The 72,089-nt window shown below is 47.3% G+C and overlaps 2 protein-coding genes across 3 annotated transcripts in view; both read right to left on the bottom strand.

The window, feature by feature from the left end:
* The window catches only part of itgb1a (integrin, beta 1a), a 23,002-nt gene extending 12,996 nt beyond the window's left edge, over nucleotides 1-10,006 (bottom strand). The window contains exon 1 of the mRNA XM_034560580.1: nucleotides 9,646-10,006. The gene's annotated coding sequence lies outside the window, so the exon portion shown is untranslated. The remainder of the gene's footprint in view (nucleotides 1-9,645) is intronic.
* Nucleotides 10,007-17,690: 7,684 nt separating this feature from the next.
* On the bottom strand, nucleotides 17,691-71,058 carry nrp1a (neuropilin 1a). 2 transcript variants are annotated; one of them, XM_034560773.1, is made up of 17 exons: nucleotides 70,355-71,058; nucleotides 68,854-69,028; nucleotides 52,863-53,044; nucleotides 45,994-46,221; nucleotides 43,593-43,748; nucleotides 41,237-41,403; nucleotides 32,323-32,478; nucleotides 30,180-30,324; nucleotides 26,175-26,506; nucleotides 24,726-24,870; nucleotides 22,598-22,708; nucleotides 21,795-21,845; nucleotides 19,794-19,937; nucleotides 19,396-19,673; nucleotides 19,184-19,280; nucleotides 19,024-19,077; nucleotides 17,691-18,893 (listed from the first exon to the last, which is right to left on the bottom strand). In XM_034560773.1, the coding sequence occupies exons 1-17, from the start codon at nucleotides 70,419-70,421 to the stop codon at nucleotides 18,607-18,609; spliced, it is 2,775 nt and encodes a 924-aa protein (XP_034416664.1). In that variant the 5' UTR covers nucleotides 70,422-71,058; the 3' UTR covers nucleotides 17,691-18,606. The 2 variants fall into 2 exon arrangements, with proteins under 2 accessions (XP_034416664.1, XP_034416665.1); XM_034560774.1 differs by having other exon boundaries at nucleotides 22,619-22,708.
* Between the last annotated feature and the right edge of the window lie 1,031 nt (nucleotides 71,059-72,089).

The raw sequence follows: 72,089 nt of genomic DNA, 5'->3' as shown, positions 1-72,089 counted from the left end.
AACAGTAAAATATAGCAGAGGACAGAGAGAGCGGTCCAAGAAGGGGCTAGGAACGGGATGTTATGCTGCCTTCAGAGTTCAGATGTCAGACGTCGTAAATTTCAAGGTGGTTTTGGTTAACATGGTGCACTCTAACAAATTAATTGTTTTGGCTTTACCATTATTATAATGCAAAGAAGCCAAATAAAGATGGAAAAACATACTTAAAATATATTAGCCAAGAATAATATAGTTTGAAATGAAGTTATGATTAACTTATGTATGTTTTTTGGGTCAAACATGCTTTCCATCAGGTGCACATGAAATTTTTTTGACAAATAAGGTCTCTGTTACATCTGTGCAGGAAGCAGCTGTGGAAACGCACATCTGCATAGAAAGCACGGTTCGCAACCTGCTTTTTTTTAGTAGATAAGCAGGGAGACGGTTAACTATCCTGTTAGTTTCCTGCTCATTAACAATATAGTTATTCTTGGTGTATTTTCTCCTCTGGCCTTCAGTGTTTTACACCTGTGAGGAGCTGCAGCCGAGTGGGGGTTTAACCATGCTAGCTGAGTGGCTCTAGGGTCTTAAATATCTCGACTACCGGATCGATTGCTATGAGCTTTCTTTATTCACGGTCTCCAGAGGATGAATCCTGCTTTGACCGACTTCGGACAAACCTTTCCTCCAGGGCCACCAGCCGGTTGACCTTTTTGTCGTAAGCATTTTGGAATCGTCATGGTGCGCAAATGAACATGCTGACATTAGCATTTAGCTCAAAGCAATGGGCTGTGCCTCGGTCCAGCCTAACAAAGCCACTACTGTTGATAGACTCCACGTCTGTGAATGTATTCTTTGTGGCCTTAATGCAATTTGAGATTTGAACCTGAAACCAATCATTTGAATAGTGCAGCGATCCACAATAGTTTAACGTAAATGAAACAAGCAAGTCCAACACCGACAATAATTCCTGACTCCACTCAAATATATAAATAAATGCAGTCTTTCCCAGACGTATTAACCATTTTTTTGATTGTGGGACAGATCTGAATAGCCAATGTTCAGGAGGGAAGGGTTGAGGACTAATATTAGATGTTTACACGACGGCCACAATGCTCAGATGTATTTGTCCCAAAACCAGCATGCATGCTCGCAAGCATTTGTACTCCTCAACGCCTGTCCACTTGTCTCACACACACCTGAGACTGTGACTAACGGCATCCCGGTGTTTTATGGGCTTCCCAAAGCTCTATCAGTTGGCAGGAGATGGTGACGCATGGCAGACTAAAAAGGGGCTGGAGCTTCTCAGGCATTCCTGAGGGACATGAACGCAGCTTGACCAGGATCATAACCGGCCACACTGCTACTGCACCCGAGAAGGGATGCCGTGTTTGTACCACCCTGATACCCACAAACCCCTTTGCCCAGTATGTTGCCGAAGTGCAACGGAAACCTCTCTGAAAACCCCCTTATGAAAACTTCTGGTGTGGAGAAACCAACTTAATTGAGCCACACAAGCCTCAGCTATGAAGTGGATTTACTTTCCTTTGAATTGAGCTGTATTTGCAAGTGCTTAGAGCTACTCACTTCAGCAAGCGCTGCCATGAATTACGACCGGCCGAGTCGGGGAGCTCGACACAGTAAAGCACACACAGACTGCGGCCGTAAAGAAGCTGGCGGCTCAGAGGCACAGCGCTCTTTGTAGGAGAGGGGCTGTTCTTTTCCGGGCCGTAAAAAGAAGGAATGGAAAAGAAGGAAAAACAGGAAAGGGCGGTGCACAACTTCGGAGGGGAGAGGGTTTGCTTCAAGTCTAGAGGAGAGGAACTTGCAGACTTTTCTCGCCTCCACGGAGTTAGTTAGCCCATTAGCCTTTTGGCCCACCTTCATTTAGATGGTATTAGTCTGGTTGTTCAGGCTTTTTTAATGCAAATTGAACACTACATTTGTCAAAAGTAAACAGGTCTGCCTAGCTAAAGTATCTTAGACTTTCATGGATTGGAGTTCCATTCATACATTGTCATATTCATGTATTGTGTTTATGTAACTCTGTAATGCTGTTCATTCTGTACACATGACATCTATTGCTTCTGTCCATCCGGGGAGAGGGATCCTCCTCTGTTGCTCTCCTGAAGGTTTCTTCCCTTTTTTCCCTGTGAAAGGTTATTTTTGGGGAGTTTTTCCTGATTCGATGTGAGGTCCTGGGACAGGGATGTCGTATGTGTACAGATTGTAAAGCCCTCTGAGGCAAATTTGTAATTTGTGATATTGGGCTATACAAAATAAACTGAATTGAATTGAATATACATTGAGGATTTTGAGTGTAGTTATTATTTCATAAAACCATTCCAAGATGCATTCAGTCACTCCCCAGTTGGCAAATTTCTGGTATTCCATCCTCCCACTTTCTCTCCCTTGTTTCCTTGCTTCTCTCCCCCTATCTCTGTCTCCCTCCTTCACCATACCACCCACACAATTGCTCAGTTCACTCCCTCCACTGTGAGCCAAGCCACACCAGTGGCCCCCTTGACTTCACATACCCTTCAAAAACAGAGCCGAGCGGGGGAATGTGTCTGAGCTCGGGACGTACAAGCCGCCCCACAGAGCTGAAGGAGAATACCAAACAGTGTCCGTCTGTGTCTCTGTCCTCCACCCCCACCACCACCACCACCACCTCCCACCCGGAGGAACCCTCTCATAGCGGACAAAAGCAATGAATCAGGCTGCCCTCTGAGACCATGACAGAGGGTCTGATAATTTAAAGTGTTCCCACTCACCGTTGCCTCTTTGCCAAAAGAGCCTCTGTGTGATAAATAATACTAATGAGGCACATTAAGTATTTCTGGCACTTCTTAACCGCAAGGACACTGATATGGGCAGACCATCCGATGTGGTCTTTCCACAGGAGAATAAACATGAGAGAAATACTCCAGGCGATCGAGACGAAGGCACAAAAATGACTAGAAAGAAACATCATCATAGTTTCCACATTGCAAGAGCATTCCAGTGTTTTATGCTATCCCTCAATAGAAGAAGCTTTTGTCAGATAGAAAGAAAAGTGAAAAAGACGGTATTGACCAGACGAGTTTGAGTGGAACTTGTGAGTCAGGAGAAGCAATTCAGAGGAGTTGCCATAACATCTGCTGTCCTTTATGTTTAGCCTGAAAGAAATGTGCACAAATATGTGTTGATGACATCAGCTTCTATTTCCATTGAGAGAAAAAACTAAATGAGGGTAAAACAGCAACAAAAACTACTCTACTACAATATATCTACCACAGGAAAGACATACAAAGGAACATCCTGAGTGTAATGAGGTATTACATCGAATCAAATCGTTTTTCTGCAGTCGGCAGCTTTTAGCGTTAGTTGGAGAAAAACAGAAGGATAGGTTTGATAAATGTGGAAGTGCCATCAACCAAACCTGCCCTTACATCAGCCGAGATGGGACACATCCCCTGCACGGATCACAAAACGCAAAACAAGGTTTTTTTTTATTCAGGAAGAGTTATTTAGGTATTTTAAAGCAGTTTCCAACATGGTTGGGCAAGGGACCCATAATCATCTACTAATAGTTCAACAGAATAATAGTAGCTACTGCCTAAATACCAGCTTTACGAGTAGCTTAACAGACAGCTTTTGCTGATTCTGCTTTACTTTCCACACAAAACATTTGGCCACACACATTGAATCGAAGCCTGCCAACATTCCCCTTGTATGTAGGAGGCTAAAGATACACCTCTGGTGGGGGTGGGGGGTGCTACTGCCTTGCAAGGACTTTCAGATATTTCCAGTCAGAAGATCTAGAACACTGAAGCAGCTCTGCTGTTGTTTTTCCGCACCTGAAACACGTTCACAAAAGACCTGGGCTCACGTCTCATCACAACATGTCCTCCAGCAGCAGATTGAGTAGAAACAATTGAGGTGAGAACCACAGCCTTTGGAGGAGGGCCAAGAAGTCGACATGGCTCCATCACTGTGTTGAAAATAGCTTTGTTATTTCGTCTTCCCCACCTGGCCTCTGTAATCACTCCACAAAGGCGGCGGTTTAAAATCACAGGAGACACAAAAACAGATCTGCCTCAACCCCGTAGAGACGTGGTCAAGCCAAATGTTACACATGTTACAATAGATAAATGGCTAAATGTGAGCAATGCCGCTTTGCTGTGTCGTTTGGGAAGTTTATCCCGACAGTGGACAGGATTTGCTCAAGCATCTCAGACGTTTGACATTTTTATGAAAACCATCTGTTAAACTGTTCATGGTCATCGTCTGAGAAGTGGAGTGTCCAATTCCTCGGCTAAAATGCTGGCTAGTTGTTAGGGGGGTGGCGGGGACCTTGTGGGGTTGCCTGGCCGTGACAATGCGGACCAAAGGGCTCCGCCTTTGTGAGCTGGGATCCGCTGCACAGTAAGCCTCCCCAAACGCCCCGTTTTCGCTGAGTCGGCCTTTCCTTTGCTGAAACACAGGAAGCTCGGCTGGAATCAGCACAGGAAGCCTGTATCGCGGGGCCTGGCAGCCAGTCACATCTCCCTCTTGAAACCATAAAGATGACATATTAGGCATTAAAATTCGAAAATAAGAGAGAGAGAGGGGGGGGGGCTGCCTTGTTACAGAGAGTTGAAAACGCTGGGCCAAAACGGCAGCATATTTTCTTTGTGGGTCAAGCGTGTCTGACTCCTAAACCTAAACCGGGCCATCGCCTGTAATCTAAGCTCGGTGGAAAACTAAACAAGCCTGGAAACCCGTTCCACACCCACACACAGACACACAGACACACACACACACACACACACACACACACACACAATGTTCGCGACACAGCCAAAAGGGCCCTCTCTGGAAAATGAATAAACAGCTGTCACAGATGTTGATTCTCCTGCATCTACGTCGGTAAAAAACAGCGCAGCACCTGGGCGGCCGAGACGTAAAGGAGTAAATGAGATATATGGCAGCAGCACGACAAACAGACTGCTGCTGCTGCTGCTGCTGCTGCTGCATGGAAACTGTGTCTGCGAGAAGAAGAAGTTACCGGAAGTCTGTAAGGCAAGGCAAGTTTATTTGTATAGTATGTATCAACAACAAGGCAATTCAAAGTGCTTTACATAAAACCATTAAAATCGCAACATAATGGAAAATAAAACAATTAAGAACATTCATTAAAACATTAAAAACAGTCAAAAAGCAAGAAATATAATAAAAGTTGCAGTGCAGTTAGAGAAAATGCAGTATTGATATGCAGAGATGTATTGATATCCTTGAATCTGGTTCAATTAAAGGCAACAGCAAACAGTCTTCAATCTGGATTTAAATGAGCTGAGGGTCTCAGCAGACCTGCAGCTTTCAGGGACCTTGTTTCAGATATGTGGAGCAGAAAAACTGTGTTTAGTAGACCAGTCCCAGACGACCTGAGGGGTCGGGATGGTTCATCAGGTAGCAGCAATCACAAATGTATTCAGGCCCTAAACCATTCAGTGCTTTATAAACCAGAAGCAAGATTGTAAAGTAAATTCTTTGTTGGACAGGAAGCCAGTGCAAAGACCTCAGAACTGGAGTGATGTGATGGGGTCACAAAGTTATTATTTCATGGCAATCCCCGCAGAGAGCAAACGGCAGCATGCAACTAACAAGTCCCAAAGACTACGTGGAAAAGCGCCGCTTTGAGTCCGAGGCTGGTCTGGTATTTTTTTGCGAGACAGACAGACAGACATGTCGAAGTTTAAAGTCTGAATTCTAATTTTACCTCGGCAGTTGGGGCCCAGGGGCCGGCTGTGGACACCTTGTGCGTCTCGCCGCTGAGGCCCTATGTAACGCTCCAAAGCGGCCACCTTAATGACACCCATGTGTCTTTCATTATGGGCCCCGGACTTTGACACTTGAACTGCGGGGCCTCCGTTTCCGCTGCCGCGGCAGAGTAAAAGCCGCGGAGTGAAAACAGTAGCGCGACCCCATTTAAATGCATTTCCCCTTGGGGATGGCGGCACTTCAGCAGCTGGTGTTGAATAATGAAAGCATGAATAAGATATGGAGTTGTTCTCATATTTTTCGTTTTTGAGCTACTATCATGTTCCTGCCGCGCTGCCGGTGATCGGCCTCATTAGTCTGCATCATTTTTAAGCCTGATACATGCACTTGTTCCTGTGGCGCTCCGCCAACACGGCTGCATATCATTAGGCACGTATCATAAAGCAGCTGTAATATATGCATGATATTGTGCCGGTTCAGTCGGAACAATCCGCTCCCATCGTCAGATATAAATAGAGGGATTTCCAAGTCCGATGAGCGTCTCTAGAGAAGCCCATGGGGCCACAGGGCCGTAGTGTGTTTCTGTCCCTGAGCTGGCGGTGACTCACTCAACACCCCCGAGACTTCCAGACCACGTTCACACGGACAGGGAACAGTGTTGGCATTGTGTCGCTTCCACGTGTGCACGCATATTGGGTGGCGGGGGGGCTGCTCAATGCTCAGCAACTGATCGGAGGTGTATATATATGTGAAAATAATTATTCTAGGTAAATATGGTTTAGATACTGTGTAACAGATTAATTAAAATGCTAAATACACAAGACGACCAGTGCAGTCAGTGGTGTCCATCACATTTCAGGACATGTTTGAAGAAAGTTGTACATACAAAATAAAATAAAATAAAGTTTTCTTTTCAATATTACTGCTGTAACTTGAGTTTTAATATCAAAACCAAAAATCATTTTTTTCCATACCTTAAAATTAGACCTGAAACGATTCATTGATTGTTTAATTCTTAGTTGAGAAATACTAGAATAAAGAAATTAATTTGTTTCTCTTCTTTTTAAATGGCACAACATTTCAACAACTTCTCAGTTTCCATAATTCTGGAACACAATCTGCAGATTATAAAAAATAATATTGGGTTACAGTGTTAGCTCGCTTCTGCCAGGGAACTTAAGATCTAATGCAAATAATTCAAGACTATATTAATTGTATAAAAGTTTGAAATCAAGCTATATGCTGCTGGTGGAAACCTGGTCAACAAGTAAATGACTGCCATCGTTCACGGCTCATGTCAGGTACTGTTTGGAGAATGAAGGCATGGCACAGGGGCGTCACGGTGCAGCAGCAGTGTTTCGATGCTGCTGCTACAATGTGAGTTTCAGCACTGAGACCAAAATTATACTTCTTTAATACCAATTTTTTCCCCCAAATCCTTTCCATCATTGAACAAAAGAAGCCAACGTTCTGAAATGTGAAATGTTAGAAACACAAGTGTCAGTGTAAGAACATTGTCTCAATCATTTTTTTTAAACAGACGACACACCGGTCAACGAAAAAGAAAGAGCACTCGAGATCCTTGCGGCCTCGGACTGCACCCAAACGCATAAAAGAAACGCTATTCCGTACTGTGTCTAATTGGCACCCACAAAGTATTGAGGTTCGATACCCGGAGCCAGTTTTCCGTTTGCCAGTTTTCTCTGATGACAGCGATGTTATTGTGAGGGTGAAAGACGAGCCAGCGTTTATTTTGGGGATTGAAGCCACATTTCCAAACAAAAAAATCCTGTGTCCTTCAACTCCGTTGTTTCTATGAATGTAAAGGCCCTTAAAGAAATAGTTTCTTCTTTTTTTTTTACTCACAGGCCCTCCCCAAAACCTCCCCACTGTTACAATTATCAACACAGTACGGCAGAAGTTGCAGCCCGCACACAAAAAGAAAAGAAAAGTCTGCTGCTATTTACTACCAACAAGACGTGTTTAGCCTGGTCTTATCAGCGGACCTTGGCAAGCTGGGGTCAGCTTTAACCGAGCCATTCCTCACCGGTGTTTCAAAGGCTGCTTTTAGAAGGAAGAGGCCCCCCTCCGCCCACCACTACCAAAAGTGGAGGAGAGTGGATGGAGACGAGCAAGCTTTTTAGCTAAAGGCAGCTCTGGAGGTCACAAATCCAAAAACCAAGAGCAAGGCCCACCCCGCAATCTAGCTCCAAAAAAACAGAAAAATCTATGGCAAAAAAATATACGGAATATAATATAACGGAACAGAAGCCGCCAAAGGAGAGTATTGTGTTGCACAGAAGGAGAAAATTAGATAAGCATTTTTAATTCAGTTTTTAAGTGACCATATGGGTTCGAGAAACCTTCACAATGTGGGGAAAGGCCGCAGAGGCTTCGCGCTGTGGGTCGGGGATGTGACTGGACCCGAACAAATCACAGAAATAACCGCTTCTTCTGAAGCTGTCTGTTGCAGGGCCAGTGAGAGCGCATGGTGGCGCGTGTGCATGGTGGCTCGTGTGCATGGTGGCGCGTGTGCATGGTGGCGGTAAATAGCTGTAACAGGCGATTATTTGTGCCACTTTAGGCCTCTGAGCCTAAGATCCACCCCCATCCGGCACCGAGCATGTGTTGCAGAGGGCCAATCACTCACGGAACAACAAAACACAAAGTGCATATTCATCACTTGTGTCTCGAGGGGACAATTTCGCACATAAGCTATATGTCACACACACACACACATACGCGCGAGAAACGTCACATGTCCAGAAGAAAAGGCCCTGGGTGTGGCCCTCTGTGTGCGCTAAGTGACCTTGTAAATCAGGTGGGAGCCAGCAGCAGCTGCTCCCTGGAGGGGGGGGGGGGGGGCGGAGGTCACATCCATTCAGCTGGTAGCTACCGGCTCTGTCTTTCAATTCCCCCCCACTGTCTTACAATCGCCCTCCTCCTCAATTAGCCTTCCTCTCCCTCTACCTCCCTGCCTCCATCGGTGCGTCCTCCCTGTCCTTCCTCCCTCCCCCCCACGTTGCCTTCCATATCTCTTTCTCACATCCTCTCCTTCCCTCCCCCTTTTCCCTCCCTTCCTTCCTGCCTCCATTTCCCTGATTAAACTGATGCCCGGGCTCTGCAGCCACACCGTGGACTCAGCTGCATTTATAAAAGGCCTTCGTCGTCATCCTCCTCCTCCTCCTCCTTCAGATGAAATGAAAAGGATGCAATCAGTGGATGCACCGCTCGGGCAATAACAAGCAGCAAGCCCTGCATGTTCTGTCAGAAAGATAGTGGATATTCTCATGTATTATTAAAATTGTATTAATGTTATATGCAGCCAGTCCTCACCCTAAAAAACGTCCAACGTAACACGTAATCACAGCTCTGCTTACGGTTTGCTACAGAGGGCCTGAGGATTTGCTTCGTTCCATCTCTTCTGTGGGACCTCAGAGACCCCTGACCACTTTTAGACTTCTGCCCCCCCCCCCCCCCCTCTCTCCCCCCCCCCCCCCCCCCTCTCCCTCCTGTCACGTGGGAAAGTGATCCCCGAATAATTCAAATAGATCACGAGGGATGACTTGTTGAACCTGAAGCCCTTTAAATATGACCATCCACATTGAATGTGCGCTACAAACCTGTTGCATCCGACCCTCCCCCGGATGACCCCCACAAGGCTGACAGCAGGCCACAACATTCAGAGCAGATTAGTTTATTAATTGCCATAATTACAATGCCCAGTAATAAGACGCAATTACGTCCCAACAACCTAACAAAGAAATGTTAAGATGTGTCCGACAAGTGACAGGAAATGCCCTGAAATGCCGCAACAACGTAACGTATCACAACACACACCTCCGATATTGTCAATAAAAATATGAATACATTGAGGCTGTGGTACAAACAACGAAACACGAAGGCGGTGACGGGCTCCGTTACCTCGGCGCTGTGGTGTTATCCCCGCGGCAGCATACAGGACGGGGTGAGCGAGCTTCCTTCTCCCCAGTGATGGTCCGCTTCTCCGCGGACGGACGGACGGACAGCGGCAGCAAACTATCTGCCTCGTTGGCACCGGGGGCCACTTTCTCCTCCGAAAATAAGTCACGTTAGGTTCCCCCCGTTACGCATTCCCTCCTCAACTTCCCCCCGCAGAAAGGAACAATAACAATGTTTTACGGCTTTGTATTAGAACCAAAATGAGGGAATAGTTCGGTCGCCGGGGGAAGGAAACCAAATCCCAGCAGCGCCTGAGCGGACCTCTTTGCCTCGGTCTTGGGGAAGCGGAGAGGCCAGCGCGCGGAGCTGCGCTGCTCGTGCCCGAACCACGCGGTGCAACGCAGAGCTTTTCCGGTCATGACCTGCAAAATAAAACTGGTTTGAAACTAGTACTGAAATAAATTAAAAACCTCAACAGAATTCCCCGTTATGAGCAGTGATGAAGTATGATTATTTGTGTATTTTCACTATGTAGAAATGAGGTTAATATGTAGCCTCATTACTGTATGATTTTTTAGTCCCACAGCCGGGGAATTTTCAGGAATACAGCAGCAGAGTGGACAGTGTCGACAAACAAGAGACATAGGGAACAAATATATTTTAAAAAACAAGAACAAAACAAGTATAATAAATAAGCAATCACACAGTAAAGGTGTAATAAATAAGTAAAAAACAACAACAAATACAATATGATATAATCGGATTGAATGGTTGTTTATAGTGCACAATGCATTGATTGCATATTGTAGATATAAATACAGTAGTATGACCTGGTAACTTGAGGACATACAACCGGATACGTAGAATGGAACAACTGGAACATGGTGATAACAAAACGCACGCACGCACGCACGCACGCACACACACGCACACACACACTGTATAATCATTGAAAAGCGTAACGTATCACATATCAAGTACTTTTATTTTGAAAGCAGCTTTTCATCTTTTCCCGTTTTACTTGTGCTCAATGCTGCTGACTTAATGCCGCTCTGGTCACTCCGGCCTACGTCACTGCTAGAGGACGACCCCACTCACATAATTGCCTATTTACACAGATGCTGGCAACACGTCTCTTCAATGTGACATCAGTCTGTAACTGGATTTCTGTCATCAGCATCTTCTTCCTCATCACTGAGGAAGACTGCTCTTTCATATAAACAACATGTATGACTTGTTGTTGCACCGCTGCATTTATTTCCGTGCTGACGTCGAACTTAACAATAAAAAAACATGCTCTATAAAAGCTACCTCGGAATTATTATTTTTTTGGTGTGTGTGTCACTCATGGTGATTTGATGTGTCATCAAAAATGTCCACAAAAAAACATGAAGACAATCCAGTCCAAACCTCAGAAGGACAATAATTAAACCACGGACCTAATTGTTCATCACAGAATTAAAGTGTTTGTGTCCGTGAAGTGAATTTAAGGGTAAATAACAGCTCTCTCCCAAATACCAAAGTAATCATTGCAGATCTTCAAGTAATTTCAAGCTGTCATGGCGTAATGTTTCTTGTCGATAACTGGCTACTGCGGAATGAAAACCATAATTATGTGATTGTATCTGCCTCCTAAAGTCATTTATTCTCTTTATCATTCATACTTCTTCTCCCGATGTGTATTTGGTTATCTATTGTCTAATTAGGTTAAAGAAAGAAAGAAAGAAAGAAAGAAAGAAAGAAAGACGGATTTTCTCCACACAAACAACATTTTTAATAACAATAAGAGCATTTCTCTCCCATTATTAGATTAGATTAGATGCCACATACATTTTTTTGTGTGACTCAGTTTCAGTGAAAATAATCAACTCAGCCAGTTATGTATTTATTTTTAAACTTAGTGGAAAGTTGTTTCTGTCTCAGCACTTGGGGATGGAGTGGAAACATGTGAAAGAAAACAAACCATCAAGTCCGGAAGATCCTGGAATCCTGTTTAGTCTCTCGGGAGTGTTTACGAGGGAATGCAGCTCTTTTCTTTATCTCCCTCCCATCCCCCTCTGAGATGGGTGAAGAGTTCAATCGGCGTTAACTGGACGGAAATTCCTCATTTAAAACATTCTCTTCCCCATTATTGCTTTTTAAAAAAAGTTATAGTTGGAATTGATTGTCAAACATCATAGCTCATGAGGTTTCACTAATATACATCAGGAGACTCAAACAGCCGGCCCTTTTTACTTTGTTCATGCTGTACACATGACATCTATTGTATTATTATACATTATTATACATATTATTATTAGTTGACTGTAAATTAAGTCTCTCTTCAATTTATTTATTTGTCTCTGCTCTCACATTTAATAGTTAGCTCATAAACTAATATGCGTTCATAAGAAATGTGGTCTTTGTTGGCGGTGCAGAACTATGACTTATATGATTAAACCCTAATATGTAGACAATCTCTGAGATTTGTTTTATAGGCTTTAATTGATTATAAAGTAGGAAAGTAATCCTTCCGAGTTTCGCCAGTGATGAAGTTAAACAAGCTCCAGTCACGATTTGAGAGTCTTCTTTTGAACAGCAACCTCCTTCAGTAGATGCCATCCCAAAATGATTCACAGCTATATTCACCGAATATAGGGCTGAGACACACAAGAAGCCTAATTCTCCTTTCCAATAATTACATTAGCACATGTTTACAATCATATTATCACATTAAAATAAGGATTGGTATTTACATGTTTTATTTATTTATGTGGTTAAAGGTTCCTTTAAAGGTTTTATTTGGATTTCTGAATACAATACATTTGGAGAATGTGTAATCAAGTGTAAAATCAATTGAAGGAATATTTAGATTTTTTTTTCTTTCTCCAAAACTTCCTCCGTCAATTAGGAAAGATATTCTTGATGTAAAAATGTACCACCCATCCGCAGCAGTCTGGAGAGGATCTCAAAGAGGTCCTGGAGGACTGGCAGCGTGCTTCCTGATGGCGAGTCTCGTTTTTATTAAACAATAAACAACGGTAATGATGTATAAATACACATTCTTTGAAACATACTTGCCTATATACTGGTTGTGTAAAGCCAGTCTGTCAGTACTTGGAGATATACACATAAACCAGTGCATGTTAGAGCCCACAGTGCTACAGAATGCTGCTTGGTATTACAGTTTTTCTCGATTGCTAAGACACAATTCCTGGAACAACTCACCATTTTTTCAAATCTTCACACACAATTTTAAAAACTCACACCCAACAGTCCAAACATCTAACTTCTGGGTCCCAATCAGTCTTTACCCTCAGACAATACACACAAGCTGTCAAAACACACAGACTACATTAGTGTTTGTTACACACAGGAGGGATTAATTCAACACACTGCCACCAACATGTCAACAATAGGGTTTATTCACAGCACTTCCAGATTGAGCACATATACAGGTTCATCAGCATCGGCATCAATATCAGCATGATCTTGTCTCAGGTCAGGGTCAGGCCATAGGATTTTATCAGAAATGACTTGTCTTTGCTGTCCCCTGCCTCTGCCTCTGCCTCTGCCTCTTCCTCTCCCTCTCCCTCTCCCTCTCCCTCTCCCTCTACATCTCTATCTCCCTCTCCCTCTTCCTCTTCCTCTTCCTCTTCCTCTCTCTTGTCTCTCAACCTCTGCATGGTTGGGATCCATTGTTCCAAAGGACATGAGCATGCCTCTAAGCTCTATTTATTGACCCCCAATTCTGATTGGTGTGTTAACAATTTTCAGGCTGAGTTTTTTCACCTTGAGAAGGGTGTGGTCTCTGAGTTTATGTTATGATAACTTGAGTTAATTATATTGAGAGCATGTGTGGACACAGGTTAATTGTGTTTTTGGTTATGGGAAATGTGTGTGTGCTTCTGGGAATGATGAAAAGGTTTGGGTGTTTGTGCTACAGGAACCAGGATTTGTATTTTAGCAATCGAGAAAAACTGTAACATTATAAATGCCTAAAGCAAAGTCATACTTAAGCCAATTTGCCTTACTTGGTCAGAACACAATAACATTCAAGTTTATGTTCCAGTTACATTTAAAAAAAATATTCTGCCAAGTCTATGTAAGCCCATAGAACATTGCAATATTTCAGTTTTTTTAAATACCTTTCACAAATGTAATCCATCTAATCAAATGAATGAATGACACCTATAGTTACAGTATAATACAGCTGAGGTCTTAAGTACAGACCAGTAGTGTGGTGTGTGTGTGTGTGTGTGTGTGTGTGTGTGTGTGTGTCATTGAACATGTCATTGAACGTATGGGCAATCCTGAATGTTTTGAGAAATTGGGTTGTGAGAAGAAAGGAGAAATGTGAAAACGGCAGTCTGATGTAGTCAATATACATTACACTCATAAAGCTAAGATATTACTCCAAGCATCTTCAAATGTCTCTTCTGGCTTCACCGTGGGATCTTCTAAACAAATAAATGCTCAAGTTATAGTGCAGATATAGTGCATTTTTTTGTCGGTGTCATTTTTGTCATTTGTGTTTGAAGGATTTAAAGAGATTAAACCTTTCATTAAGTGTGTAATATGTCACAACTCAGGATGATGTATTGTGTTGAGGTGCACATATATATGTTGGTGCTCCCGTGACCTCTAGAGCCCCCCTGTGGACAGCTCTGGTCACTGCAACTAGGACAAATCCCTCCACAAAAGTGCAATAGAAGTTTGTTCACACTTTTCTTGCTTTTCCTTTCAATCCATGTCATTACCATCACGTTGAGAACAAACAGCTGTCATGACAGCATAACAACAAGCACAATAATTCTAGTCGAATATGTGCCTCTCCAAAAAGAGTGAACCGTGCACTCACTGGTTGAACTGTCTTTCATAAAAAACGTGTTATTCTTTATAAAACGATGTGCCTTGTGTGTGAAATGTGATCCGAAGTTAGTTCTCTGTAGAGCCACTCAGCTCCACGTCGATGAGACACTTGTACTGTGTAGCAACATTGCTCCACTGAGCCACCCAGTGGTAAAACGGAGAACTGCAGTCAGAGGATGCTCCATCTGGCTGATCCTCTTTACTTCTTCGCTAGAGTCCTGCACCGGGACCAGGATCCATTCATTAACATCTGCAGGCCTGAAGGATTATGACAACGTGATGAAGTAATGCCCCTTTATTAATAATTTAACAATTTTGGTGGCTGATTGCACATTCATGATGGCATTATTCCCTTTTTTCTTACACGCTAACAACTTGGCAAAATGACGGCCAGGTTGAAAAATATGGTGAAATTACCTTTTTTAAAAAAAAAAATGCATACAACTGTGTTTCTTTGTATACGTTTATCATTTTCCTTTTTCTTTCAGCTCTCGGATTCTTCTCCAGAGCACTTTGAGCTTTATTTCTTTATTAAGCGTGCAACGAAGAGAAACGATTGATGAGGCGTCGCTTGCTTGCCTAATTAATGAACGAATGAATTAAGTCAGAGTATTTACATGCGAGGTCCAAGTCCTTTCAGAAGAGATAAGAGAGGATCTAGCGGGCTTGCTGGGTTACAAATCTCTCCCAGTTCAATTGCGCGTGGAGAACGTGCAGCCAAATGATGTTCCCAGTCTAATTTGCTTGTTTACGATAATGGGGGCGAAGCATCGCTGCTATTCATCCCAGATGCGCTGATGTTGAAGGGCAGTAAGCACCGGAGAATAATGGCTGGTATTCTTTCAAATTAAACTACGAAACTAATTCCCATCCACAATCCCCGTGGAGTCAAAGTCGTTTCACTGTCAGCGTGCTACCAAAATAACCGCCGCTCCGGGGTGTGGCCCTCACCTCCTCAGATGAAACACAAATCAGTGAAAATGAACACGCGGCCTACTTTCTGCTAATGACGGACCAAGAGTGTGGCTCCCATCAGTGGTCAGCGTTTACTGGCTCTGAATAGGTGGAGAGTCCTCACATCATCACCATTTATGACATGCTGTTGGGAGTGAATTAGTCAATCAGTTAAAAATCTCCCACAACAACTTAATTGCCCTGTAATTGATAAATAACCAAGTAAATGAGCCAATTCCTTCATCTGAAGATGCCTTTTATTTATGCCTTTGGAAAGACTACACATCTTTTTCGTTTACATCACCGTCTTGCCGACTGAAATGGTGCCTTCACATCGCTTTGTAGCAAAACAACAACAACAACAGACAGAAGTTGCGTCAAAGAGCCGCTGGTAACGGCGGTGATGTGATCGGACTGGGAAAGAAAACAAATAGTTCCGGGATCACGACACTTTTTAAGGCCTTGCTGTTTATTCATTTTTTTTACCCTACAACAGCAAATTACAGAAGCAGTATTGAAAATAAAAGTCTTCTTTTCGTGTTCTCGTAAAAAAAGAAAAGAAAAAAAAGTAATCTGCACAAAATTTGAATGACAGTACAAAACGAAGCGTTAATATGCCATGTAAATGGAGGGGGAGGGGACATTACTGTTGGAAAATCTTTTATGCCTTTTTCAATAATGAAAACATTTCGATATTTTTTACATTTCAGAATTATATCACATAATCTGAAACTATATATTTATATATATATAAAAAAAAGATGAAATAAATGAAAAAGTTTGTTGTGTTTTTGACTTCTGCTTTACTTTTCTTTTTTTTGCAAATGAACGCTATAAACACATAAACCTCTTAAATATATTTATCAGTGCAACATTGTTTGTTTTTGAGTCCACGCTACAGTATCCGTTTTCTCGAAGTGAGCAGACTACAGTCAGGGAGCTACAGTCCTCAGTAAACCGGGGGGTGGGAGGGTGGGACACACACACACACACACACACACACACGAAGGACAGAGCACATGTAAAAGACTTCGCCCTTCTCCGGATCCACTTTGTTTTGGGGATTGTTTGATTGTGGCGCGGGAGAAGGCCCCATGGCGTTCCTGTGGGCCCCCATAATGTCAATCTCACAGGGAGTTTCACATGGAGGCCCTTCCTCCTTTAGTGTCTAGCGGTGGGGATTGTCCCACCCACCCACCCACCTATCTGCAAACAAGAATCTCAATGGAGATGTGAAGAGTTCACATCGAGGTGAAATTTGCACTAGTTTGAAGCGTAAAAAGAGAGAGAGAAAAGAAAAACAGCTCTTCTCTAAGAGCGTCCTATCAATCCCCCACTTCATTTTCTCTCCGGAGGCTCTGCCGGGGCAAAGTGGGGACTCAGTTCTTTTGTGGGTGATGATAAAGGGAACCGAAAGGCTTGTAGTATTTAGTAAGTGAGAACACCCCCCCTCCGGTGAACCATGAAGCGGGCCACCGTTCCTTTGGTGAAGCCCCGGAGGAGTGGCCAGGTGACCTGATTCAGGTGACGCCACTCGATCCCCCCCACCCGCTGTACCAGTAATGACATCACAACATTATGGCTGCTACACGTGGAACACGTACAAAAGAATAGAAAGCCTCCACGGTCCGAGAGGCTTTTAAGCTACAATGCAGTGTGTGAACAATGACAAGTTGAGACAAAGTAATGATAGCACCATTCTTCAGTTAGTGTGTTTCACCTCTTATATATATATATAAGAGGTATATATATATATATATATATATATGCTCCTATCACAAGGGGATCAGAGACAAAGTGCATTCAAGCTGCATTGTCCGGTCAGCACTTCTTCAGTCAAACATTCCTCAGTGACATTCGGAGGTGGCGAGCTCGTCTCGGTCTGAGCGAAAGCAAAGCGATGATTGTTGTTTTTTTTTGGTATGCTGGCAGACATTGAATACATTTCACCACCTCCTTCTCTGCCGTCGACATGAGCGTGTTTGATGTGAACGTGTTCTGGTGACCGGTCAAACTCACAGCAGAGATATCATCATCATGTCAGCTGTTTTTTGTTGTTGTTGTCGTCGTCGTTGTTTTTTTCCCCGCTACCTTTTGATTCATACGTCTTTCTGTATTTTCTTCCATGAAGTGGGCGTTTTCGATGACAGATGGCTTGAATGCACATTGAAAATCGCTGTAAAACCACACAAATCTTACTTGTCTCAGCAAAGTAATCTAAAATACAAAAACAACACTGGACCTTCCACAGAACAGTCAGAAGATTGTATTTACACACACAAACCCATGAAAAAAGGGATACCGCAGCTTTTTTTTTCTTCTTTCTTTTTACTTTCTTAGAAAGGGCAATAAAATATATTAACACTTATTTACAGTGTGTGGTTTTTGGACAGAACAACAAGAAAACTAAACAAAGCGCTGTGATAGACTGTTAACCTGTTTTGCAGGTATTTATAAGATCATGTTTCCTGTGATCAAAACTTAGGCCAAGTACAGTAAAAAACACCCAGATCAACAGAGGAGGCCAAACCGAAATGTACTAAAGGCACTGTCAGAATATACATTGCCATGAGTGGGACCCTCACCTTAGAGTGATAGAGGTCAAAGGGGAAAGGGTACATGTCTCAGGGCCATGGGTTATGGGCACACCCTGTATGCTAGGGCAAATCTACAGTTTTGCCGGATATGGTTCATTTAGGATTTTGATACGTCTCTTTCAAACTTGAAAATAAACAACAGCCTTCATGAACTGATAAGAAAAACAAAAAAACATTTCTTTCCCAGAAAACGATAAATACTTTAAACATTATTAATAAATTGGTCTCAACACCAGCATCCGATTGTAAAAATGAATGAAAATCAAAATAGAAAATTAAAATATCTAAATCATCTGTACATAATTTTTTTCTTCTGTATTTTATCTGTACACAGTGTCCCCTACTGGTAGGTTCTTTTTACTGCAGCTCCTGAGAAAAGCGTGTTTGAGGCCGACCCTCCCATTGGTTCCTGAACCTGTCCCTCATCCAGCGAGTTGAGGGCGTCGGCAGTCCTTTGAGCCGGTTACTCGTGGATACACGAGAGGATATGCCTAGACAGTCTATGTGCACGCTCTGCGAGCTCTGCACGCCATACAGTCACGCGAGTGCACCCAGTCCCATCTCACGCCTCTGAGTATGAGCTCTGTACGTTGAGTTTGTCCTTCTTTAGCTTGACACCGTCCACAAGTTCAAAGTTATAGTTCTCCAGGGCGGATAAGTTCCTGTCCGACATGCCTCCGTGCGAGCATGCGCAGTACAAGACCACACCGCAGATGGCGCCCAGGAAGACGCCCAGGGCGGACATGGCGATGATGGTGATGAGGATGGGGTCGAGCGTCTTCAGCATGTTGCCGGCTCCACTGATCTGGTTGGTCTCCACAAAGTCTGGATATTCGGTGATCTCCTCAACTGAAGGGGGGGGACAGAAGCGCAGAAGAATGAGACGGGAGGTATCCCATGAACTACGAAGCGTCTGGAGGTGACCAAACAGTTAAAAACGTGATACCGCTGAATAAAGCCTCCGTGTGAAGTGACTTACGGATTTCGTTGAAGCGGTCCTCTGGTAGCATCGACTCAGTGGGTACGTCAGGATCTGCTCAAACAGAAACCCCAATGAAATCCGACAGCAGATACAAAATATGTTGTCATATTTCAGATAAAAAAACCGAATGCATTTAGATGAACTCTAAAAGCCTCACCTTTACAGTCCGTCATGCTGAGTCCATTGAGCACCTTAATGTCATCCACAGCGATGTCTCCCCAGCTCTTTCTCTCCACCAGACTTTCGATCACCACCTTGGGGAGGAAAAAAAAGTACAGGGTTGTTTTTTTCGGCAACATCTCCTTGAATGGAAAGAGCATGGGTATGGCGGTAGATGCTTAAACGCGTCATAGACCACTTGTGATTTACCTGATAGGGTTGGTTGGTGCGGGGCACAGGGACACGACCTTCCCTCCAGCGGTTGCCTTGGTGACCGCTGACGGTCCACAGCAGGATGTCAGCCGGTCCCTCAACCGTCTGCTTGCGCTGCTTGATGTGCAGTGTGCCGATGTGCGGCCCGAACATGTGGTACCAAAAGGACACGCACAGGTCTGAGTCCGGGGAGCTGACCACTGGGCTGACCAGCCGAGCCACCTCGGTCTCTTGGGGACTTGTCGCCAAGGTGTAGATGAAGTTCCCGGATCCACCTGTTGGATAAAAAAATAACTTGTATCATTGTCGGACGAAAAAAAATCTCTCAGGTTGAAATACACGTACTGCATCAGGAGGTTTGGCCCAAATAAGCGGTACGCTGCAGGGCCCCTTACCTGTGTGGTCCATGTTAGGTCCAGTGTTGAGGGTGGGGGTGCCGCTGGACTGGATCTGCCACCTGGAACCAGTGTCCTCTGACGTCCAGCTGCAAAAGGACGGGTCATTGGCCCAGCCAAAGTCGCAGGCGAACCACAGGAAAGCTGCAAATTGGTAGAAGAGAGGTCAAGATCATGCGTCAGTAGGTCGCGTTTCATCATCCTCCATATTACAGAACGAAAAATTACAGAGAGCTTTTTGCTTTAACTGAACAATGACCTAGGGGGGCCTGTCATGATATGACTGCAGGCTACACTTTGGGGCTGCGTTCACTCATCCCGATCCGCTTCAAGCACTAGAGGGCAGCAAAGAACTGCGAGACGTAAGCTTGGAGTGCCGTAGATGGGGAGATAAAGACAGCCAAGTCGGGAGGGAGAGACAGACTTTGGACAGTTATGGCTCGAACATGAGAAAGGAGCGAGCCAACAGCAGAGACCTCATGGAGACCGTATTCCTTGGCTACGGTTAATGATCTCCTTTAATGAACGAAACAGGGTATATAAAGGAGGTGTGGAGGGACACTGAGAACAGGGACAAGGGAAGAGGAAGATGGGGTCTGGACATGGTGTCCAGTCGAGGAAGCAACATTCAAAGCAACCCGCGGAGAGCTCAGGATTTTAATGAGAGCGGAGACTTGAGGTTTAGAGACAGCTATGGTAACAGTGCCGGGGCCCCATTCCAACAATTCAATCCCCCGTGGACACACGCCGCGCTGAAGAAACTGTGTGGGAGCTCGGGCTTTAGTGTTTTTCAAATTGGATAAAGAAAGACTTCCATGGAACGCAAGGGAGCGGGATGTTTGGGGCGTTAGCCACGGCCTTAAACTCCAGCATGTGATGCCTTTAGAGATACAGGGAGGCGGCTCGTATGAGCCAATATTCCCTTTAATAATGGGAAGGGTTTAACTCGCTCCTACAGGCAGCGACTCTATTTACCCATAAAACACAAAGGATGGAATTCCCATGTGGGACCACATTTCAGACGCCAAGCCACTTTTTTTGTCGAGACTTCCCATTCCCAATTAAAATAACTTTGGCTTTTTTTTCCCCATTTTTCGGAGGCTTCGACTGAGGCTACCAACAAGCTCTGGATAAGATGAGCGGCCACATGACTCACTTGGCTGTTTGATGAAAAGAGACTTTTTCTTGCCGAATGCCAATGGAAACTACATCCTCGGAGATTGGAGTGCACGGCGCGCACACACCCAAGCAGACGCGGGCACACAATCGCATGCACAGAGCTGATTAGCATGCATGGTTCTAGACTCAGGCGGATAAGTGTTTACCCACAGAAATGTAGTTGTGTTCATACACGCGTAAATATGCACGCACACCTCAGCTCTCATCTATCATAGCTGCTGCCCCAGCAGACTGCAGAGTGAAGGGGGCTCGATGGAGCCTATGGCCCATTAGCCAAGGTCAGACTGGGGCACAGACTCTCAGCTGGCTACTGCCTCATCAACCTGCTATGTGTGTGTGTGTGTGTGTGTGTGTGTGTGTGTGTGTGTGTGTGTGTGTGTGCCTGCAAGTGACCCCAAAGCACACCCAATTTCCTGTGGTCATTTGGATTGTGCTTCCCTGATTTTGTGCCGTGTTTTGCGTGTGTGTGTGTGTGGGTTTAGTGTGTGTCAGTGTCGGACCGGTGATTAGTGATTATGCTGAGGAGGCAGCAACAGAGCACCAGTGCTAATCATCAGCTAGCTCTGCATCACGCAACCTCCCTCACCCTGTCAGCAGGAGCCTCTCGGGGCCACATCATCAGCTTTAATAACAGACACGCAGCAGTGGGGGGGAGGCCGCGGTGAGCTGGCATTCATTAGCTAAGGTACTCCTCATGGTAAATCTATGGAAATTAATTTGAAACAAAAACATAAAAACGTAGAGAAGTTCCATTTTCAGACGCTCGGTAAGATGTGGAACCATTGATGGGGAAAGAAAAAGTATATAATGTAATTTTCTCACCTGGTATGGTATCCACTTCAGCAGTGGTGGTCTCTGGCATCGTGGTAACACCTGCCACAACACAACACATCAGCATGGTTAGCCCAGCAATGGCAGGAGTTACATTTCTTTTTTCAAATAACTGCACACATGCACCTAATGTATCCCTGCAAGCTAAATCTCTCTAACCAACACATGCCTAGTCTTTCCCCTCGGTCGCATAAGGGCCCTGTCTCGGTGTATCCACCGTGACGCACTTAATGTAATACTTCCAAAACACGTGACTGAAACGGTGCCATGCTCATCACCGGAGACTGCTGGTTAATGGGGAGTGCAGGCAGCAGTGCAGGCTTAGAGAGTTACTGGGGTTAGTGGGAAACGAGGCTGAGAGGAGTGCGTGGAAAAGAGGAGGGGGCAGGCGGACAAGGCGGGTGAGAGATGAAAGGATAGAGAGATAGAGAGATAGAGAGAGAGAGAGAGAGAGAGGCAGAGCTGGTAGAAGCAGGTGTGCGGATTCGCCGATCTCTGGAGCAAGTGTGACAATCGTCTAATTTGACTTTGCGGAGGTGGAGGTAAAAGGGGAGGGTGGGAGCTACAGGTGCACATAATTAGAGCGGCGTGTACGCCGACATGCCCGGGGATGCGTGCAAGCGAGTGGGCACAGCGGGTGGCAGATTAGCCGCGGTATCAAATCCAACCACAACAGAGAGAGCGGCGAAGCTGGTAAAGTGGAGCAGATTGAGTGCGAGCCATGGCAGATGGAAGGGTAAGAGGTGTGGGGGAGTGGGGGTGTGGTTGCAGTCTCATGAGGGCGATGTCAGCACCTGTCACGTCGTAGTCATCACCTGTGCCGCTGTGGCAGCTCGCCTGGTCGTCGTCACACTCGTCCGACGGAGTAGTGCTCGAGACGTGCGTGGTAGGTGGGACTGTCGGAGCTGTGAGGGCGGAGGAGAAGGGAGACAGCAGACGTCATGGATTAGTTTTTAAGTTGGAAAATGCCTTTCTGATTTGGTTCACAGAAAAAAGAAAGAAAATGCAATCATTTCTATGCTACAAGATGCGCTGATGTAGCTAATGCAGAACACCGCATGTCTGACCACTGTCTGTCTGGCACTTTTGTCCAAAAATGGGAGTGATTTACCTCTCCGAGAACCAAACACTGAAAATATAATTAGACGCAAGCAGCGTTAGCATCAGGTGGAATAGTCTGAAAGGCTGAATTCTGCTTATAGATTAAATATCAAATATTTAAAGAAAGAAACACTGAAATATGTATTCAAAAGCTCAGTGTGGTCTGCCCACAGTTACCCACTGGGCTTCATCTAGGCCTGAGCTATTAGCATTCCTCATTTTATCATGCTGTGGAGGTGTGGGTGTATAAATAGAGTTGAAGCGAAAGCACGTTCGCTTCGGGCTTGGCCGGCTGAAACCTTAAAAGATGCAGAAGCGGGGCCTGGGATTGGCTATAGGCAGGGCCCCTGGCTGCCATAGTGGCCTATCATTATAGCCCCGCCCCGCCCCGCTTGGATGTGGGCATGGCCCTCGATCCACTCCACACTCAGCTGCCGCACAGCCGTCCGGCGGTGTGTGTGCACACTTATGTGTGTTTCCACTGACGGAGTAATGATCGAGAGGGGAGAGATGGAAAGAGAGAGAGAGAGATAGAGAGAGAGAGAGAGAGAGAGAGGCATAGGGGGGAAAAGTGTCTGAAAAATGGATGTGTACCATATCTGTGTGCGTGTGAGCCAATGCTCTCGCGCTCTCCCTGTGCTAGATGAAATATGAGGCAGATCAGGCCCTGTCAGATTCAGGGTGGGGAGGGTCAGGGTTTGGGTCAGCGCTACGTCAGGGGAGCCTCTCACAGAAATGAGGATTTAGCCCTCCTGCTATGGTTTGTAGCGCTTGTACACACCAGTACGAGCACCTGTGTCCGCGCCTTGATTTTTTATTCACGCTAGTAACCACATATTTGGCAGCGTGCGGTTGGTTGCTCTGTGTGTGTGTGTGTGTGAGTATGTGTGTGTGTGTTTGGCATTAACACTGAAAACAAGCATTATCATCTGACTAAAGCTCCCGGTGGGAGTCCATGAGGCTTACAACGGAATGGGCCTCTCTGAAATCCAATATGTAAATCCACTTAGGGCCAGCGCGCTACACGCTCTTATATCGCTGAGCTGTTTGTGTGCTATGTCAGCTTTGAGAGAGACAGATAAAGAGCTGGGGTGAGGGAAAAAAATAGGGCTAACTTTTAAAGATGGCAAAGTGTGTGTGGCCCTTTTAAAAGGAGAAAGACATGCAAGGGGTTGGGAAGAGTGCGATGGGGGCCGGGCTGCAATAATCCAGGTGGGCTTTCACATGTGAAGTGGCTAGCTATGGGGGCAGCTTTGATGTAACCGGGAGACAAGACACGTGTCCCTTGTAGGGATAAAGAAGAGCAGGAGCCGGACAGCTGTGGGCTCAACACAGGAAGCCGCCGCATCTTTAAATAACCGTGACCGTGGCAAAGACAAGCCAAGCCACTTGCAGCCATTTCATCAGCTGAGGTGATAGATGGCTCCTCTTTGAGTGTGACATGTCAGATGTTAAAACATGTAAAAGCAGCCTGCGAACAAACGCACAGGGTCAAGGTGTGCCCAGTGAGGATTGCATTGTGGGTAATAAATTAATGGTTCGTCTAAAAAAAACATTGTCAACACCAGGGCTGAACTTTTCATTGCAGAAGTTAAAAGCGTCGCCATTGTTAATGCCATCGCTGTGGGCAAAAACGTTTCAACCTGGGTGGTAACTTTACTGCGTTACTGCCGTTAGCGAGGTCAACCCGACCAGGTAGCAAGGTCACCACCAGAGGTCGACATAACAAAGCCTCTTTTGTACATTTTGCACCAAATCTCAAGTGATACCTGAGACAGAGTGCACCAAATGCAATGGATTGTTATAGAAGTTTCAGTTTACCTTCGATCTCACAGCCCAGGAGCTCAAGCCGCAGGCCCATGCCAGCAGGAGTGGCCCTCTCTGGGTAAATTCTGATGAAGCGGGTCAGCAGGGGCTCCACCGTCCTCAGCTCAGGAGTGTCGTAGTTGCTATTCCCTTCGAATATCTGGCAGGGAACAGGAGAGAAAAGGTGGGAGGAGGAGGGACAAAGACAGAGAAGGAAAGAGTGAGTGAAAAAGAAAAAAGACAGTATTGCTGATAATGGCACTGCCGGGCGTTTGACTCATACAGCTCTTCAAACGCAGATGCCCAGAGGCAAACTCATCCCCGCCTGCCGAAACACCAGAGGGGGGCTGGACGGATGGCTTGTGCTGTGTCCGCGAGTAAGAAGAAAGAACAAAAGATGACCAGATCTCTCTCATCTCGCTGACACCTAAAGCATGGCTCCGACAGCACGACACACAGTGCTGTCGAAGGCAACTTTTCGTCTCCTTCAGATCCTCCTTGAGCAAAGGAATACACGAGGGAAAAGAGGAGGACGCGGGATGCAAGAGTAGCAAGCAAAAGGAGGGGAAGGAGGAATGATGGAAGTGGATTAATGGGTGTGATCACGTGAAGGAGCCTGGTGCACCTTAGATGCTGGGAACCTCTCAGGCGAGGGGAGAGAGGCGGCTAACTAGGACGGGGGGGGGGGTATGGATCCTCCTTATTCCCTTCATAAATCAACCATCAGACCATCTGGATCAGATTTATGCCCTGTCAGGGACGCTTGTAATTGGGAACTGGCTGTTCCAGCTCCTGGAGGTGTGCATGGTTGTGTATGTACGTGCTCATATATACGGGTTCATATATAGGGGTGGGTAAGCCTGTGTATGCATTGAGGAAAGTGTTGGCGTGTGTCTTCCCAGCGTGCGGCGACACCGGCAGATAAATCTTGGGTCACTTCTCTCGGTTGCGCGTTCCTTCCCTTCTCTCTCGCCCTCGTCATCCCTCCCCTGTTTCCCCCCTTCGCTCCGCTCACCCCCCCTTCTCCTCTGGAGAGGTTTCACCATCCACCGAAAGGGTTGAGCGGTGGGTGTCGTGCAGAATACAAAGCAGGAGGAGAGAACTGGGAGAAGGATCGGAAAGACTCGAGATGCTTATCCTAATTTGATTCAAAGCGCCGCTGAAATTGACTCGCAACGACTCCTGAATGACTCACAACTGCCAGGCGCAACGCTCCGGTGAAAATTGACTAAATGCACCATAATCGGAATTGATGCTCCGATGTGTCCGAGGGACATTGTTGAGTAGCAAGTCTACAAATCATTTTCCCCAATCTTTTGGTGTTAAAAATCAAACCAATTTCAACCTTTTTTCCTTGAAATAACTTTTGGCTCAACATGAAGAAAGCAGTAAGGGTTCTTCAGTCAGGGTTAGGGTTCAGATTTGTAAAAAAAATCAATCGAATATACCGGAAACCTCTCTCACCTTTGGCTTGTTCCCACTGGTGTCCAACACCATCTTCCAGTCGGAGCCATTGCTGCTGTAGCCGAGGCGGAACTTCTTCATGAAGACCTTGTTCTCCCGGTGCTTCCCTCCCTGGATGATCAACCCTTTCAACAGCTTGTCCTCGCCAAGATCCACCTGCAGCCATTCGCTGGTGAAGGGCTGGGGCTGGGGCAGCAGGGTCCACCCTGTCCTGCTGGTCAGCAGGCGGGCGTTCTCCGGTACCCAGCTGCGGTCCGTATGGGAGGAGGCGGTGATCTGGTTGTCGGTGATCAAGCCCGATACCATGCCCAGCATGCCCGAGCATGGGTACTCTGCAAGACAAAAAGATGCTTAGCATTCTCATTCAAACTAATGAAAAACTGCGGCGACGTTGAGCCACTAAAGACTTCATCTATATCCTTGATGCTCAACATCATCGACCACACCACAAGTCCAGTTGGCGAGTTTGAGGTTCACATAGAGGCAACAGGGGAGGTGAAAGTCAAAGCGAGGAGGACCATTCCCCAAACTCTTTGTGATGCTGCTGTGATCTCTGCCTCCATTCTCACTCTCTCTCTTTCTCTCTGTCTACAGATCTCATGCATACTAATTCCTTAGCCTGAAGCGGTTGTCTCCAGGCAGCCAATTAAAACCCTCCTCTTGGTTGGTGCTTCTGCTTCCTGCACGTTCTGGGAGTGCTATTTCTTTTCATCTCCCTTATCCACCCTCTCCTCCCTCTGTCGACTCACATATACCAACACACAAACACTCTTTCTCTTTGTGCTTTATCTGCTGCTGCACCTTCTGCTCCACAGCTGTCAACATCTGGGGGACTGGGTCTTTTAACACCTCGTTGTTTCCGTTCCACATTTCCAGACTTTCTTCTCCTCCTTTATTCTACTTTCCTGATCTTACCCTATCCAGACTCTCTGTGGTTTCAATGTTTTTTTCTTTTTAGCTTCTTTGCATTCGTTTCAAAGGGGAGACAGCTGTTTTCTCCTCATCGATGCCATCCCTCAATATCAAAAGCCGAACAGGATAACAACCTGTTGCTGTAGCTCGGAAGCATTTGCATGTGTAAACCTGAATTCCTTAACTTTCCATATGTTCTCACTTTCGTACTCCTGCACAGATATGTGTACAGATTGTAAAGCCCTCTGAGGCAAATTTGTAATTTGTGATATTGGGCTATACAAAATAAACTGAATTGAATTTAATTGAATTGAATAGCCAGCACAGTGCTTTCTAAGCTGTTGTTGGTGTCCTATCTAATTAATTGTTATTGATTGCTCATGACTGAAAACAACGGATCCAAATTAACAACCCGATCAACATTTCTAATGAGCAAAGTACCAGTTTTGGGCCACCAGTGCCAGTTTTTGTGTTCAGCCCAGCCTACTGCTGGAGGTCCATATCCGAAAAATACCTGAATGGACTATTGTTTCATTTGACACTTTTGCATTGAATTTCGACATGATGTTTTCAAGGATTTGTTTACCTGGTTGTACTTCAAGACCACTTTGAAGTGAGGGAGACCGTTTCATTTCTAAGATCTCCATCGTATACCCAAAAGGGAATTGGGTTAATCTTTTTGAAAATGACCACAATGACTAAAAAGATGTCAGTCCAATCTTTAGACAAATCAATTATTTCTTCACATTCTCCCCTTCAGTTAGTAGTAGCAGCAATCTATAGCACTTCATATTTATTGTGTTCTGTAGGTGTAAGTAGGCATAATAAAATAAATTGGAGCTCAAATAAGTTCCACCGTGATGTAATTACCTCGAGAGTTCTGACACTTAGCAGCTTGTATTCTTTCTTACTTAATCCCGAGACACTGAGTCAGGGATCTGTGGTAAGCAATAACATATTAACTATCTGGCTCCCACGATGGCACAAATCTGGACCCTATTACATCCTCTGTGTCTGTGTGAGACAAAGTACGCACTGTACCGCTGCAGGACTCAGTAGCGTGGCTGCATGTGGGGAGAAAAGGAGTGAAGACTTGGGAGAACAAGGTCTCATTCTGTCTCTCTCTGTCTCTCTCTCTGTTTCTCTCTCTCTCTCTCTCTCTCTGCTTATCTAAAACAGCTTCTATGCAGACCCGGGAGACGACTCTGTGGTCCTGCAGTCTACTGAATCGCAGCTCAAACACAGGGCAGCGCAGACGCCTCGAGACTGTTTTTGTGGGTTTCTTTCTACCTTCTCTCTTTCGTCTTCGGCCAGAATCCGTTTGAGAGCCTCGGGTCGAGCAAAGGCTTTGAAGTGCGGGGTGGGATTGAGAGAAAGGTATACGTGTGTGATGGCGTGCGGTTCCGATTCCGAGTCCAGACTCCCCCGGGGTCATTTGGAGCTCTTAATCGACTTCAGCTGCGATCATTGAGGCTTCATAGATCATGGCTTGCACGCAATGACACACCCAGTGTGTGTGTGTGTGTGTGTGTGTGTGTGTGTGTGTGTGTGTGTGCGCCGCATTTAGGGTTAGGGTGGAGCATCAATGGTTCATACGAGATATTTATACACCACGGCGTATTTACAAACAACAAGGACGGCGGATGTTTTTATTGATGAGTAGCTGTTTGTGGCAGCGGCCATGACGATCATGCGACCATGACGATAATCTCGCAACATTCTAGGGTGCAGCTCCTGCTCTAAGCTGATGCCTTGTATATGGTCTCTGTACCTTAAGTGGAAGTTGGGCGCTTACTTTGGATACTCTTATCCAGCTCATATTTTTGGTGCACTGTGGTACAGGTTTTTTTGGGGCAGAAAGTAGAGAAAAAAGTTCAAATTTCTTTCAACAAAGGTTTTTCAGCAAAGTTCTGGTGTCATAGCTCGAGGTAGAGCACAGTGAGTCACCGGGTTTATGAAGCCCTCGAGAGCCTCGCAATATTCTCTCTCTCTCCCTCTCTCTCTCTCCCCGACTGGGCTGCTAGCATGCAGTTAAACTGGCAGTGACTTCACAGCACCCAAGGGTGCTGACGTTCTTACGGAGGCCCTGTGGTGAACTCCGGCCCTGTGATGTGTTTAGGCTTTGTGCAGCGGTCTGGTCGCTCGCCCGAAACACACGCCCCATCTGTAACCCTGCTGTATCCGCAGTGCCCTCAGCTATTACATATAGAGCCACACGTATGTGATACACACACACGCGCACACACACACACACACACACACACGCACACACACACACACACACACACACACACTCACACACATTTGGCTGGCTACAACTAATCCGGAGCCGTGACTGTAATCCAAGGCTTAATGCTGAACTAACAACACTGACAACAAATGGCTGTCCTTGTGAGATATACTCCCTATCCAAGTACAGAAGAACAAAACACACAGGCGATCACTAATTTACGTTCAGAAACCCATAGAGATGCAGACAGATGGGTTAAAAAACCATATGAAAGCGAGCGACACACAAACACACACACACACACACACACACCAACCGCTCGTTAAAATAGCATCGACAAAACGGCATAGATGAGAGGAGCTTTGCCAAAATCAAAGCCCTGTAAGCAAAAGACAGGCTGTGGCTAAAGAGGGGGCTGTGACGGGCTCATCAGGAGGGATGGGACCACATAGGTCCCGCCCATCTCCAGCTCGCTCTACCCTCCAGATGGATCCTCCATTTATATTGAATGAGGTACATCTAAACATGGGGTAACATAAATAGGTAATCTTCCCTCACGTGCCACTCCTCTATAATGCAGCAGCTAGCTTCAGCCTTCGAGCAGAGCTTCATCTCACACCTCGCGGAAGGAAGATGTTTGTGCAACTGGGGCCAGAGTGGGAAATACCCAGTATGTTGCAACAAGCAGGAAGCTGATACTGGGGCACGCGCAGATGTACTAGCGACATCATCTGATTATTGCATTTGCGACTGTATGCGATTCAAATGTAAGCATGTAGCGTTCTCAGTGGCCAGCTGTGAGCCAAGATGGAGCTGAGACGTGTGCGTGTATGCAGATCAGCAGGGATCTCAGCAGTACCAACCTGATATCTTACATCCATACACCTCGAAGCGCAGAGCGATGCCTGTTTCCCAGGTAACGGGCCGGATCCGGATGAAGCGTGTCAGCGTGGGTTTGGGCAGCATCGTCTTGGCAACGTCTGTTGGGTTGGTGTTGCCTTGGAAAACCTGCGAAGGAGGCAGAAGGAAAGTAAATTATTGACACGTCACTTTGAGACGCCGGGCGTAAGCTCGTCTACGACATTGGCCGCTTTGAATCAAGAAACAAGAGAGCGGAAGATTCTCCTTAGATGAGAACAAGATGCAGCTAGCATTGTCAAATCTGAAAACAAACAAGTAAAAACAGCTGGAGCAGAGTGATTGTGTACTGAGTCAAGATGCTGACACGTGAAAATCTAAATGACACATTTCAACAAACTTTTTATTGGACTAAAATGTGACATCCAACTAGCACTTCCTTTTGTGCCAGATGAAGCAGCACAGCCGGGCCGTGGCCTGTGGCTGTGAAACCCGAGGCAGTATGTGTAACGCTGACAAGTCCAGATTGGCTCAAGATGCCCGTATTCCTGTCCTCTGGTACCAGATTTGGTGGAGGTTTTACTGCAGCGTCTTGTTTAAAGGTCAGAGATGCCACTGTTCTCCCCTGGGGTTTGTTGACAGTTTACTAGCGGCCATATGAGGAGGCCGGCCACCCGGCAAAACAACTCCCCACAGTCCGTCACAGTCCATTCCGGGTAATTGAATCACACTGGTGACCACACGACCTCCTGACCTCCCCGACGGAGTAGCTGTGGGGCAGTGAGGAGTCCAGCAGCGAGGAGTCCAGCAGAGAGGAGCAGGATGAACAGGCAGATAGAAAGCTAGCTAGTTCAGCCAATTTGGGATGAACTAAAACAACACCTGGTCTGATCCATTAGTCAGCGCAGTCCCTCTTCAACCCAGTCCCTGGGCAATACCTGTCAACCGCGTCACTGAGGGGCCGCGGCAAAGTCATCCACTCTCTTAAATGTCACGCCGAGTCTCCTCTCCGCTCGCCAGCTGCAAAGTGGCTTTTTCCAGAGCTGCGCTAAGACTCTAAAACTGCAAGCTCAGCATTTAGCAAATGGCACAAAAGCACTTTGGATTGTGGAAAAAACACAGGCCGGGCTTGCACGCGGCACCTCTGAGCCGCCACTTTACAGGAGGGACTGTGTACTTTGGAAGGGACAGTGAAACAACCAGGCCCAGGGGTTTGTGCACACAGCGGCACAAACACGAGTGTTTCGACACTCTGTTGCTGTTGACAACTTTTTTTTGTTGCGGCCTTGCACTCCTTCACTCAAAAAGGCCTTGTGGTATTTACATGTCACACACGCACACATGGCTCTCTGACCCTCCGGACACCCACAGTGGACGTGGTGTTTGCCTCAAGATGGAAAAAACCTGGTCAGATCTGCAATCGATGGTTCCAGCCTGTGGCGCTCCGGTCAAGCATGCGATCCCTCCCTTCCTTCCTTTTCCTTTCTCCTCTCTCCTAGGCACTCCTCCAGCAGCTGCTCAAACATGACAGCCTCTCCTCGTCTCCTTCTATCCCCGTCAACTGAAACTCTTGTTTGTCAAGTCTTTTGTCATCCCCGGCCTCATTTACGACAAGTCGACAGGGTGCCTGACATAAAACAGAGGCTACATTCCTTACATAATCCTCCCTATGGCTACTGCAGTGCTGCATTGGCACCGCAGTCTGTGCGTGGAAGAAACACACACACAAACACACACACACACACATACACACACAGTGGTATATTACCATGCAGAGAGGGAAGTGTATAATTGCACGTTGGGAGACAGAGACTCAAGTACATATAGCTGGGTTTTGGCCCTTTTGTCGAGCTCAAAGGCAACTTGGAATGGACCATAATTCAAGTCAGCTGGCTGCTTTGCCGAGACGGGATCTTTCAAGTGCAGTACATGTGCAGCGGTGGCTTTCATGACGCGATCGCTGGTCAGGCAGAAGTAAAAATAAACAAGTTTCATTATCTGCTCTGAGAGTCTCATGTGGAGCTCGGGGATTTTCAGTATTTTACTTTTTTCCGCTCATAATCTAGAGCCAAAAGAGGACGGCGTTGGACCTCTGCAGGCTAATGCCATTTTTAAATCACAAATGAGTTGATGGATTGAGTCCCCTACCTTTTGTTTGGAGCCTTCCTTCAAAGTGATCCAGTCCTCTCCGTTAGAGCTGACGTCCACTTTGTAGGACTTGATGAAGTAGATCTTCCGGGTCTCTTGGGAAACGGCGCCCTGGGTGCCGATGGCCGAGACGAACCGCAAGAACCCAAGGTCCACCTGAGGAAGGAGACGAGAGAGGTGTTAGACAATGCTGCTGAAAAACTTTGCGCAGGAGAGAGACTTTCCCTTTTAGTGTTTAGGAGCAGACACGGCTAACATATAGTGCCTGTTGAAATATCATTTTTTGGAGAAAAGCCTTTCAATGCATGGCCTGTATTAACAAGGCACTGATGTGCTCAGAGAGTTAAAAATATAACCACCAGCATGAGAATCACCTCTGGCCATATTCGGCTACCTGGGAATTTAATAAACAGCAATGAAATGATAGTCACATTAATGAAAGAGACACAGGATGACAACTTAATTTCCTGAGATGGGAGACAAGGGCTTATTGGATAGAAGTGAATGTTGAATAGAGCGAGGTCTGCAATCACATTATCAAAATTGGCCAGGAGGAAAGAGAGATACAGATTGAATACCAACTATTGTGCCTTTTAAAATATGCAGGGCTTTGTGAAGTAATCATGAATTGAGGTACATTACTGGAGGGCTATTACATTTTCCCAAGGAGGAAGCCGGAGGCGGTAGGGTCAGCGAGGCACGTGAGCGAGTGTCTGGGTGTAGTCACACATATATATATATATATATATATATATATATATATATATATTTGTTTGTGTGTGTGTGTCTGTGTGTGAGAGATGATGCTGAATTGCATCAGACATCATGCCCTTTCACAACCATGAACCATCACTGCCAGGAAACGGCACACACACACGCTTCTGTTTCTGTGGTAAGAAAAGCCTTCAAACTGGCTCTGGATGATGTAAACGCTGCCTAACTTCCCTACGAGCCCGATTGTGAAGTCAGCTTTTGTTTGTCGCGAGACACACAAGGAATCATTTCAGCCACCACAGATAACAAATCGCCCCCCTCTGACATCTGCGGAGGCTACTTAACCCCACCGTGCCATCCCTTCGTCCATAAAGAAGGGAAGGAGGGAGAGCATGGTGAGAAACCGAGAGGCTTTAGAAGCACTGCTACCTCAGCGAGCTTGAGTTGAACAAGCGTTAGCACCGTCCCTGACAGGCCCAGCTGACGTTAATGAGGAGTAATGGCGTTGCGTGCAGAAGCCACCAACGCGCGACGGCGAGGCAGGAGAACAAGGAGGTTTCCAGAAGAAAAGATGAGAGACGAGGGGCTTCGGCGTCGACGTGAGACGGGATGGCGTGTTCTCAAGTGGAGTGCCGGGGTATGTGAAGACCATGAATGTGAGTGTTAGCAGGTAGATACAGGACGTGTGCACATATTTTAGAAAATCAAAGCCACGGTGATCTGCCACCAACAATCTCTGCAGAGCTCCTGGAACACAGTCGAAGCCTCATATGCAGCACCGCGCCACGCTTAATGACCCGGAGCAAAGAGCAGGAGAAGGAACATCTGCGTGCCACGGAAAGCTGGGACGTTGGCGCTCCTCAAAATCCACTTCCAGAAGCAAAAAGACACAAACAGATGGGAGCAATAAATGAGGTTCCACCATGCTCTCTCTCTCTCTCTCTCTCTCTCTCTCTCTCTCTCTCTCTCCCTCCCTCTCTCTCTCGCCTGCTCAAAGGATTTGGATGGATGGAGAGTAACAAAAAAGACAAGTCGCATTCGGAGACAGAATACTTTTGTTCCTGTCTACACGCTCAGGGGGCTTGTACAGTAAGTCCCAGATTTCATTTGGGTCCACAAATAGAGACAAAATCAAATCCCTTCAGCTTCAGACGGTTCCCATTTAATAACGCAGCAGCTGAATTCTGCTGGGTAAGACGTCGTCGTATCTGGCAGCGCTGGCTGAGGAAATCGGAGCACGATGGCAGCGTGGCCTGTGGCGGCATATATTAGCCCTGGCAGGTCTTTCACATCTGTCTACAAATGGCCAGCCTGAATCATTTCCAAACTGGACCAATGGAAAAGGAGTGTATTGAAAGGGTCTATGTTAAAAAGAAAAGGTCTAATAAGAAGACTTGGCCGTGGGATGTTTCTCTGAAAAAGACCTCATTAGGTGTAATGGAGAGGAAGAGCCCCTGGGAATGAAATGAGTGGCGGGGCTAATTGGGAACACTCATGGGTGCTCAGACTCCAACAATCTCAGAACCTGAGCGTGCTGGAATATGAAGAGGGTCAGACGTATGATGTATTACTTTAATCAGCACTGGGCAAGCTGGGAACGTTGTTGTTGTTGGGAATCTATATCTGTGTGAATTGGCCCGTTACAAGGGGCTGAAAACGGGCTTTCTTTATTTGCAGTTAAATAGGCTTCGGGATTTTTTTTGCCACAAATTCAATGATGCTGGAATATATGCAACAAAAGGGATAAGCTGGTACGGTGGGGTGACCAGATGAGAGAGGTTTACATTTGGGGGATGGCGGTAAGCGTGGTCACGTGGCCGTGGTTGGCGACTTACAGTCCTATAAATAATAGTAGTATTTTCTTTCTTTCCGGTTTGTTTGGATCTCATAAGGCAGCAATGATCTGCTGGAATTTCCCTCCCCACTCGAAATCAGCGTTTAATTTATTCGGCTGCATGTTTTTTTTATTCAACAACGTATGTGTATACGGATGTGTAGTTAGTTCATCAATTTGCTGCACTACTCCACACAACGATCAGTATGTAATCTTTTATAAATGCGGGACAGGATTTGGGATTTCGGAAAACTGCTTCTGGGACGTCTAGTCACCTTTCTGTGACGGGATGTGAAGATTGGAAAAAGAGAGAGAGAGAGAGGAGAAGGTCAGGAAGGGAAAAAAACGAGCCTAGGAAGATGTGAAGGACAGAAGCGTGGGGTCTCCAGCGAAGGAGTGCACAGATTAGATACATTTCACAGACGCGGGCTGATAACAGGGCCTGGGTAATGAGCAAAGCATGATTTATTAATGTCTGCTTGTTAGAAGCGGAGGAACGAGACAGAAAGACCGGGGGTTACGCGGGTCAGGGAGAGTAGACGTTTTGGATGTGAAGCACAGTCCATTCCCAGACCACAAAGACCACAGAGAAGACCAACAGGCCCAGAGAATGATTGCAAGTGGGACTCCTTTTAGCCCAGAGCCACGGACAGCACTCGCTGACCTATATACATAAACCAACATTTAGAAACCGCGAGCAGCGCACACTGGATCTCGGGCCGGTATATCACCCTCGGATGATAAACAATTTGTCATCGAGCCCTGAAAGGCAGAATCGTGCTTAATGGGTGATGTAATCACTGTGCGGAGAGGTGTGAATTATGACTCCTAATCGAGCATCTACGGGGATGTGCAGCTTGTTGAGCCTTTGCTGATCCAACCCAACGGACTCATTCACCATATTGTTACTTCCCCTATGAGAGTGTGTGTTTGGACTGGAGCCCACCTATAGACAAATGACACCATGCATTCTGGGCATGCTGTAAGTCATATCTGGAGGGACACACACACACACACTGAGCCATACACATGCCAGGCTTCTCAGAAACTTCTCTGCGTCTTTGTCTCCCGGGCACGTTGTTTTGGATGTTCTCTACCTGCTTGTTGTTAGGCAAACAGATGACTCAAAGCCCCTTGCCACACAACAGTGTGAGGCACACACACACACACACACACACACCTACACACACACACTAATGAAACCAGAAGAGGCAGAAAAAGAACAATTCGTGCTCGGGCATGTAACATCAGCCTGTTAAAGCCTGGCCTGCAGATCGACTGTACTGAAATACGCAACATGCATTGGATTGAGGCAGGAGTGTATGTGTGTGTGTGCGTGTGCATGTGTTTGTGGGAATGGATGTCGGGGAATGACAGCCAGCCAGTGGATTCATGTATTTGTGTGTGTTCCAACAAGTTTCAAGAGATCATTTTCCAATTATCCCTCAACGGCAGTGGCAGCTGTGGGCGTGATCATTAGGGCTCCACTGTGTTGTCTCCGTGCTGACTGACTCAGACGTGCAAGCAAGACCACGTGATACATGGCTGAGGCCAGTCATTGTGTGGGTGCTGCACGGACACATGTGGTGTTCAAGGCCAGGGGGTGGGGGGTGATGGGGGGTTCATGAAACAGCAAAGGCTCAAAAGCTTTATCACTCGCTGCTTGATTGGCCCGTAATTGAGTTGCCAAGAAGTTACATGGAGCAATCCGTACGCTGGGAGAAGTTTACAGAATACTTTCTTTTAAATCCATTTCCAGCTTCCAATCTGTCTGTGCGTGTGTGTGTGCGTGCGCGTGTGTGCGTGGGCTGCTGACTGAATAACCGAGGCCTTTGGTGAGCGAGTTTATTCGTTTTCCCTCACCAAAACAACAACAAGAGAAATGCAGAGAGTGTGAGGAAGGAGGGGGCATTCCTTTGTGTTACAAAGTCTGAGAGGCAGCTAGTACACATAGACAGAGCTCTTAAAAGGTGGTAAAGTTAGGAGAAAGATAGCCCAGAAGCATCAAGTACATGCATCCTTTGTGTGGTCATAAGAGAACGATGACAATTTTGCAACCGGACATAAAACACGCAGCTACTTCACGATGCTCTCCAGCCCCAGACGCAATATTTCAGCAATCGGTTCCTTAATTTCACCTACAGGGCTTTGGAAGCGGAAACTCTTCGGAATGGCTCCATTACCCTTAAAGTGTAATTAATTCTCCTTTCAGGAAAATTGTATTACTCAAACGCTGCAGGACCTATGAGCTCCACTCACGACCTTCCATTCATCACGGTGTTCACCTGACTAGTCTATTTTTAGCGCACACCCCTCCCCCGCTCGACACCTCCGTGGTGGCATTAAATGATCCCCCGACAGAGAGGCATGTGCAGGCTCGGGTAACAGAGGAAAAAGGTTGTCTGGTTTGTGGGGTGTCCTCAGATGTGTGCCGTTGCCTGATGAAGGCTAGTAAGAGGAAGCATTCATCAGTGAGCTTTTATTCCTTCCTTCTGCATCACCTTTTAGACTCATGGGTCATTCCGGCCCTCGCAAACAGGCACATGACTAACGCTCTGAGTCACGATTATGAAACCAAGACACAGTGATGAGGACGCAAGAGAGGGCGCCGCGCTGGTATGTCACGTCTGGAAGCTGCATGACGATCCTTTCCCAGGATACGCAGCTGCGGATGACGACTCTAGAACTCTTTCTTTTCCTTCTTTCTTGCTGAAACTCACACTGATTACGGCATTTCTCGGGATACTTATGGCGGCACCGTCTCGTCTCATTACATCATGCCATCCCTCACGTTTTGATTTCTGGTCCCACTTTCAGGCTCCTCCACCCGAGCTTCGGTCTCTATCCTTTCCACAGCCACAGAGCCACAGAGAGCGTCCATTGTTTCCATCCGTGCGACGCGACGGCCATCTCACCTGGCGGCCACGTGCCAGCCTCGGACCGCTGTTAATTACCGCTCCGTACTCTAAATTGCTCATCACTCGGTGCCCCGGTGAGGGAACGGGGGACAGAGAGAGAGAGAGAGACAATGGCGATGAAGGGGCCATTTCTGCAACTCATTGACCTGGGGTAATTGAGAGCACATTCATATCTGCAGGATATAGCCGAGAGCGCAAGTTCAGCGTCTGGCGTCAGGCTCTGCACTTGGAGGGGGGGAAGGGGGGGGATCGGTGTTTTCGTCGAGGAAGTGAACGATTAGTGGTCGTTTGGTTGGTCAGGCGGCAGAACTCAACATGTTATCTTTGCTAAGTGCAGTGTGCACACAGCTCATGGATGCACACAGCCCCCCCCCCCGCCCGCCCGCCCTTACCATGTACACCCCGTGACTAGTTCCTCTGTAAATAGTTGACTGTTGAGATTAGCATCACACACAGGGGATAAAGGATCATATTGTGCAAACAAACACTGATGTGCTTCTCATGCTCTCAGTGCTGTCAGCTGTCAGACAAGCGAGATTAAAAGCATTTTCTCAGACAACAAAGGTGTACGGGACTCGCTATTTCCTCTCACGATTAAACAGTTAAAACTATCGTAATCATTTAAAGGCTGATAAATACCAGTGAGGTAATTAAGGCATTATGCATCCTGGCAAGATGATAGTGGCAGGAGCCGCCACCGGCTAAATTATAGACATAGAGAGAGCAAAGTCAGCTCATGGGATAACCTACTGCATATTGCCATTATGAGATGCTCATTAAAGAGGCTTTCAGGTATTGACAGTTGGTTTCGCTCGAGTACAGTGTAAATTATTCATGTGTGTGTGTGTACACGGGATCAATGGCGGCTGCCCGGCAGGAGATCCAGTCTTGGGCTTTATCGCATCCTTCAGGTGCTGTGGTGACTCTCGGTAGCCATCAGTTCATGGCTCCGACATATCTGACAAAGCCATTCCACACTATGTCAGCAATTTCACCCCGCTGTCACGCTCCCCTAGGAGCCGTCGGTTTTCGGTCGCGCCGAAGGCAAAAAGCACAGAGCTGCCTCTCAGAGACAAATGTGTTGTGCAGTGTTATGTGTCATTCAGCTTTTCTTTTGAGGAGAGTTCATAAATCAGGGATCAGCCTATAAGCTGGATGGAGTGGGGGGGGGGGGGGGGGGGCACCCCTCATTTATATATATGTTCCAGCGCAACCCGCTGTTCATCCCCCTAATCTTGAAAGACGGCCATGACTCACACAGGCAGATAATATGCAGAAATCTCTACCTTGATCAAAATCTGTGGACTGGCATTTTCAAGAGGAATAAGAGGGGGGAGAACCCCCCCCCCCCTCCGAAATGAAGGGTTTTTGCCTCTTTCTTTGCTCCCTCCTCCAGCCAAAGACCCCCTCAAAAGGACATCTGTCCATCTCTGTGTTCAACAAAGGGCTGATTAATGGCCGGGCTAACACACCAATCTAATTACCCAGAGAAGAGCATCTTGCCCTCCTCCTCTCCGTGCATTAGAATGAGGCGGCATTAAAATGGATGAAAAATCGGGATTTTGTTCAGACAAAAATAAGAAGGAAAGCCGAGCGAAGAGAAAAAAAAGCGCCCGGGAATCAAACGGCCGCCCCCGTCATGAGTAATAAAAACTGTTGGCCTCAAACTGCAGTCAGGGAATGATAATGAAATAAATAATGAATTGATTACTATGCATGTGACGGCGCACCGAGATGATTTGTACGTGCCGCGAGAGGAGCCTGAGCTTGTTGCGGCACCACGGACAGGCCTAATGAAAGAGGAATGAAGAATCCTACTCTTTTTAATACCACTTGTGATAATTGGGCCTCCGCTCGGAGTGCTCGGCACAAGTGCATCGCACTCCTTCGGAAGCATAAATCAGGTGGCGACCACGGCCGGGGCTCTGGAATTAAAGGAGCCCCACTCAGTGTTTTGATGTGATTAGTATCGGGGAAATCAGCACACCCATTAGACCAAAATCCAGATTTGACTGCCAAATCAAATCCTCAATATGATCAATACTATAGCAGGGGGCAGGCTAGAGTGGCAACAAATCATTGTGATCACTTGTAATGTCCACCGACAAAGAGAGGCCTGCAAGCCTACGCTGCTACCCTTAATACACATATCTGACTGTGAACAATGGCCTTTCCTTTCAGAGAGAAAAGTGACTCAATACGACAGACAGACTGTCCAACCGCTCGAGGACGTGGTGAGGGAGGCCGTGCTTCTTCCTGATCCACTCAGACGCATGCCGGGTTTCCTCTGCGGGACAATATGGACCCGGCCAGACCCTCCTGCACACCCACAAACCCAGGAACGCACACAAGGACCCACATGCATGGGAGAAAAAAATGCACTCCAAACCCACACACACACACACACACACACACACACACACACACACACACACACACACGCACACACACACTTCAACACTGATTCAATTAGTGCGAAGGAGCACCAGGGGCCCTCAGGAAAATATTTTCATGGTAGTAATAAAGGAAAAGCTTGCATATGGCCCTCCTCTAGCAAATATTTGGCTTCGGGTCAGCTCTATTATGCGTCCCACTAGGAATATATAGGGGCCCAAACTTTTTCTGAAATGACGAAAGACTGTCGAAAAAACAGGAGAGAAAGAAAAACAGTCTGGGCATTTACAAGGCCCGGAGGCTTTCGGTTAATAAATCAAACGTGTGGCAAATGCATCCAGGTAGTGTGGCTGTGTGTCACGAGAGGGAAGGGGGGGGGGGGTTGCTGTGAGTGGACTTGGGATATATGACTTATCCCCATCTGGGGATAGAAGAACTAAATCCTTAATCTTTTCACATAAAGTTCCCCCGGTGGCTGATGATCGCTTTGTGCAGATAAGCCGACAGACAGAAAAAATATGATGGGGCCCTGTTTTAGTGTATGTGTGTGTGTCTGTGTGTGAGGCTTGGCACGATGCCTGGACTGAATCCCAGCATCCCCGGAGGCGGCTGCTGTTATCAAAGAATAGGGGGAAGTTATCAGGTAGCACAGGAAGACAGAGGGGGAGAAAAGACACAGACTGATCGACAGAGAGAGAGAGTGGATGAGGGCAATTTTGAGGCGTGGACTCGACCGCCCCGAGGTCCATCAGGGCGTCTGGCATTCATCATCGAAATTGTTGGTTTCTCGTCAAAGTGCTACGGACACACTGCACCTCCAGAGACTGAAGGACAAACACAGAACACTCCTGCTGTGTTCAAGCAGGCAGCAGTCGCTTCTGATACCGCGCACGCCCTCAGACTGTGACTCACCACCAAAAATACAGACTGCGGGCATTCGGGGGGTTGTTCTCTACGCTGCCATGGTTTTAATGCCTTTGCTCTGTCATATTGTATCAAACAACCCTCTTGAAAATGACCTCTTTGTGCCTCGAGAAAAAGATATATGCTGTACCTGTATCCATTCTTTGTTTGAGTCCTCCGCCGGCGTCCATGCGTTTTCATAGTAGTTGAGTCGGGAGCGCTCTGGGGACCAGCTGGGGTTGTACTGGGACGAGGCCATGATTTGGTCCGATGTTATCTCTCCCGATTCCATTCCCAGAGGGTCGCTGCAGTCAAAGTCTGAGGGGAATGAATAAGATGTGTTAGTCGAATCCTGAGCACCGAGAGCACCCGCACGTACCCGCATGTTCCCCGGAATCAGGGCTCGTCTCTGGGGAGAACGACACCACGCGACAGGCACTCAGCGCCGTCAGCCGGGAAAAAGAACAGCGCATCAGTGACGCCTCAGGGAATCCTCCCTGTTTCTCCCTCTTTAGTCTTCTAATGGAGGCCGGATGGAAGTGTTTCGCATTAAGGTGTAAAAGTGTCCTCATAAAACATTCAGCGTGGGCTAAGATTACGCCAGTATTAGGCGTTAAAGTGACTTTCCCTCGAGCTGTTTCTTCCACTGACTGGATCTGTTTCCATCACCTCCCTGTGGGCAGTTCATCTTTTTTTGCACATAGTGAATATTTCCCCCCAACTTGGTCTCTTGGGGGAGTTTAGGTGTGTTTAGCAGCTGTGTTTTGAGGCCATATATCACACTCAATGGCCAAACCACCCTTGGTAGGAGGTGGCTTCCCCTGTTTGTGTTGACATGGGGCAGCCGTTTTGAGGCATCCCGGGCTCCGGGACTAAAGACTCAGCCGGGTCAGCTTGGGGTCGGCCTCTCTGACCTCTGGAGGTTAGACGTGCTGACACCGTCGCGGACGGAGCCGCCGCAACGTTTGGAACGAATGATATGACCTTTTGATCTGCGCAGCAGTCGTGTAATGCCACCACGACGACAGAGAGGGATGGGAGGGCACACTTTCACACATTCCTGTGGACCATTACTCTTTCTTATTGTTTATTTGCTACTTCCTTTCGCCTGAAGTTTGAACCTCGACGGTGCTTCAAACCCGGCAGTTTGCGAGGCCTCCTGCTGCCATGAACATGCAACCCTTTGCCCAAAAAGGCATTCATGTGTTTGCGAGTGCGCCGGAGTCTCAGCGTGAGGGCCGAGAACACTTGTCTCGACGGCGACGGCTCTCTATGAGAGGACTACCCGTTCTCGTCAAACTTTTCCACCGTGGCCCACAGCACGGAGATAACTGGATCGTGATCAGCGGAAACTCTGGGGGTGAGAGGCAGAGAAACGGGAGCAAGGACAAAAGACAAGGCCTCCTTTCATCACCTTATCACCTTGCATCAGTGGCTTTCAGCTAGAGTGGTACTCTTTCCTCTGCCATGCGGAGGCGAGAAAATTCACTGTGTATTATGCATAAGGGGATTATGAATGATTCAAGTGGTACACGACTGGAAGAGGGCAGGCTTCGAGTTTGGAGATTTATCTCCGATCGGGGATGCGTCTAGGTCGGTGATGTAAGAGCAAGCAACTCAATGCAAATGAAGGTATTTACTGATCAGGAGGCCAGATCATTAACCGTGCCTCTTAATGGGGAATGTGAAAAGCTGATTTGGCGTAATCTGATCTGAGATGTGTGATTAAAGCGAGTCAAGTAACTCAGAAGAAAACTGAGGAGAAATGACATCAGCAGTCATCGTTGTGCTCATTATTGTGAAGCGGGGCCACTTGTCTCTGTGTGTATGTGTGTGTGTGTGTGTGTGTGTGTGTGTCTTTTCCTCTGGGCAAGACAAAATCCTTTTTGGAGACGATTAGTAGGTTTGTTGAACGTCATCCATCTCCATCTCTATTCAAAGGCCGACTGTGTTCGCTTGGGGTGGTCTAGCCCCTCGACAGATTTATGACTCCTACCAGCGCTCGTCTCCCTTAATGAAATGTTTAGCCGGAGCGTTTTACAGAATGGGGTCAGCCGAGGTCAGCCCTGCGATGACGCCGCTGCATGTAAAAGCCCTAGGGGTTGCCTTGTCCGGGGTGGTTACCGGAGGGCAAGCTGCCTTTTGGAGCCCGTCTGGGCTCACAGTGTGTGAACCTGTGGGTCTTGTAAACCACGGGGGGCATACCCAAATGAAAAAGCAGTAGGTGTTTATTTAATAACTCTTAAGCTCTGTTAAACGTGTGGGAATCTGTCATAATGTGAGTGTTTGTGGCCTCAGTTGCAGACAACATCTGCTACTTATTCTTAGTAATATTCCTCGGGGGGTTACTTTATTGCCCTCAATTCAAGCTCATCGAATCCAGATTTTCTTCGCCTGAACAAACGTTGGGGGGTTGAGTCTTGATTACTGCCGCAATATATACCGATTTTTTTGACATCCCCCATCTGTCAGATTTTCTGTGTTTTCTTTTTTTCATGCCAGCTCACCTTCCGGAACGGTCCTTTCGATCACGGTGAAGTTCGCGGAAAAGCCTTCCTTCGCGATGGCGCTGTCGGTGTTGATGGTCAGCGCCAGGATGCCCGTGTAGGAGATGATCCGGCCTGGTGTGTTCTGCCCACAGTACCTCCCGATGTACGGGCCGACTGGAGAGAGAAAGGGGAGAAGAAGCACAAACACTGTTACTCGGGTTGGACTTGTGTGCCACAGTCATGTCACACAAGGGTTTAACTACCGACCCCCCCAAGGAGGTGTGAAAACTAGTGTGTCAGTGAGGTATGGGACTTTTCTTTTTTTTTAACCGACACCATAAAGACGCTTGAAAAGACATTCCTGCTTGGCCTGTCGGACACAAAAAGAGCAGAGGAGGGACCTGTGGTGTGGCCAGGTCACGGTCTCTGTCTATTTGCTGGCCGTAAATTCCTTCCTTGAGGCGGACACGGGACATTAAAAACGAGGGAGAGAGAGAGAGAAAGCAATAAAAGCGACATTTGAGGGACATGTTCCACTGAGCAGACTGAGTGGAACGGGGGAAGCCGGAGGGACGGAGAACGGGGGGTGGAGGGACGTTAGGGGGAGACAGAGCGGCATGGGAGAAGCATGGGGTTGGGTAACGGGGGGGGGGGGGGGGGGGGGGCAAGAGAGCACATTGACCTTGCCCTATGCCTCTGATATGCACTATGATCCATATGCATTTGTGTGAGTGTGTGTGTGTGTGTGTGTGTGTGTTCCTGCCAGTGTGTGTGGGGGCTTGCAGCTTATCTGTGATTAGTAATGCTGTGATCAGGGCGAGTGATGGTCCTGCCACCCTGTGGCCTCCTGTCATCCAAAACATGCCACTTTCAGCCCAGCTCTTATACATGAAAGGCAAAGGCCGGGCTTCGAGGACTTACGGGGCGAGGGGGGAGGATGTGTGTGTGTGTGTGTGTGTGTGTATGTGATGCCTCCAATTCATCTTCGTAACCCAGGTGCCTGCTTGAGAATCTATGTGTGTTTTTAAATCCGCTAAGGCCCTGGCCCTAACATGAAAATGCCATCTCCCGGATTATCTGCATGACTCCCCAGTGCTATGAAATTTTAAAGAGCCTCGCTAGGAAGTCTGCATCCTGCCTGGCTCTCCTCCATTCCTCGGGGGGGGGGGGGGGGACGAGGGAGGGGAGGCCGTTCTCACGCAGCGGCTCGATTTACTCCAGTTCTGCCACGCGGGCCCCGGCATCTGACCGGACATGCCCCCCCCGTAGTCCGAAGTGGTGGGTTTCCAGGGAATAGGTTCACTGTTGTATTCCGCTCTTTTTGTGTCATACATACTGAGAAATCGAAAGTAGCACGGGAAACTTTTTTACCCCCCAGATCCCTGAGGTACTTTTTTTGTTACAAGAAATATGCATTAAAAGGTGAGAATAATGTGACATATTCTCAGCTCTCCGAAGCCTGTGCAGGTCTCCTTAATCAACACAGATCTTGAAAATGAAACCACCTCCCACCTCGAGGAGAGAACCTACAAATGAATTATGGAAATACTTTGTGGAATCAAAGGTCAACTCGAAGGAGATGCGAGCTCAGTGAATATTGAACTTCGCCTAAACTCACTTGAAACGGCGCTCTGATTTATACTTCAACCTCATCACTTGCTACGGCGCGGCAGTGAATACTGATGTTCTTTCAATCCTCAGCCGCCGATGGGCGAGAAAAGCTTTCATCTCGTCTGCAGAGAAAAACTGCAAAACTTCAAGAGGTGATTTTGCTCGTTGAGTTCAAAGCCTCATCTCGGGGGGCCGTGGAGGCGCCGCTTTGAACACAGTGCGCGCCCCCCTCACCCGGTCTCTCACCTGCAGAATGAGCTATTTTGTGGCAATGTTTTATTGCGTGTCCGAATCTGCGGGCCTTCGCTCTCATCAGGACCGAGCTGGTTCGGTTCACATTCTCACAGTCATTTCTTCCCGGGCCGAATTGTGTTTTTTATGCGTCAGAGAAGCGGAAATATCATAACCTAGATTAGAGCTTGAATTCCCAAATGAACAGACACTGACAAAAAAATGCAGCCCGTGTGGGAAAAAGGAAGGACGGGAGGCTCTCGTAACCAGGAAGTGTTTGGCGGCGTTGAGCGATGACTAAGCGTTACGCTCATGCCGACAGACCCCTGCCAAGTCTGGTTGAAGCAGTTAGCCCAGTGGCCCGGGTAATGCCGTCATTTTGTGTAAAGCTGTTCATTTCCTCTGGAAAAAAAACCCAGCAGTGAGAAGAGAACTATCTATCTATCTTTTTTTCTCGACAGGATAGCAGATTTCTAAGCAGTGGGATTTCAGCTCTAATTTTTTTTTCACAGCATTGATTTCTTTTCTGGTCGTTTGAGGAATAAAAAAAACGGCGGAACCAGCGCTGCTTGCTCACCTCCCGGGAAGCCGTCCCAGATCTCCAGTCTGTCGTAGCGGCAGAACACGCCGGTGGGGGGCGTCGGGTCGGGCTCCAGCTCGAAGCTCTCGAACTCCAAGATGATCTCGGACATCTTGGGGGCAAAGATCATGAAAGAGCAGTCCAGGTTGTTGGGGTATTTCTCTGGGAAACCGGGCGACTTTATTACACCGCTGTTGGAGGTGAAGTTCCTGGAGCATTCTGGACCTGCGGGGGTAGAATGGAAAAAGAGAAGGTGAGATGCGACAGGGACAAAGGAAGCGGGCGGGGGCGATTCTTTTGAATGACTGTTGGTTAAGTGATCGGTTTCAATGAGGCTTTGTGTGGTCAATGTTGAGGAACTCTGCCTCCCAGCTGGTCTATTGAGTGGAGGACATTTTACAGTTTACGCCCCCGAAACAAGAGACCACCTTGATAGATCTTCTACTCACTAGAGGCTACATCTGGGTCTCTCAACCTTTCGCTATGTGACCCTTTTTTTTGTTCATTCCCTCATGGACACAAACATCCACACTGTGTTACAGCTGTAACTCCTGGGACATCTGGACTGTGAGCGTATGCTTTAGTGAAAGGCCTCAATCACCAGAATCAGGGAGCGATGAATAAACACCTTGATTTACTGTGTGAAAAAACCTGTCTTACACACACACACACACACACACACACATCAGGGCACGCCTGTGAAACATGTGAGAGGTGCTCAGGCAGAATTACAGCGTCAGGGATGGAAGGGCGAGGGCAATGACTGCGCACACATCAACACGCGCACGCAAATTTTACACAAGGGAAAGTCCAAATATGTATTCACAGCTTTCCCTGGGAGAGCTGCCTTTCAGCTGATGAGGAGCAGTGACATTTCCCATGTTAGCCACTTCTCGGAGCATCGTGAGCTCAAGATTATGTTTTAAGAATGACTGACGTGTGATCAAAATATGTTTTTTTATAACAGCTGCAGGATATTTTTTAGGAGACTGATAGAAAGATACATTAAGACGTGTTTGCTATGCGTGCACACACACACACACACACACACACACACACACACACACACACACACACACACACACACACACACACAACTTGTGGGGAGGAGGTACAAAAAGGAGCACTACTGTCATCCAGGGCAATTATTTTAAGCCATTAGTGGCAGAAATGTGCACAGGATAATGTAATTTTCATGCTCATCTGACAGCCGGTGTGATGGGCGCAGATGGGGCCGATCGAAAGCAAAATCGCAGGGAGTTATCGCTAGATAGAGCCTGTGTGCTACAGTCATTGTAGCTTAAATAAACGTGGCAAACTGCTTTTTCCACTGTCACTCACGCCCCTTTGCCGTGCCCCTAATTCAGGACCATCAGGCCCACTTCAGCCTGTCCACCGGTGGAGTGAGTGAAGGGAGAGCGAGAGCCACGTTGAAAGCGTTCTGACTCTAAGAGCTGACATTTAGTGCCGCCGGCAAAGTGTGGCTTTTTCGAGAACAGTGGGCGCCATTAATTTCAGCTTTCCGTATTTACCCCCGGAAAATGAAGGGGTTTTGTCGAGAGAGAGAGAGAGAGAGCGCTCGCTGAGATGAGAGGGCCGCTGCATGCTGTAGTTCTGCACTTTACCTCACCGTATTTGTGGAGAAATGTCAGAGCGTTTTTTTTGGGAGGGGTGGAAACTATAGATGGGAGCCACTTCTTTGAAAATAAAATGCTCCCATGAGTCTCTGAGTGCTCTAGACAGCTGCAGTATCCAAAGTGCAATTCAGGTCGGCGTGTTGAATTTCCTGTGGATATTGGCTCAGATCTCTGCTCTCCGTCCATTTCACAGCCTCCACCATGACCCTTATCTCGGCTCAGCAGTTGACCAGAACCGATTTGGTCTTTGGGAACGGTTCACTCTGAATCCAGGCGATAGAAGACTATAGCGCCTGGACGGATGCAAATGTTCCATAATATTTTGCCAGGACTGACCTCAGTCTTACTACTTGAGCATTTTTTAATCAATTAATATATTCGGGAAGTGTGTGTAATGATACTCTTTCCAGCTCACTTTACATATCTCACCCTCCTTATTGGGTGTTCCATTTTTTGCCCTCTTTCCCAATCATCACGACCGAGGCCAAGCCAAAGGACAAGCTCCCCCATCGTCCTCAAGGAAAAAGGACAGCGCAAAGACGTCACAAACAAAACGGCGTGATAATCGTCCAACAGGTCTCTTTTATCTAGAGCCTCCACGAGCCCCCACCTCGCTACACCCAGGATGCATTGTGCTGATATCCGCGCCAGAGGCATTCGGTGATAGGACGGGCTTCTTCTGTGGCAGCATCCGCACTGTGGCCAAATCCCTGCCCCGCCTTCACTGCTGTATTTGTCGCCTCAATAGGAAGGGGTCGGGGGGGGGGGGGGGGGGGGGGGGTTTGAAACCGGAAACAGGAAGGGTTTTGTAAATATGAATATTTTGACTCAGGTAAGACTCACAGTGATCACACACTAAGATTGTCCCATTTTAAACCCATTTGGGGAGTTTTTCCTGATCCGATGTGAGGTCCTGGGACAGGAATGTCGTATGTGTACAGATTGTAAAGCCCTCTGAGGCAAATTTGTAATTTGTGATATTGGGCTATACAAAATAAACTGAATTGAATTGAATTGAATTAAACAGTTCGGCCACATCGCACCAGGTTGTCTGAGCCGCTGCTTCTACATAAACAGCCGAGTTTACGACAGGAAGTTGGGAAAAATAAAAAAAAATAAGTAACCATGAACATTTACCTCCGACCAGGCGCTCAAACATTTACTGCCTGCAGTGATGGATTATTTTGACGCTCTTTTACATTGAGCCCCCCTCTCCGCTGGACGGGGGAAGTAAACAGATGTCACTCCGACTCGCTCGCTGAGTGATCAGAGGTGGTTTAACACGACAAGCCGTATCCGACGAAATGGTGTTTTAATGGGGATCTTATTTCAGCCTTTTTGCAAGTGTGAAGAGATCGATACAAATCTTGAATAAATACGGTCTCAACATGAAGGGAGCAAGGGCCGCCTTTCCACAGTTATTCTCCCTGATGACTGGTCCTCTATGTCTCTATTAAGCTGTTGCTTTAAAGTGCTGAGAGTGGACCAGGGACTGGGCGTTAATCACTGCAACAACATTGCGCCAAGGAACTGGTGTTAAATGTGACAGCCTCTTGCTATTTTCATTTTTTAATCTGTCTCTCTCTCTCTCTCTTGCTTTTCCTCTTTCTTTTCCCCCCATCTATCCATCTCTGCGGGTTATTAGAGGCCGAAGCCAAAGGGGTTGAAGCTGTTGTTCTTGGAGCGCTAAGTAAATCACCACTGTTTATGTTCCATGTTGCTCTCCGGCTGATGATTAGCCCAGACCACAACCCTCCTCCACCCTTCTTAGCTCCCCTCCCCTCCGTCCTCATGCCGCGTGGACAGAGGGGTTAAAGGATCGGTGGACAATTAACTCTTTCAACACTAAATCAAACATTAACCTGAAGATTGCGGAGCGAACGTCACTGTGAGAGATGGAAAGGGAGGTTTACGGGTTTACCGTTACACACACCCCGAGGCACTGAATTACTGACATGCTGTTTAGCACTGACTGTGCCTGTGACGTTGCTGCTTGACACAGTGCTGATTGCTGATGGGGGGGGGGGGGCTCCCCTTAAAGAGATTTGTTGTCTTAGGTTTCCATGAGGGCTGTGTGTGTGTGTGTCTGTGTGTATGTGTGATGACAGTACATCTCCATGCCAGATGTGACCTATGCCATCAGGGTGTGCCGTGCATGAAAGCAGAGCGTGCCCCCTATCGGGCCCCACCCAACACACACACACACACACACACACCATGAGTGTTTTCACAGGTGCGGGCTGCGGAGTAAAAGCGCCCGCATCACAGTGACATGATAAACAGGGCCTGCGAGTGAAAAGATGGGGCTTTTAAGCATTATGTGGGCCTCAGTCCAATCGACTTAGTCATCCTGCTGAGTAATCGGGATGAGCCTGTCTGTGGGTGTGTGTGTGTGCGTGTGTGTGTGGGAGGGAGGGCCGTCAGTGGCTCTATCTCCTTGCCCACTTCAATGGGCCCTCGGCCAGCATTGATGTGGCTTTAAGCTAACGCAGAGTCGTTAAGGGAAAACATATGTTGTGCATGTGTACTTAAGAGGACGGATCATTCCAGAAACACTCAGATGACGGGATCCTCTGCAAAAGCGCCAGGATCTTGGTGGAGGGCAACCCCCTGCCTCATCTCAGTTTACTCTGCTGATTTTTCATCATACATCAAGTCAAGGCATTAGTTTGTTTCAGGCACCATTTCATTAAGTCGAGGTCCTCCGCAGAGACACACACACACAAAACACAAGCTGCTTGCTAATCTTGGATCTCCCTTCAGCCCAGATATTCCTCATCTTCCCCTCTTCTCCATCTCCTCCTCCTCCCCCACCATCCACTACGCTCTTCCCGTCTCCTGCCAGACTTCAGCCAGCGGAGCGCGGCTGCCAATTTGCAGGCTATAAAATAAATTGCCCATGCTAATTAAGATGGTTGGATGGGACTGAGGAGTGGAGCGAGGTAGAGATGGATGCGGAATCGGCCACAGAGAGCCGCAAAACAACCTGCTCTCTTCCAATTAGACACTTTGCAGGCTACTGTTGATGAAAGCTGGGGCTCCGGGGCGCCAGCCTGCTGGAGTGTGTGTGAGAGTGTATTTACATAGTTTACAGTCTAAGTGGGTAAAACCTGCACATGTAAACATGCTGGTATAAGCTGGTTTCCTGAGGGGGAGTACGTGTTTGCATAGGTTTGCTATGCGGGTATGTTTATCTTCCACGTGACCTTTGCTTGCGCGTAACCCCAGATGAAAGGTGGTACCATCCCCGAGCTCGAGTCCCCCTGATCTCGAGTCCCTCCTGTACTGGCGGTGGTGAGCCGCGTGCATTCTTTGCATTTCCCCCTTATTGGCATGCGCGAGCCTCGCGCTCCTCCAGGCGTTATCAGAGCATCTGTGTATCATCATTACCGTTACATGTGTTAGCCAACACAATGTTTTTCCCCACTAACACCCTGCTCGTTGATAAGCTGTGCTAATCAGCTAGCTTTGAATCTCCCTTTCTGCTTGGCTTCACACTCACAAACAGGGCTGTTAATTGATCTCAGAGCCCAGTTTTTTTTGGTGGCAGCCGGAGCCGCAGTAGTCAAAACACGGAGTAAACTCAAAGCATAACGAGGGGCCTTGATCCACCATAGGGAGCCACGGCACACCCATGGCGCTCTTCTCCACGGGGGGATGCCGCTAGGTGCAAAACACGCAGATGAAAAGCCCTGATTCCCCTTTGGATCCCATAAGCAAAGATCCTCATCGAGGTCCAACTCTCCAGTCCTGACTATATCTTCTATCTACACTAACATCTGCTTGTATTGCTCGATATGTACACGTGCTCATATCTCAGTGCGCTATGAGTGTGCTCAGCAGTTCCCCTGTCGCCACTGGGTCTCGAACACGCCTCGTTTATAATCAGCGCTGGCTAATAGATGAGACTGGGAAACACCAAGCTAATCATGGGATGAATGTGGTAGATTTAGTGGGTCTGTCGAGGGGGAAAGAGGGAGTGTGCGGCGATGAGCTTGTGCATGTTGATGGGTGGAGTGCCGCTTTTGATCCCGTAAACGGAGCCGCACTCTGCCAGCTGCCCTGCCGTGCAAACCCAGAGACACAAACACAAGCACAAGCTGGCCCGGATTAAAAAGGGAGGAGGGACCTCACGGGGACATTCATCATGTCTCCGAGGTCACGGGGAGGGCCGTCCCATTGACTGCCCCTAAGGTTGATTAACGAAAGTGGAGTCTGTAGCACCTGTCTGCCGGCAAGTCACTCTCCAGATATGTGCTGTCTTCCTCCTTCTCCTTCCAGTCCAAACAAAGGGCGGCAGCCACCCACAGGAAATCCTGCCTTCTGGGGTGCTGTGTTCTGATAAGATAGACATCCCCTGAGGATATCTGTGGTTTGTCACACATGATTCCAGACTAAGATGACTTATTTTTAGGTGGGAACCTCCAACTGGCTGGATACCAGTGCAGTGAAAGCACTTCCTCAACCCAGTTTAGTAGCGTGAATTCACTTTCTCCACAAGCAGCTAGCCGGTGGTTATAATGGCATGCTCATACCCTTGCCGTGGATTGCCATCTGACGGTAAACCAACACCTGAAAAAACATTTGTTGAATCAATGCTCAGCAAATTATGCCCTTGCTTATTGTACAATCATTCACACCAGATAAAAACTGCTACAATTATGGAACATATGGGACTATGATTCATTGGCTTTGAATGGAGCATATTGCCTTCCATATTGCGAGTGCATAATTTGATGCTCTGGTGCCTTGACGCAAACACAAACAAACCATAAAAATAGACGGAGAGGCTCTTTCTTGCCCCATTATCGGAAGTATTCCGACATAATACTTTTCATAATGTGTCATACGCCGTATACGTGACAGCTTCAGCGAAGACAAATCTGATTGAAATTACTTGTGATGTAGAGCTTGCTAGAAGGTTTTCCAAGAACTCAATGGCTATTTAAAGAGGTCAGGTTGTTCAATTTAAAGTTATAATTAGTTATGAAACAGACTCAATTTAATATTGAACCCTGTTTATGACCTACTTAAAGACCCTGCTGCAGTAAAATGAGAGGTTCTCTATAGGGACCCTGGTGCTCGGAAACACTACCACTTTTGTCCACAGGGACTGCCAGAAACCACACAAAATAAAAGTTCCCTATCGCTTTAAACATCTTCAGGAATATGCAACATATGGGGTAATATTTCAAATAGATGGGACAAAGTGAAGCTGCAGCCACCCACCTGTCTTGAAGATCTCATAGCGGATGGAGAAACCTGCCCCGTGCGTCTCATAGTCAGACACGAACTTGATGAAAAGCTGGTTTCCGGAGGAGACGACCGGAGAGGGAGCGATCTTCCCGCAGTACTTCCCCACAAGCTGACCGCTCTCGTCCACGCCGTCTCGCACCTCCACGTAGTCGTACCTGAGCAAGACGAGAGAGAGGGAAGCAGTGTCGGTCACAGCGTGCTTCAGAAAAAACTGTTTCATTTAGTTCTGTTCTTGCTCTCCTTATAGATTTATTGGAAATCACTTCATCACGGGCAGGTCTGAAGACACACACACACACACCCACACACACACACACACAAACACACGTTTCGTAGATTGACACTCAGAGGACCAACATAAACACAGAGCAACACAGCATATTGTGCAGGTAATGTAGTGGAAACAAAACACAGTGCACTAATGAGGTATCAGGTTAAAACTCATAGAACAGGTGGGCAGGTTATGCTTTAATTATATCAACCCAGCAAAAGCACACACACACACACACACTCTGCAGAGGTTTGGTTCTCCCAGCTGCACTGAGGTCAGTTTTATGTAACTGCTTTGACTACTGAACTTCAGCTGAACAGTTATCTATATCTCCTGTTTAACCGCTACATAACGCTGACGGTGTGTGTGATCCTCGTACGAGAGATTATATCTTGGCCTTTGGCTTATGCTGGTGTTATAGAAAGAGCAGGTGTTAAAGCTGTTAAACACACACGCACACGCAGACTCACACGCGCACACACAAAATCGCTCACATTCAAATGGAATTTCCGACCCACGGCTATGGAAGGGAGCAGCCGCCTAATTGAGTCGGCGCAGAGTTTGGGAGCAGAAGAGGAAAACAGCTTTGAAATACGATTGGAAAGAGGAGCCGTGATACACACATACACGCACACACACACACACACACACACACACGTACACACGGAATCTGGCATGCGAAACTAAAGCTGGTAGAGAGTGACTGGCCGACGCGGGTGGTCTAAATAGCCCCCGGTTATCAGTGTGTGTGTTTTCAGGCACTTGTTAAATGCACTTGAGTGGTGGTTTTAACTCTACTGCCTGTGTGTGTGTGTGTGTGTGTGTGTGCGTGTGTGTGAGTTTGCATGATGGTTCAGATGACTTTTCCGTGCAGTGTTATGACTGTGAACAACGGGGCGAGCGGTGCTGCAAAAAAGCAGATTTCAGGTTTGAGTTTCCACAGTTCCTAATTGCCCGTAACGCACCAAGTTTTTCAGTGCTGCGGGCCACTTATTGAATATATTCCTGCCCGAACCCTCCCCCGCTGACCCCCTATGACGATGGTCCATCTTCATCAGGACACCACGTGAATAGAAAATGCAATTCTGATGTATATGTATAACGTGCAGCAGGTGAACACACACACTCTCTCTGTCTCCTCCTCCCTTGTGCCTTCCGGGCAAAGGGGCCTATTTTCATAGTCGTACTCGATTCCTAAATTACTGTCAAAACATCACGTCTCCTTAGCGATTCTGAATTCACTTAATGTGCCGGATTTCACACAAAAAGGCGATTTACAATTTGAATGATGGCTCGGGGGGGGCTAGTATCCAGTGGACTTGTATCCACACGCATGCACCTTTTTTTTAATCACAAAAATGGCTTCCAAAAATCAAGTCACCAGAGGCGATTTGTGGTAATAGGGCTATCTCCAGGTTCAAAACAAAAAAAAGAGTCCGCTATAGAGAGAGAGAGAGAGAGAGAGAGAGAGAGAGAGAGAGAGAGAGAATGTAACTAAATGAAGAGCTGGAAAGAAGTGGCACTCCTTGAAACTAGGCCCCCTGAGGAGGTCCGGTGGATGGATGACTTCACACATCCTTCTGCTCTAATGTAGTGATCTGCGGTGATACGGAGCTGTCACCATGCATCAATCTCTTCTTCTTCTTCTTCTTCTTCTTCTTTGCCGGGCCACCAGTGACTTGGCTCACACAAGCACCACTTCACTTTGTTTCACCTAATTTATCAGCTAAGTAAAAAAAGATGAATATATATATATAAAATAATAGTTTCCCCCGCTCGCTTTGCGCTAAATGGACACTCATTATTTTGTTTAATGGTATTGCAGGGATCGGGTTTCATTCTGTTATGTCATCGTCTAGTTTAGTCACCAAAGCAAATGTTTACGATGCAAACATTCAAAATGAATGTTTCAAGTTGACGTATACATTTTTGCAATGAAAGTAGCTTTCTCTACATTATTATTACTATCTTTTTTAAATGTATTTGTGCTACCAATTTCTCTGCTTGGAGGTCCTCACCTCTTTTAACTCATCTCCTGATTCCTCTCTTGTCTCCTCTCCTCGCCCGTCTTTTGGTTCCCAGCTCACAACGGAGAGCATCAATCTTTCTGTGGCCCTGCTGTGTTCTATCAGCAGACTTATAATTCACCTCAGAGCCTCTGTTCCTGCCCCCGCCCCCACCCTCACCCCTGTGCTCCACCCAGCAACTGCCAAAAGCTTAGTGTTGCCAGACGCCTAAAAAATTGATGCCGAGATGCATCATTGAGATGAAGAAGGAGAGAAAAGCATTCCGCAGTACAGCCGAAGTGTGCGGTTTGGTTGTTTGTGTGTACGAATGCACGACGCATGTGCAGACTGTGTGCGTACACGCAGAGCACTGTGCATATTGCGTCCATTGTAGCGTATTTCCTATGCATATGGATGGAAGCCAGGCAACCAATGATTTAATTTTGCCTGTCCTCACAGACTCCCTGTCAGCCATGCAGACAAGAAGAATACTCTTAGTTTTGTTTTTATTTTCTACTCCTCGCACCTCCGGAAAAGCTGTTTATTGCGTATTTTGTTTTCACCCCGACGTGCCTTCATCAGCTCGGATGGCCCTCGTAAAGGCAGCCCAGCGGGAGACAGGATGCAGATGGAGGAGAGAATACGCCCCGGGGGGTTTCCTCGCTGTGCGAGGCGAGAAAGAAAGGGACCTCCTTCTCCAAAATGTCTCTATTGGTGCCTAAATGACTGGTGTGTCATCCAGAACTCCGGTGGTTCTGCGCCAGTGGGCCTGCGCGCCTCGTCGTGCTAACACAGATCCATCCAGACCCTCGTCATCTGGAAGACATTACGGCGAACGTGGGGGCAGTTCGACGGCGCCGAAAAAAAATGCTCTCCTGTTGCCAGCTGTGTTAAGTGAACCTCTAATCCATCTAAATACCTGTGGGGACTCACTTCTGGGGTTGAGCGTCCTCAGGGACGACGGGACACTTAACATCCTCTATTGAGGATCTTAAAAGAAGCACACGGCCTACTTTTAAGCCCCCTACGGTCCCACAGTTTGGGGGTCTTCCTGACCTCCCAATTTAAACTTAGATTCCTCCTATTGGGGGCCTGCATGGGTGATACTTGACGTCATATCACTCCTGTTGTGGTTGCTTTTATTCCCCATGACAGCACAATCCAGTTGAGCCATGCCCCTATTTATCGGTCTAGCCTGCTTTGGGTCTGGTTGGGCCACAACACACGCACACACACACATATACACGCACACACACACACACACACACACGCACACATACATACACACACACACACACACACACACACACACACACACACACACACACACACACACACACAGACACAGTGAGCTGACTACTACAGTGCTAATAGTGAAAAGCGTTTGCCAATACAGTGGGGAAATTAAAGGGAAAAAAATAAAAGGGGTAGGCGGGGGAGGAGGGAGAGGGAGGGGGGGGGGAATGTAATTCTCAACGACCTTCGCTTCACCGACTCAAATGTATTAGCCTGCCTTCCTTCTTCAGGCACAGAGAGAAAGCAATCCGCCAGTGTCAAACGAGAACATTAGCCCTCCTTGCGAAGCCAAAGAGAAGGCGACAAACCAACGGCCTAACAATATAACAGTTATATTGCCCGAAGCTTTCCCATGGAAACAATCTGTCCTCCCTCTATAAATGTCTGCTTGATATGGTTCTATAAAAGCAATACAATCTGAGGCAATGGAATAACACTATGACAGACTGTATGAGCCTCATACAATTGGTGGGATTTCTTAATCAGACCATTTATAAGCTCAAGCATGCTGTGGAAAGCCCCGGAACAAGAGCTCTTTCTCTGCCATCACCCCTATCTGGTCGAGCTGCGTGTAGAAGAAATGCCGCGTGTGCTTTTCTCTGTCGTTTCTCTTTGGCCGGCCGGCGCACTGCAACTTGCTATTGCGTGAAAACATGCCAGCGACCGCATGTCAAAACATCTCCGGGTAACACAAGTGGAAAGTCCAAAACAACAGACTCGGGATAGCTTCTGTGAGGCCCGGGGGGAACTTAGCAGGCAAAAGGACTTTGTTGTCAGCTGTCAGAAAACTCCGGAGAGCTCCCGTGTTAACGAGTCTCGGCGAACAAACTGTCACTCGGGGCTGTGGAAAAACATCATTAACGCTCGTACAAGGGGGGCACGAGACAAGCTGATCCCCGGCTTACTTTTTCCAAGCCTGGAGGGGACATACCTCTCTGAAATAAAATGGTCTCCCTTTCTTTACTTTGCCTCCCAATCCGCCTCCCTCGTGCATGTGACATTCATTAACCCGCACTAGAATAACAGGTGCGCTCTTTCCCGTAATGACCATTGACCTGATGCAGCTCACCGGGGCAGACAGGGAAGCACGGAAAGAAAACCGGGGCAGCAAACCGAGTCCACGTCTTCATGATCTCGGCTGAAAACATTAATTGACTCGCTAACATTAAGATCTTTATTGAAGGTCAGGAATGCGTCGTTAGAACAGAAGCTTTATCATGAAGCAGGGAAAGAAATGCAATAAAAATCCGCAGCTATCACCCGCTCCACTGATGTGTCTCCACTCCTGAATGTGCAGAAAATTATAGCGGTAGTCGAAGGCCTCGGAGCGGGTGCAACCCGCCCAGTGGGACAAACCACCAACCAATCAGAGCTGATGGGTTTAGAAGTGGTTCCTTGTCGGCGAGGGGAGAAGGACATGATTGCTTTGCTCGCCGCCACGCTGCCACATGGACGGATGGAAAATAAACATTTTTTAAAAAAAAGGATGAATGAAAAGATGGAGGTCCCCCGCCGCAGACGACCCAGCTGCAGCCCCTCCGACCGGCCTCTTTGGGTGTCGGCCTCACGCGGTTTACACCCCGCTCGCCGCTCGTATTTTTAGATGCCGCGTGGCTGCTTGTGATTCTGCGGCGGCCTCGGCCACACGTCGGTGAAGCGTATTCGCTTTTCCGAACAGCAATTATCATTAGCATTGATGGACTTAGCGTGCCTCCATCCATTAGCTTTCCTAATTACACTGCCAAGAGATCTGCTGTCGCCAACAATCAAATTAATGAATTTGGCTATTTAGACTCAATTATTGCATCTCCCCCCCACCCCGCCCCTTTGCAACATGCACAATAATCCTTTATTCTGAGATATGAGCACAGACTGACAGGGGGAGGATTCTGCCCCAAGAGGGGGGGATCCTTTCTGCTCTGCACAGAGCAGGCTCACACTGAGCTGGATGTAGATGCAGACAGAAGAGGAGGCGGGGGAAGCTAAAAACAAGCAGGGGATATAAAGCTGACCACAAAAGCTCCCACTGTTAGCAGGCTGACTAAATTGCCCGTGCTCACCTCACATGTAAGGCCCGCTGCCCTTTGACCCCTGCCAATGCCGAAGTATGTTCAGCTGACTTGCTTTCTACTCCCATGGGCGACCGCGACATGCCTGCAGGGCCAAAGCCCGGCTGTGCATATTTCCAGCCATCCTGTTATGCTCACTTTGGCCTCCTTCCCTCATTAAAATTGCGAAGCATGACAAATGGGTCACAATAACGCGATGATAGATATGTGAGGCAGTTTAAACAAAAGACGCAGTCAATTTTAGTCATCTGTCTTGTATGGCCTAACGCTGCGGATTTAAAGATACACTCATCAAAGTTATTATCAATGTAAGTATGTCATACATTTCATAAATGGGTTGACTCTTTTTTGTTGTGATGCATCATGATCCCGACTATAAGAGGACAAAGTTCACCACATTGTACAGTTGAGATAGGCTTCTTGTTTGTACTTCTGCAAAGATTTGAAACAATTTGAACATAACACAATGAGCGGCTGATTAGATCTCAAATCTAATAAAAAAATATGAATAAGTTGTATATGTAATATTCCTAAAAAAAAAGAGATACAAAAATTATTTTAAAAGTGAATTTTATGGTAAATAATAGCTGCAGTTGTGATCAGGGTTGAGACTTCTTTTTAATTAGAAAAACTGCCCTTAGCTAAATGCAAATACACATTTAGCACTTTCTCCCCCGCTAAGTGAGCTTCGGAAATGAAATTGCTTAGCATATACAGCAGCGCTCCGTATGCGTGCAGATATGAATATTCACAAAGTGAATGTATGCTTTTGTGGATGAATCCCTTTGGGTACATTTCTAAGAAACACTTTGGCAGTGGCATTATTATACAGGCATTGTGACTGAGAGCTATTATGCGATATGTCTGTTATACACTCAATCCTGAGAAGGTTCAACACGTTAACATAACTCTGTGATATGTTTTACAAAGGGCCAAAAGAGAAAGGCAAATTGGCATAAAAGTTTAAAAAATACAAGAAGGGAAAGAACGGCCAAAAGATAGAAGGGATGAAAAGTCCTGTGTGTTTCCTTAGAGAGGGGGGAGAGAACGGGAAGAGGGGGTGGGGGGCACTTCAGCCCATTTCTGGGACCATTACAGAAGGGAATGGCTCCCATTTGTCCCACCTTGACATTTGAGAGGATCTCTTCTTGCACGGGAGAGAGGGGCAGGCAGAGGTGAGTGGAGAGAGAGTCCTCCACAGGCACGAGGCGTTACAACTATGAGAAGTCATGGGTAAAAATAACCAGGCGCTGGGAGTCAGGGGCCGGCGCGCGCCCAGCAGGGGCACCGCCTCCGCACTGTTTTAAACACACCGTCACTGCTCTGCTCCGGTCCCCGACGAGACTCGGTGGCATAGATACACCGTGCAGGGAATATTGGGATGCTTCATATCAACCCTGAAGCAGGGGGCCAAATATGGGCTTGGAACCCACTACAACCATCACTCAGCTTACTATCATTCTAGAGTATCATGATTAACTCTGTGTGAACCAAAGACAGCCACCTCGAGAAGAAAAGAAAAATCCAGAATGCTCAATTCAAGCAAAAAACAGGCGTACATTTTTGTTACAAAAAAAAAAAAAACAGAAGATTGGTGCCTCTGTTAAGTCGCCTCACTATCACTTGGACGAACTGTGACTTTCTGATCGGAAAACTCATAGCATAATCAAAAGGGTTATTTTAGGTATGTGCCAACAAAAATTCAGGGTCAGACTAGATATCCTGTTCATGACGACATGGTATAGGAATCACTCGATCTCCCGGCATGACTATGTAACGAGAAGAAACATCAGGAAACGTGGAGATAATCGTCCATGACCTTGAGCTAAGTGACCCACTGAACTTAACAATGGACTAATCCTAGCAGAGTGAACGCTACATAACTTGTTATGCGCTGATGAGAAAAGAAAAGAGAAGGAGAAAAAAAACAGAAACAATATGCCCTCCTACGAAATGGAGCGCCGTATGCAAAGGCAATCATCTATCTGTTCCTGATGCTGCGAGAAGCAAGCGGCGATCCCCACTGAGTAACGAGCTGTGTGTGTGTGTGTGTGTGTGTGTGTGTGTGTGTGTGAGTGTGAGTGTGAGTGTGTGTGCGTGTGTGTGTGTGTGTGTGTGTGGTTGTGTGCGCGTGCGAGGGACACGACGCGCTCAAAGAAGGCAAGAGGAGCTGAGGAGGCGAGGGAAAGGAGGAGGGGAGTCGCCGCCTTGGTCAACTAGAGATAAAGCCTTTGGGTGGCGTTCAAAACTCTCTCGCCTCTCCACAATGGGCAGGAAGGGAGAAAAGAGTGGTGTGGCGTCGGTGGGATGGTGGTGGTGTTGGGTTTAAAGGAAACGGACTGGCCAGATGAGCGGTTGATAGAGCGACGGAACCGAAACAAAGGAGAGAAGTAGTGCAAATAGCTGATAGAGGCAGCTGGCAAACAGGTGCCAACACGAATCCAGCAAAAGGTTCAGAGGCGTGAAGCATGCTCAGCAACAGCTAGGAAAGCTCGGGGGCAATGGTGGTAATAACTGCACTGGGAATTATTCAATTAAACGCCCCCATCCGTCCCCCGTAGCGTTCTCCCTCCCTCTTTCTTTTCTTTTGTCCTCCCTGCAGTCTGGGGAGGCGGAGGAGGAATGAGGGGGTTGGAGAGCAGTCTGGGCTGGGTGCTCCGTGACCCGGTCATGTGGCTGGATGCGGAGCGTGAACAAGCCTCTCTTTCAGGGGGAAAGAGAGGCTTGTCCGCTTGTATGTATACAAACAGCCGTCTGACCTTCAACCGCACAATAACCTTGAGACAAGACAAGCTATTTGTATTTCTTAACAGGAAGAGGAAAAAGGATGTTGATGGAAATAAATAAGGCGGGGGGGGGGGGGGGACTTTTTTACTTTTTCTCCAACTGACACACATTTGTTATAGCATGGACTGATGTTTTGGGCGGTTTCCTTTGAATGCGGATCGGCCCTTGGACACAATATCTAGCATCTATAACCACGTCCTTCATTTCCTTCTGACGGCTGTATTGTTCTCGCTGCGTGCAAAGAACTCAGATTTTCCAATGATGCAACACTTGGAAAGCCAAATAAGCCGTGTTTCGAGGGCCTCGCGCCAAGCGGTGCACCTCTACCGTGGAGCCGCAGAATGCTCGGCATTAGTGGGCCGATCCAAGTGCTGATGGCCAGCCAGCCCTTGCCAGCATTTGGAGGGCAAGGTGACTCTTTCCTTTACTGGCCCTACAATCAAACTGTCCTGCCAACTTGGACGCAGTTTGGGTATCCTTTCAACTCTGATTTCTGCTGAAATGCACTGGGGGATTGTGTAAGTGCATGGCTCATCCCCAGTATAGGCAGGAGTCATCCTGGAACAGCGTGGGGTACAGGTTTCTAATAACTCTTTCAGCACCACCCTACTGTGATAATGCCACAGAAGGTTGCTGTAAGGGCTGAATATAGAGACTTCTTTTTCACAATTACTGCCGACGAACAAAAGAAATGAAGCCGTGAGAAAACGAAAAAGAAAGAAAAGGCAAAGTGCCGGCTGCTACAAAAAAGAAAGACCACAGCTAATGTTGCCAATTTGGTGAGGAGAGATCAAGCAAAGAGCAAACAAAGCGAGGGCTTGTGAGTGGCTCTAACTCAATCAGAGAGCGGCGGGGTACCACCCCATCAATCACTGTCTGCTTGCCGTCCCGGCCCGAATCACGGCCAGCTGAGTGGTGGAGAAACACCAGCGAGCCGACCCGCTGTGCGCGAACACAGTGACCGAAAATGACCCCGGGGATCTGGGTCTGAGACAGGAGGGCCATTGGCTTCACTTCCTAGACCGACCGACCCTCTTACCCGCTGCAAACAAACTTTGCTTCGCCAAGAGCCCCTCTGGGGATTAGCTTGATTGAATAAAGGACCCTGTGGTTGCCCCCCCCCTCCAACCTGCCACCCCTTGTGGATCTGTAAGCACTGTGGCGTTGCGGCAACAAACGTGGGACCACGGCCACATCAATCAAACTCATGAGCCTCATTCAAGGTTAGACCACTCAACGCAACATGTACGACAAGCCTGGACACGCCGTATTAAAGCGCCCAGACCTCCCTCTCCCTTTTCTCTTTCTGGGATGGGCGGGTCAGTAAGACATTGGGAGCTACAGTTTCAAAGCAATCCCCCCCACCCCACCCCACCCCCGGCTACTGCTTTGCTACTCATGAACTCAAATTATTCCTCATTCATTCACTCTCCTTATCCCTTCTTGTTGTTTTTTCATGCGGGGCCCTTATAAATTGGGAAATCAGCATTTAATGGAAAGGAAAGAAGGCGCGAGACGAAAACCTGTTGCTAATTCTATTATATGAGGCGGAGATTGGGGGGGGGGGGGGGGGGGGGGCTTATTGCCAACTGTCCTTTGGAACAGAAACGCATAATTTAATCATTGTTTAATGCTTTTTTATCGGCGCTGGAGGGAAAAATTAGTATGAATTTTCTTACAGTCAATAATAGATGCGTGTCCAGATAGAGAGCTGAGATTACCAAAATGTGGTCCTCTAATACCAAGAGTCTCCATAAGGCTCCTTTTCTAGCAATCTGTTTTGGATTTTGAAAAAAGAAAAAAGAAGAAGTAAAAGAGCATACGGCTGACATCTCTAAGCCACGTGGGCCGCGGGTCCATTCCACAAGAAACTTCCATATAGGGAAGCTTGTGTTGGTTCGGGGCTGGAAAGGAAAATACACAGAGAGAGAGAGAGAAGAAGAAGAAGAAGAAAAAACTGAATTCACCAGCCGTGTGCCAGAAACAGCTTAGGGACACTCAATCTCTGGCAAACCCGAGCTGCTAACTCCCACGTCGAGATGAAAAACAAAACAGGCAGACACGTGAGACCGTATGATGCTTTTGTGCCGCCGCAGATAAATGCGACCCAGGCTTGAAATCCAGCCGGTTATTTATGAGCACTGGCCTTGTCGCGTCTCTCTCTCTCTCTCTCTCTCTCTCTCTCTGTTCCTCACCCTCCTTCGTCCCTCCGTTTCTTACTCCTCGGCTGTGAAGTGGACCCCCCCACCCTCCCGCTGCGAGGCAGAGTGGCTCGCCTCCCGGTTGTGGTCAGGTTGTGCATGAATCAAAGTGGTGACAGAGCAGCGGGGAGGACGGCAGATGCCACGGACAGAAAGCTTTTCAATCAGGATGCCCTTCCAAGCCTCGGCCAAGGTGAAACACTTCACCGGCCAATGAAAAAAAAGGAAGAAGAAGAAGAAAGAAAAAATAGACCCTCAACCCCACGGTCACACACGAACACTCACATGTATTGCATGCATGTGCACAGACCTACTTTTATCCTGCTCATTAGCCAGGGAGTAACCCTTGGTGTTTAAAAGAGATGGAGACGAGGAGTGAAGGTCAACTGCTCTCCCGGTGCGACATCTCTGTCCGCCGTCCCGTCTCTCCGGCCCACTGGTTAGCTCACAAAGTGAGCCCTTAATGTTCCTCTGCAGTTCTCGTGGGCCCTCACCTCATCCACGGTTAACTTTGTGCAGGGTCGCAAATTGAGAAGGATGTGCTGTAAACAGACGTTTAAGTCGCGCCGTCCTCGTCTACGGAAGTTTCACCACACTGACAAAATTAGGGTTCGGTGTAATTGCCGTGAAGTGCAAACAAGACATATTCAAAGTGGGTTGCTCTTTTGAAACTCTGCCGATAAGCCGGTCTTTGGAAAGGCGCACTGTCATTTGAGGTGCGATTTGATTTCCATTGTTATGAACCCTGGGACTCCATTGCCAGGGAAGATAGCAGGTGCACAATTTCAGCTGCTTTCGTAGTTAAAAGAAGCGGCGTCTCGACGCCCTCTTCATTTCTTTTTTCCGATGTGCCTGTTTTGCGGCGGCGCTTTGAACCCCACCAGCATGGCTCCGTCCCTGACGCGCACGTGAAAAGACGCGCACTGTCCACAACATAAATAAATGTCACCTATATGGTCTATAAGTATCTCCAACAATCCATGTCACTCCCAAAGGCCTGGGAGGTCACAGCACTTCCCTTCTTTAAAAGCCTCTCGCACCACACGCCCTGTTGCGTTAGTGCCTTGTGTATTTTTCTACCATGACAACGTCGGATAAAAGGTTACACAGCCCACTTCTCCTTATTTGCTCGTGGTTGCTGGTGAAAGAGGAGTCATGGAGGGGGAAGCTGTCAGATCCTCACTCCCCAGCTGTGAAGCTCCACCGCTCCCTATCATAGAGCTGCTATTCAGGTATCTGGGGGCGGGCGGGGCAAAAGGGGAATTAGGGAAATTGGCCGGGTGGCTGTCTTCCCTAAAGGCCCTTCTGTCCTCCACTCTCACTTCCTAGAAACAGGTGGCACTCTTTGTCGGGCACCGCGGCCATGTGAGTGGAGTTAGTGGGATTCCACATGACAAAGACAGAGCCAACTATAGATCCAGGGAAAAGGGTCACCCCCCCCCCCCCCCACCCCCCCACACTCCATGGAGCTCCATCATCTCTGGAGTCTGGGCCTGGGTCAGGAATGCCAGGAGGGGCAGGATGTCTATTGTAGAGGGGTACACAGCGGAGAATGTTTGCCTTCCCAGCAGGCCCAGCAGCTCCACGGGGGCAGCTCAGCGGGGTGTCCCAGCGAGAGGGGCATTGGGACGGAGAAAGGAGTGGACTACAATTAAAAAGAAGAGGAAGAGAGCGCTTTCCCAAGCTTTGAGTTACAGGCACCTGAAGGCAGGGGGGCTCTCGCGGGCTTTTGAAGAACACACACACACACACACACACACACACACACACACAAAGGGAGGCATTCCTCAAAATATCTCCGCCGCCTCGTACCACCCTGCCATCCATCTCATCTGAACCCTCCCCTCTCCGTCTACTGCTGCACGCTACTGTCACCCTGGAATTTTCTGCGAGGTCCGGAAAAACACCAACCAGACAGAGAGGAAAGCAAAGGAACGAGGGTGCACCGAGAAAGAGGAGACGGCGTGTCTGTTTTTGAACCCCCTCTCCTCCAAAAAACAAACAGCGAAGCTCTGACTGCGAGGGAAGAAGCCTCTGTTTTTTTTTACTGGTTGGGTCAGCAGATCTGATGCTATCAATGATTCATAATGTTGTCAGGGGTGCATCACAAATATAGGGAATGTTGGTTCTCCTCCTCGAGTCAGCAGGAGATGGAGAGCCTGCAGGTCGGGACGGGAGAGTCAGCAGGTCCTGGAAACTTTATCAGATATCTAAAAAGAAAATCTAAATTGGACCGTAAGAACTAGAGTCTTAAAAATGTGATAAACAACCCATCCCATCTGCCTTTACGTGAAAGCTGTCTCAAATGAAATCCACTGAAACCTCTCGTGTTTCCTCCACAGTCAGCCTTATCAGATCGCAGTCAAGCGAGAGGGAGCGGAGCGAAAGCAGTATCTGTTTACTTCCGTTATTTTTCCAACTTGAGCTTTTTGCTCGCTCGTAACAACACTTTTTTTTTCCCTGAACGAAATGGACTCCAAATATTTGCCCTCGATGCGGGCGGCGCAGAACGTCATCAGCTGTGGGGGCCGACCCTCTCGAAAAGCCCCCTCTACAGCGGTGCGTGAAAGGTAAACACGCTCTGCATTCAGAATCGCAGGCCTCACTTACGTCTCCTTATCTCGGTGATGAAGTGCTTTCCTCCCCCTCAGCTCTCAGGATACAGGCCTCTGCACTTCCCCAAACAAACCTGTCCGGGTGGAGCACACACGTGCAACAACATCCCCACCCCCCTCCCTGCCACCCCCAGGCCCAGCCAGGCTCCACTCAGTAAAGAGGCTGTTTTTTCCCCTTTTTTACAAGCACCACTTTGAGTGCTTCTTGTTTGGTTTGCAGATAACAGCCATGTTGGGGAACATGTGTTGCATGTGTGTTCCATTTGCCCACTAATTAGATTGCAAGGCAGTGCACTGAAGCATGCTTTGTGGCCCCCGCCGCCTCGGCCCACTCTGCCAGTCCATCAGATAAGGAAGCCATTCTCATCAGTTTCCATTTATGTAAGGGCTGATTTGGTGAGTGGTGCTGCGACATGGAGTCTGATGGGTCCGACACAAATCACACCCAACTACTGTCCGCGGACACATGAGTAACTATTCCCCCATTTCGTAATCCAGTTACTTATGACATGCCTTGTCAGCGATTAGCACAGCAGCCCACTCTCATGTTACACCGTGCCGTAATTCAAAATTAAAGAGGTAAAAAAAATGGAAAAGGAAAATGGATTTCACGTCATGGCCTGTCTTTGCCGGCTAAAGCCAGAGGGAAGCGGCACGAGGCGGCATCCATTGAAGTGGAACTAAAGCCCTATGAAAACCACCGCATTAGAAACATAAAAAATGAAACGGCACGTCGAGGTAAAAATACGAAGAAAATAGGCTGTGGCTCAGGTCGACCCACATGAATCAGTGACTAAGTTTCACGGCCGTCTGCCGGCGTATTTGGTTTGCGGTTCCTCGGGACGAGCGGTTTGTAGCCTCCTGGCCACACTTTTGATGTAATGACCGGGGCAGACAGCGAGAGAGAGAGAGAGAGAGAGAGACGCTCACGGACTCAGACAAAGTCACGGCACAAACTTTGTCCGCTAGAACTAACTTGACTGGCGAGATTCAGAGCTAATTTGTAATTGATACATGGATGGATCGCTGAACTCGAAGCCCCCCCCCATCCCCCCCTCCTTTCAATTTGGTAAAAAAAGCAGCCTTTGTTGAGCCTGCAGGGGCTTAAATTCTTTTTACTGCGTGTGTTTAGAAACAGGAAATTCATTCCTGACTAATTTGATTAGCATTGTTTCTGCTCACACACCCCTCCCTCCTCCTGTGACTTCCTTTCTCTCTTTCTCGCTCGCTCTCTCGTTCTAACTTGAGGATGTTGGACAGTTTAATAGTCCCTGTGGTGCTGAAATCGGACCCAAAAAGAAGTGACAAAGAGCATCCCGCTTTTTAAAAAGACGGGCCCCATTCGGCCTGCCGTAAATCTCTGACAGCAGTAAAGAAAGGTTAAAGTGGGATTGAGATCCCGGATTAAAAAATTAAAAAATATATATATACATGACACACACACACACACACACCCTGAGACATATATGGGGAGGGGGGCACACTGAGGGAGCACAAAAGAAACGTAGGGTCCAGGTTTTTTGGGTGGAGCAGTGATACAGTAACAGGATCCAGCAAAGCCCTGTACTCTCCGGAGCCCTGCAGCGTAAACAAACAGCTGAGACAGAGAAGGGCAGAGGCACACACACACACACACACACACACACACACAGACACGCACACACACGCACACACACACACATACACACCCACAGAGAGAGACAGGCAATCAGAGGGAGGCGGTTTGCCCAGGCAAGGCTCACCTCGGGCAGCCACACTGAAACAGGCTCATCACATTACTGTCTGTCTCCCGTTTCATCGGCTTAAACTATCTATCTGACAACAGGTTGGCAGCTTAGCTCTTTGTTGGATGCGACAGCTCGCGGCTCGCAAGTCAAATAAGGATCAGTAACTAACTGTCACTGAGGGATTCACCTTAAAAAAAAGGAGGGGTGGGGGCAAGTTTTAACAGAGTGACTGCCTGATTAAATTGGCTGAGTTGTGTGTCTTTTGCTTTTGGAAGTTCTCACTTGTTTTTGAGGGCAGTAATGGCATTTTACAAGCAAATGTAAAAGTAAATGGCTCATTAAGATGGACATTCTTCTTCTTCTTCTTCTCACAGTGCATAAAGTAACCACGGGCAATGGCCCCCGGTGAACCCGATTGCCTTCTGCAGAAGCACGGCAATTCAAATCAATATGACACATCGGTGACTTCACTCCACGAGGCCATTCCAAAACCAAGTGCAGGGAGAGGGGGCATTCCTTTCTGTCCTGTGGTGGCGGAGCAGGGTCGCAGTGGCACGGTGTCAGTGAGCCTGCCGACACTAGATGGCGCAGTTTCATGCACAATATGCATGAGGGAACTGTCTCACTCACACACACGCACACACAGGAGCGCCCCACACGCATATGAAAGGCAAAACCCATGTATACTTGCTATGAGAAATGAATGTTTGTTTGTATGAACAGCTTCTACTCCGCCTCTCACGGTGCAGCGTGAGCTTCCCAGACAGATTAATTTCACTAATAATGTTATTTTATTCGGCCATTTTTCCAAAACAAAGATAAAAATGCAGAATATTTTCTCTCCATCGTCTTTATTCCGGACTAGCTGTAAATCAGATGTGGGGCACTCGGAGACAACAACAAAAATGTTTTTGATAAATTAGTTGTTTTTTGGGGGAGGGCAAACGCACATCTGTTCTCCATTGAAAATGTCGCGGTGTAGGCCTACTTACTTGCACTCCCGGTCCTCCAGATCGAAATGCGGATTGAAGTTGATGAGGATCCGCTGGTGAGGACCAGGCGCCGATATCACCCACACGCATCGCTGAGAAGGGGGATAGGCCAGGGGGTATCCGGGCGAGGTGAGGTAGTTGGCCGTTGAGATTCGGATGTTGCCTCCACATTTATCTGCCGAGTTGAGCGAAAAAAAAGAGTTCTTTAACCCCTCATATTTCATACATTATTTATTATAGCTCCATTATAGCAGTTTATTATTGGACTACACCAAAAAATGTGTGCCTCCCTTAAGCCGGGACACTGTCAAAGAAACTCATTAACAGGAGCCAATATCTATCTATCTATCTATCTATCTATCTATCTATCTATCTATCTATCTATCTATCTATCTATCTATCTATCTATCTATCTATCTATCTATCTATCTATCTATCTCTTTTACGTAGTTTAATAGGTCAAGACATACGAAAGTTAAAGACTTAAACGTGGACAAAATGTATATGTATGTTAGTATTTAGTATTATTATTAATAATACTATTACTATTGCTTATGAAGAGTTATTATGAAGCAGTCTGGCTGTGGGTGGCACACTGAGATGAAGGAACAGGTCCTCACATTACAATAAGAAAAGGAGCAGCTCTGGGTGGATGAATGCAAATAAAAAGTGTGAATGAAGAAGCCAAAAGTCAAACGGATTCAGTCTGTTCCTCTGAACGACGAGTTCCACCATTAAAGGGAATTATACTTTGTTTTTTCCAGAGGGCCGCGACTCACATTTATCTGCATTCGCGCGCGTTTTCATCATTTTAACATGAAAGCTTCCGACATCTGCTGCTGTAATACGCACCTACACACACACACACACACGCACACACACACACATACGCGCGCGTGTTCCTCCTTGATAATGAATTAAATCGGAATAAAATGAGATGAAATGAAAGCACGAAGTAGAAACGAATCTGCTGCTGCTAGAATAGAACAAGGGGAAGTTGTGTAAGCCCAGGATTTGAGCTGACTTTTTGAACTTCACTAAAACGTGTTAACCGACGGCGGGCCCCACACAACCGGAATCAACCGTGCTCTCAAGAGAAGCTCCCGGTAGATCACACGCATCACAAGAGGCTGCAATTGGGTGAATACAAATAAAAAACAATATTTTGGGGCACCATGAAAGATTAAAAAAATTAAAAAAATAACATGGGAATATTGGAGGGTACATCATAATCAAAATGTATAAAATAAAGAGGAAACAATGATAGGGCCACGGTGATCTCTAGCGACAATTAAGCAATAATACTGAAGTCTCTGTTGAAATATATAATAACAGGGATTTCCCCGAGGTGTGGGCGGAATGGCCAGGTGAGAGCCTTGCGAGTTTGCCAAAAGATCAGCGGAGATCAGAGCAGGCTAATCTTTTAGGGAAATATTGGGATTACTAGCTTTGCAGGGTACACAAACGCTGTATTCATAGAGATGTCAAATATCACACTTACCGTTTTTGAAAGCCTTGACCGCCAGAAGGATTCCCATGAACAGGATCAAGACTAATCCACAATGCATCCTTGTTTCCTCACCCAAAACATAAAATTACGCATACAAAAAAGGTCAAAATTCCGTAAAGAAACTCCTCCGGTAGGTTCTTCGAGCGAGTATTCTTCTCTCCACTCGACAAAATAAAGCGGGAGGGTCTCTCTCTCTCTTGTTTCCTTCTTATTTTTAACAAAGTTAGAAGTGTCGGGGCTCAGGTCGCTGGTATCCTGTCATTCAGCTCCTGTTTCCTCTCGCCTGTGCCGGCTGCGCTCCTCTCTCCAGCGCCCACCGTGCCATATCCTCCCCGAAGAAGCCCAAAGATGTGGAAGAAGACAATGACCCAGTCAGCGTGTTGGTTGTGGCGTTCTTACTCCGTCAAACGATGCCCGGGCAGGAGGTAATCCTTGGCTGTGGGAGGGAAAAGAGACAGGCGGAGGTGTGAGCAGGTTCGGGAGGAATGCGCGCTTGCATGCGGCGGGCCGTGCGCTCTGGACATTCCCCGGGTCCGTCTGTGCGCGTCTGCTGCCGATACAAACACGGCTATATAAAAACGCACGGATACACCCCTTCACCCAAAATTGTGACCACTTCTGCTTCTATAGGCTCAGAGTGAGGATGATTGGCCTGATGACAAATAGCCGACCGATGTGGGTACAGCCTTGTGTCCTTATATGTAAGCGGAGACGCGCACTGAGTCACAGAGTACCAGCGGTCGGTTAAGTGACATGACTCTCTCTCTCTCTCCCTCTCTCTCTCTTTTACTCACTCTCTCTGTCCACCTCCCCTCCCCTCTCTCCTTTCTTACTAAAAGAAGCTATCATTAACGGTGAGACGGAGCACCGGAGCACGACTCCCATGTACGAAAACACATTATTTGGGGGTTTCGCCATGTGCCGAGCCGAATGGGATATTTATCGAACACATGCCACCATACCACACATCACGAACCACGAAGTTGAACAATCATAAACGCGGATTACAATGAATAGGGGTGTTTCTTTGGGGTTTCCTCCTCCGCTTCTATCTGGGACTGAACATTTTATGTCACACACTGAACTCCCTAATCTACGGAAGTTCTCTTTTGTGTCTCCCAATCCATCTGCCACCTTAAACATCCCCCCAGCTTGGATTGAAGCATATCTGCACCGCAGCGCTTGTAATAGGCCCAGTTTTTTGTTTTACACAGTAGCTAAATAATAGAAAGTCTCTCCCCCCCCCCCCCCCCCGACCCCCACACACACCTCTTAGACCTTGTGGGTTTCTTTTATGCACCGGCAGCTATCCAGATGCGCCGATTGTCTGCCTCACAACAGTGACACCATTAAACTGGCACTCTGATATTTAGTGGAAATCAATTAAAGCGTAAATTAAAGTAGCCTCGAGTCATTTACTAAAGGCTGCCCTTACTGGGTCACTCTGTGCACACACACACACGCCCCCCCCCCCCCCCCCCCCCCCACACACACACACACACACACGCACGCACACACACACAGGAACGGAGCAGCAAAACCTCGACTTGGAACAGGTACAGTCAAAATCCAGCATAAACAAAACGCATGGCAATACTCGATTATTAAAAAAAATATTTAAAAAAAGTTTGAATATACATGTTGTAATCTGAATATTGTATAACCAAAAATAAACAAGGAACAATAGCGAGATCATATGAGATCAACTCTGTCGAATTGTTGGTGT

The sequence above is a fragment of the Cyclopterus lumpus genome, chromosome 20, assembly GCF_009769545.1.
Source record: "Cyclopterus lumpus isolate fCycLum1 chromosome 20, fCycLum1.pri, whole genome shotgun sequence".
Taxonomy (NCBI): Eukaryota; Metazoa; Chordata; class Actinopteri; order Perciformes; family Cyclopteridae; genus Cyclopterus; species Cyclopterus lumpus.
This window is presented reverse-complemented; position numbering and strand designations above follow the sequence as displayed.

Excerpts from the sequence above, each read along its gene's own strand:
- nrp1a (XM_034560773.1), bottom strand. The coding sequence starts at position 70,421 with ATGCATTGTGGATTAGTCTTGATCCTGTTCATGGGAATCCTTCTGGCG. Across the intron at positions 46,222-52,862 it reads CTATGAGATCTTCAAGACAG|GTCCAGAATGCTCCAGGAAC; the intron begins GTGGGTGGCTGC and ends CTACCCCCGCAG. Across the intron at positions 32,479-41,236 it reads CAAACAAAGAATGGATACAG|GTGGACCTTGGGTTCTTGCG; the intron begins GTACAGCATATA and ends CTCCTTCCTCAG.